This window comes from Moschus berezovskii, chromosome 13 (genome assembly GCF_049115385.1).
Source record: "Moschus berezovskii isolate FMDL1 chromosome 13, NW_MosBer_1.0, whole genome shotgun sequence".
Lineage (NCBI taxonomy): Eukaryota > Metazoa > Chordata > Mammalia > Artiodactyla > Moschidae > Moschus > Moschus berezovskii.
In genome coordinates this window covers 45,840,115-45,912,203 of record NC_142472.1, presented here as the reverse complement: position 1 = coordinate 45,912,203, position 72,089 = coordinate 45,840,115, and the positions used below count along the sequence as shown (strand labels likewise).

The window sequence follows — 72,089 nt, the reverse complement described above, 5'->3', positions numbered from 1 at the left end:
AAACAGTGCCAGACTTTATTTTTTTGGGCTCCAAAATCACTGCAGATGCTGATTGCAGCCATGAAATTTAAAGATGCTTACTCCTTGGAAGGAAATTTATGGCCAACCTAGAAAGCATATGAAAAAGCAGAGACATTACTTTTTCAACAGGGTCTGTCTAGTCAATGCTATGGTTTTTCCAGTGGTCATGTATGGATGTGAGTTGGACTGTGAAGAAAGTTGAGCACTGAAGAATTGATGCTTTTGAACTGTGGTGTTGGAGAAGACTCTTGAGAGTCCCTTGGGCTGCAAGGAGATCCAACCAGTCTATTCTAAAGGAGACTAGTCCTGGGTGTTCATTGGAGGGACTGATGCTGAAGCTGAAACTCCAATACTTTGACTACCTCATGCGAAGATTTGACTCATTGGAAAAGACCCTGAAGCTGGGAGGGATTGTGGTGAGTAGGAGAAGGGGACAACAGAGGATGATATGCTGTATGGCATCACCGACTTGATGGACATGAGTTTGAGTAAACTGCGGGAGTTGGTGATAGACAGGGTGGCCTGGCGTGCTGCGATTTATGGGGTCGCAAAGAGTCGGGCACAACTGAGTGGCTGAACTGAACTGAACTGAATAATTATTAACTGTTATAAATTTTGGTTTCATAATAGAACAGAGATATAAAAGTTATAAATGTATTTGATTGGACAAAACATGAAACTTGGCATTCCATGCCATTCTCCACATCATTTTCCAAAGGAAAGCAGTCGATATTTTTCTATATTTTCGTGCAGTACATTGCATGATGCCCTTCTGTTCAGTTCAGTTCAATTGCTCAGTCGTGTCCGGCTCTTTGCAGGACGCCAGGCTTCCCTGTCCATCACCAACTCCTGGAGTTTACAAAAACTCATGTCCATTGGATGTGGGGTAGCTCCTCTCTGCTGAGCTCCTCCTGTGCCATCACAGCTGCCATGCTATTGCGCTGTCATAGCATGGTCAGAGGCAGTGGTCGAGAGGAGCTACCCCATGTCCAAGGTAAGGAGTGGCGGCTGAACTTTGCTGGAGAGGCCATGAAAAGATATCACACCTCCAAGGTAAGAGAAACCCAAGTAAGATGGTCGTCGCTGAACGAGGGCATCAGAGGGCAGACAGACTGAAACCACAATCACAGACAACTGGCGAATCTGATCATGTGGACCACAGCATTGTCTAACTCAATGAAACTAAGCCATGCCATGTGGGGCCACCCAAGATGGATGGGTCATGGTGGAGAGGTGTGACATAATGCAGTCCACTGGAGAAGGAAATGGCAAACTACTTCAGTATCTAGCTTTGAGAACCCCATGAACAAAATGAAAAAGCAAAAAGATAGGACACTGAGAGATGAACTCCCCAGGTCAGTAGGTGCCCAATATGCTACTGGAGATCAGTGGAGAAATAAATCCAGAAATAATAAAGGTATGGAACCAAAGCAAAAACAATATCCAGCTGTGGATGTGACTGGTGATAGAAGCAAGATTTGATGCTGTAAAGAGCAATATGGCATAGGAACCTGGAATGTTAGGTCCATGAATCAAGGCAAATTGAAAGTGGTCAAACAGGAGATGGCAAGAGTGAACATCAATCAACATTCTAGGAATCAGCAAACAAAGATGGACTGGAATGGGTGAATTTAACTCAGATGACCATTATATCTACTACAGTGGGCAGGAATCCCTTAGAAGAAATGGAGTAGCCATCATGGTCAACAAAAGAGTCCGAAATGCAGTACGTGGATGCAATCTCATAATCGATAGAATGATCTCTTCGTTTCCATGGCAAACCAATTCAATATCACAGTAATCCAAGCCTATGCCCCAGCCAGTAATGCTAAAGTAGCTGAAGTTGAACGGTTCTATGAAGACCTACAAGACCTTTTAGAACTAACATCCCCAAAAGATGTCCTTTTCATTATAGGGGACTGGAATGGAAAAGTAGGAAGTCAAGAAACACCTGGAGTAAAAGTCAAATTTGGCCTTGGAGTACAGAATGAAGTAGAACAAAGGTTAATATGGTTCTGTCAAGAGAGCACACTGGTCATAGCAAACACCCTCTTCAAACAACACAGGAGAAGACTCTACACATGGACAACAACAGATGGTCAACAGGAAATCAGATTGATTATATCCTTTGCAACCAAAGATGGAGAAGCTCTGTACAGCCAGCAAAAGCAAGACTGGGAGCTGACTGTGGCTCAAATCATGAACTCCATATTGCCAAATACAGATTTCAATCGAAGAAAGTGGGGAAAACCACTAGACCATTCAGATATGACCTAAATCAAATCCCTTATGATTATACAGTGGAAGTGAGAAATAGATTTAAGGGACTAAATCTGATAGAGTGCCTGATGAACTATGGTCAGACGTTCGTGACATTGTACAGGGACAGGGATCAAGACCATCCCCATGGAAAAGAAATGCAAAAAAGCAAAATGGCTGTCTGAAGAGGCCTTAGAAATAGCTGCATAAAGAAGAGAAATGAAAAGCAAAGGAGAAAAGAAAAGATATACCCATTTGAATGCAGTGTCCCAAAGAATAGCAAGGAGAGATAAGAAAGCCTTCCTCAGCAATCAATGCAAAGAAATAGAGGAAAACAGTAGAACTAAAGGACTAGAGATCTCTTCAAAAAAATTAGAGATACCAAGAAAACATTTCTTGCAACGATGGACTCAATAAAGGAAAGAAATGGTATGAACCTAACAGAAGCAGAAGATATTAAGAAGAGGTGGAAAGAATACACAGAAGAACTGTACAAAAAAGTCTTCATGACTCAGATAATCACGAAAGTGTAATCACTCCCACTAACCTAGAGCCAGACATCCTGGTATGTGAAGTCAGGTGGGCCTTAGGAAGCATCACTACTAACAAAGCTAGTGGAGGTGATGGAATTCCAGTTGAGCTATTTCAAATCCTGAAAGATGATGCTGTGAAAGTGCTGCACTCAATATGCCAGCAAATTAGGAAAACTCAGCAGTGGCCACAGGACTGGAAAAGGTTTTCTTTCCAATCCCAAAGAAAGGTAATGCCAAAGAATGCTCAAACTACTGCACAATTGCCCTCATCTCACATGTTAGTAAAGTAATGCTCAAAATTCTCCAAGCCAGACTTCAGCAATATGTGAACCGTGAACTCCCAGATGTTCAAGCTGGTTTTAGAAAAGACAGAGGAACCAGAGATCAAATTGCCAACATCTGTTGGATCATCGAAAAGCAAAAGAGTTCCAGAAAAACATCTATTTTTGCTTCATTTAGTAGGCCAAAGCCTTTGACTGTGTGGAGAACAATAAACTGTGGAGAATTCTGAAAGAGATAGGAATACCAGACCACCTGACCTGCCTCTTGAGAAACCTGTATACAGGTCAGGAGCAACAGTTAGAAGTGGCCATGTAATAGCAGATTGGTTCCAAATAGGAAAAGGAGGATGTCAAGGCTGTATATTGTCACCCTGTTTATTTAACTTATAGGCAGTGTACATCATGAGAAATGATGGGCTGGAGGAAGCACAAGCTGGAATCAAGATTGCCAGAAGAAATATCAGTAACCTCAGATATGCAGATGACTCCACCCATATGGCAGAAAGCAAAGAACTAAAGAGCCTTTTGATGAAATTGAAAGAAGAGGGTGAAAAATTTGGCTTAAAGCTCAACATTCAGAAAGCTAAGATCATGGCATCCGGTCCCATCACTTCATAGCAAATAGATGGGGAAACAGTGGGAAAAGTGGATGATTTTATTTTTCTCGGCTCCAAAATCACTGTGGATGTTGATTGCTCCCATGAAATTAAAAGACCTTGCTCCTTGGAAGGAAAGTTATGAACAATTAGGCAGTATATTAGAAAGCAGAGACATTACTTTGTCAACAAAGGTTCATCTAATCAAGACTATGGTTTTTCCAGTAGTCATGTATGGATGTAAGAGTTGGACTATAAAGAAAGCTGAAGGAAGAAGAATTGATGCTTTTGAACTGTGGTGGAGAAGACTCTTGAGAGTCCCTTGCACTGCAAGTAGATCCAACCAGTGCATCCTAAAGGAGACTAGTCCTGGGTATTCATTGAAGGGACTGATGGTGAAGCTGAAACTCCAATAATTTGGCCACCTGATGTGAAGAGCTGACTCTTTTGAAAAGACTCTGATGCTGGGAAAGATTCAGGGAAGGAGGAGAAGGGGATGACAGAGGATGAGATGGTTGGATGGCATCACTGACAATGGACATGGGTTTGGGTGGACTCCAGGATTTGGTGATGGACAGGGAGGCCTGGCGTGCTGCGGTTCATCAGGTTGCAAAGATTCGGACACTACTGAACGACTGAACTGAACTGAATTAAACATGCCCACTGAGTTGGCGCTCAGCTTTGTTTACAGTCCAACTCTCACATCCATATGTGACTACTGGAAAAACCATAGCCTTGATTAATCGGAGCTTGTTGGCCAAGTAATTTCTCTGCTTTGTAATATGCTGTCACAACTTTCCTTCCAAGGAGTAAGCATCTTTTAATTTTATGGGTGCAGTCAGCATCTGCAGTGATTTTTGAGCCCCCCAAAATAAAGTCAGCCACTGTTTCCACATCTATTTGTCAAGAAGTGTTAGGACCAGATGCCATGATCTTAGTTTTCTGAATGGTGAGCTTTAAGTCAACATTTTTACTCTTCTCTTTCACTTTCATCAAGAGTGGCAAAACCAATACAATAATGTAAAGCAATTAGCCTCGAATTAAAATAAATAAATTTTAAAAAATTAAATTAAATTAAAAAAAAAAGAAAAGTGAAAGTGAAGTCGCTCTGTCGTGTCTGACTCTTAGCGACCCCATGGACTGTAGCCTGCCAGGCTCCTCTGTCCATGGGATTTCCCAGGCAAGAGTACTGGGAGAAAAAAAAAAAAAAAGAGGGTCATTTGTTCTTCTTCACTTTCTGCCATAAGGGTAGTGTCATCTGCATATCTGAGGTTATTGATATTTCTCCTGGCAATCTTGATTCAGCTTGAGCTTCTTCCAGCCCAGCATTTCTCATGATGTGCTCTGCATATAAGTTAAGTAAGCAGGATGACAATATACAGCCTTGATGTACTCGTTTTCCTATTTGGAAACAGTCTGTTGTTCCACGTCCAGTTCTAATTCTTGCTTTTTGACCTGCATACATATTTTTCTGGAGGCTGGTCTGGTGGTTTGGTATTTCCATCTCTCTAAGAATTTTCCTCAGTTGTGATCCACACAGTCAAAGACTTTGGCGTAGTCCATAAAGCAGACGTAGATGTTTTTCTTGAACACTCTTGCTTTTTCAGTGATCCAACATATGTTGGCAATTTGATCTCTAGATCCTCTGCCTTTTCTGAATCTTGCTTGAACATCTGGAAGTTCAGGGTTCATGTATTGATGAAGCCTGGCTTGGAGGATTTTCAGCATTACTTTGCTAGCATCTGAGATGAGTTCAATTGTGCTGTAGTTTGAACATTCTTTGGCATTGCCTTTCTCTGGGATTGGAATAAAAATTGACCTTTTCCAGTCCTGTGGCCACTGCTGCGTTTTCTAAATTTGCTGGCATATTTAGTACAGAACTTTCACAGCATCATCATTTAGGATTTGAAATAGCTCAACTGGAATTCCATCACCTCCACTAGCTTGTTCGTAGTGATGCTTCCTAAGGTCCACTTGACTTCACATTCAATGATATCTGTAATGTCTTTTGGATGGCCTTTGACCTTTCAAGGGCCACTGTATACATCCTGAAAACTAAGAGTTATACTTTATCTAGTTGCCTGAGCTAAGAAATCTGTCTGACAGGGGAAACGTGTATTGAATAGATCAAAAATCATTAACTAAACTGATTATATTTCTTTTGTTGACTATGACAGCTAGTTGGGAAGGCTTAAAAGAGGTAGAAAATCTATAGAGGTGAGTGTATTAATCAGTATGGGGGTTCTGAAAAGGAAGCAAACCATATCTGCTTCTGCAGTTACGGTAGTCCACTACAGGTTCCTAAAGCTGCTGTATTTCCTAAAATATATCCCTTGATATTTATAAAGCCTAACTAGCAGAGGAAATGTAGAATGATTCTCTCTTCTCCTAATGTTTTTGGTTAACCTTGCAATAAATATGAGATGTATAAAATGAGGCCATTTGATCACACCCCTACCACTTCAAGGAATCTAATCCATCAGGAAACAAATATTTTTGCAAAGTATAGAGTATCAGTTTACGTTTTGATCATTTCAGTAATGACAAGTTACTATTGTTGTTCTGTAGTTAATTCTGAATAAGGAAGAGTAAATTACAAGAAAGAAACTGTGGGAACTTTGGAGAAAATGACCATGGGGGCACAGTAGATGTTGGAATTAGTTCCTCCTCACGTGGAGTAGATAGGGCTTCACTGGTAGCCCAGATGGTAAAGAATCTGCATGAAATTCAGGAGACACAGGTTCAAGTCCTGGGTGGGGAAGATTTCCTGGAGAAGGAAATGGCAACCCACTCCAGTATTCTTATCTGGAGAATTCCATGGACAGAGGATCCTGGCAGGCTACAATCCATGGGATCGCAGAGAGTCAGAAATGACTGAGAGACTAAGCACACACAGCATGGAGTGGAAATGGAGGAATCCTGGTGAGAAGAGTACATATCCACTGTAATTAGAGGAATGAGTAATAGGATTTTATCATGAAAAGTAGGAGTGAGCACAAATCTCAGAAACAGAAGAAAATGTACAGAATGACAACGTATATGAGTGAGTGATATATTCAGATAGCTAAAAATACAGAGATCAAAGAACCAATGTTTTAATATAATGAGGAAATGTTATCAGTTAAACAGATAAAATCACACCGAAATAATCATAACTTTTTAAAAGTAATTTCTTACTCTTTGAGATAGTTATACCTATAACTCGGATTTCTAGAGGATATTTCTTCAGGAATATTATAATGTCATGTAATATCATGTCATGTCACAACATTCATTATAATAGTATTTCAATTGCCTTGGAAATACTACTAGATGATCTACATTGTCTGCCCAAATCTACTGTACTATTACTCTGTTGGATTTGAGCTAAGTAATAAATTTATTGCAGCATTTTAATATAATATGGTCTCTATAAAAATATCATACCAAACCCAAACAAACCTCAAAGGCTTTATTCAGATTATACTGTGTCATGTACCAATTCTGCAAGATGCATTGTTGAATGATATGGAATTCTATCTTGTAAAAATTCTACATGAAACCAAATTTTCTAAGAAAATTCATCTTAAGACACCAGGAATACCCTGGAAGAATCTGGAGTATGAAGTATTTTAAGAGTTTGATATATATTTCTATTTAAAATTCTATCCTTTGTATGTGGATAAAACTGGTTCAAACTAGTTTAAACTTCATAAAAAGAGATAAGGATAAATTAGTGTGTTTATGCAACTGAAGTGTAAGGAAACATTTAGCAGTAAGAAGGATTTTAATTTATTTATTCAGGTTGTGTAAATGAAAATGAAAGAAGAATGAATTTGGAAATTTGCCCCAGCAAAAAGGGATATCAGTTTATGAGCTGAAGAAATGTCAGTGTTAAATAATCAGCTCCATAGACAAAGCAAAGAAATGCAAGAGTTCCCTATAGGGAGATTGTTGATAATTATTAGCTTAAATAGGAGAAACACAAATTTATTTAAAAGTGATTGCATATGGGAATTTCATATTTGAAATGTATATATCTTCATGTTAAATTTATACTAGTTGATATTGGTTCATTTCCTTTAATAATTATTTTCAGCTGCCAAGCAAGCACTCTGGACTTTTAAAATCTTGTGTATTGCATTGTATTTTAAAATATGTACAGATATTGGAAGCAACTTTAATATATAGTTGTGAATTTGAAGTCAAAGTTTTCCTGCAATCATATTGAAGTCATTAAATGATAACTATTATATTGATAAAACAAATACCATTGAAAAAGAAAAAAATCCATTTCTAAAAGGAGATCCATATTTCTTCCTCACTTTTTGGGAAAATAGGTAAAAATGACAGGATAAAGTGAATGGATGTTTGTGTAACTTATGTATTTAGAATGTTCCTATATATATATATATACATATATGGGTTATATATATATATGGGTTTCCCTTGTAGCTCAGTCAGTAAAGAATCTGCCTGCAGTGAAGGAGACCCGGGTTCGATCCCTGGGTTGGGAAGATCCCCTGGAAAAAGAAATGGCAACCCACACCAGTATCCTTGCCTGGAAAAATCTCATGGACTGAGGAGCGTGGTGGGTTGCAGTCCATGGGGTCGCAAAGAGTTGGGCATGACTGAGTGACTAACACTTACTTACTTATGTAAAAATATATAAACAATTTTCAAGAGGACATGAGGAAGAGAAAAGAAAGTACGCAGTTAATGGCAAGAATGAATCATTTTATTTCTGAAAATGAGCAAGAGTTAAATTGCAATGTGATATTGACTTCCAGAGCCTGAATTTAGGAGAGATCTAACAAATGACATTAGAGTCTCTGGGCTAATCAAGCTGAGATAAAGGAGACTGAGTTGATTACATACAGCCAGCAACTCAATGAGTTAACACATCTAAGTGTAAAAGGTGACTGCATTTACTGACAGGGCACCAGGCTATGGCTTTTCTGAGAAGAGGAAACTAGGATAGGCTGAAGTTTGAAGACAGAGAACAATGACAGGGAGACCCAAGATAAGCCAGATAAAGTTTCTATATTTAGTGCTATGTTCTAAAAAAATTCTGGAGACTTGAGTTTACAGGGTCTTTTATTTTCTTTATTTTTCTCTTACTATATATCAGTAGGTGTGTCAAAGTTTTAATAGAAATGGTAATCCTTAGGAAAAACTTTACATGACTATAATATGGTAAACAAGTTAAATTCATACAATGAATTATAAAAATGAAATTGAAATCATAATCTAACAGAGAAAATGAGAAAAAAGAAAGCATTAGCTGATTTGCAATTAATCACAAAATTATTTCTTGAAAAAGAAAGTATATGAAAGTTTAACCAGTGTGACATATTTAGTGTATTCAGAGATCTGGGAAGGACGACTTCCCCAAGGACAGTAGCTCGGTGCTAACCCACCACTAGTATCCCCTGGGCTTCCTGGAGAATTTTGTGTGACCTTTAGTTAGATCTCATATCTGCCATGGAACAACTTTTTAAAAATTTTCTCTGGGGTTGTGTCTGAATAAAGGCTTTGCTATAATTAAACAGGAGCTACAGGGGAAAGAGGATGTAGGAATGCTAATGAGGTTTTAAAAGAAATGCTTTGGGATTTATCAATTTAGTAGCTAAATTATTGATGAGAAAGATTTCACTAATCGAAAATCAGGTTTAAGTGTATTTTCAAAGCTCAATTATGTTCAGTCAATTTGCCATTTAATTAAAAATAAACAAATGATCTGGGCTTCTTTGGTTTTATATGGAAAGCAATCATTAATAAAATGTAATTTATGACTTTCCAAAGGTGGATTACTTTTATACACGTCTTTCTTTAGCAAAGTAAACTAATAAACATGGCACTCAAAGGGGTGCATATCATTTTCACTCTGAAGTGATAATTCAGTAATGTATGTATACAGAATTTATTAGTAGACATTTCAAAAAATCTTTGAAAAAACTTGTATCAGTATACCAAAAAGATCAGAATAGATTAACACTTTACATATCTTTTAAAAGTATCTTTCATCTTATTTTGCATATATCCAATCTCATTTAGTATGCATTATATTTATTTAAAAATGTATTTATATACAAGTTTAAAGGTTAAGTTCAATTTAAAACTGGCTATATTCTCTGTGTTTTACAATACATTTCCTTGCAAAATATTTATTTTAAAATTTGAATAACATTAATTTAACATTTAGTGCTTACTGGGTGATGCATTGTGTGTATTTATAGTGGCTGAAGTCTAATATTTATGTAGCTAATTGACATTTAAGCAAAAATATCCATACACGGGGCATAATTTTTCTAATAAATTTTTTTCTACTTTTTCCTGATGGTCTTGTACAATTTACTATGCTCTATAAACTTATATTTCTTTAGATGGAAGATGGAGATAATACTATTAGGTTACATGGCTATTGAACTATTAGAATTAAGTGAAACAATGCTTCAGCTAACATTATCATCACCCCTTCCCCCTTTTTTTTTTTGTGTGAAACTTTCTTCTATTCAATTTCTGATTCCAAACTATGAGTTTCATTTATTTTATTTAAATTCCTGATCTCTTTGACACTTTTATTGTTTCTACTCCTCTAAAATTAGTATTTTTCTTAACCCACCATTCAATTCAATTGTTTTTAAAAACTTTGTTTAATAACCTCAGTACAATAAAAATTAATCTGTCTTTCACTGATTAGGAGCTTTTTAAATAGAGCAAGTTTCCCCAAGACATGTGTATTTATTTATAGGCAATTCAGTAAATAACTGAATTACTCTAAATAATAGTCTTCATTTTTTAAAATTTGTTTGACATTTTGTTAAACTGAAGTCTGATTCTCATCCCAGTTTTTTAAATCCTTACTTTGAATATTTCTCAATGCTGGAAGAGATAACTCCAAACTTAATCTTGATCATCAGCATCAAACCATATTCACCATTTAAGATTTACTTTTTTGAAATTCCACAAGAATCCATTTTTTATTTCATCAAAATTTATGTATTGCTTGTAACAAATCACTTGTTTTTTCAAGCTAATCACAATGCTTTGCATTTATATATATATATATATATTTTTACAAATGGTTTTATAACTGACTGGTTGTTTTTGAAAGATTTTTTTTAACAGGAACTTTTCCAAATTTTTGTTTTTTTTAAGTGTGCAGATACAGGTTTCTTTACTGAATGGTGCACACATGCCATTTCCAAGAACTCAGTAGCATAACAAAGAAAATATTTTCAAATACCTGTTTTCTAAATACTCTTTACCTCACACACAGTTCTTTCCAAGAGTGTTTATCTTCTGATTCTGTTAAAATGCTCTTTTTTGCCCTTACATATTAAATATGCTTTTTTTTAAAGAGCTGATGTATAGAATATTTTAAAAATACACTGCCTTTTAAGTGTCTTTTAGAGCAAAAATGATAGGACAATATATTTGGGTCTCTTTTCTTTTGTACAAAGAAAGAAGTGCAATCTGTCTTCAAATTCTATGAACTATTTACTCTTCTCTCTTGATAACTGATACATTCTCAACACATTTTTTGTATATGGAAAAAATATTTCTTAGTCAAATCATTACCTTTTAGCAAGTTACTGTAAAGATTTAAATGTATTTTAAAATTGTTAACTTTATACAGTTATTTATATGGATGACATTTATGCAAATTCTTGCAACAACTTTGAGTATTAATTTCCTATGACTAATGCAATAAATGAATTTCAAATCTAATATTCTCATTAAACAGAATAGATATCAATCCATATTTAAAACTGTGTTCTAGCTAATACTTTTCTGAATTTTTGAGCAACTCCATTTTATATCTGATTAAATTATGATTGTTTTCACTTGAAAATTTAAATGACAGTCAAAACTGTTATTTTCTTGGTGTTTGTTTGGAACTGTGAAAGTGTTAGTCGCTCAGTTTTGTCTGACTCTTTGCAACCCCATGAACTTTAGCTCACCAGGTTCTTCTGTCCATGGAATTCTCCAGGCGAGAATACTGGAGTAGGTTGCCATTCCCTTTCCCAGGGATGCTTCCAATCCAAGGTTTGAACTTGGGTCTCCTGCATTGCAGGCAGATTCTGTATAGTCTGAGCCACCAGGGAAGATTTTACTTGCATAATTGGTCTTGTGTCAATTCGGATTTTAGGAAGGGAGGTAGGAAACTTTCAAACAGTTTATCAAATTTGTATTTGTTAGTTTCACTGAAGCTAAATAGAGTAATTTGCAAACTATTTAACTATTTAATTGCTAGATAGTGTCTGACTCTTCTGAGACCCAATGGACTGTAGCCTGCCATGTTCCTCTATCCATGGGATTTCCCAGGCAAGCATACTGGAGTTGGTTGTTGTTTCCTTCTCCATGGGATCTTCCAGACACAGGGACTGAACCCACTTCTACTTTGGCAGTGGATTCTTTACCGCGGCTTCCCTGGTAACTCAGCAGGTAAAGAACCCACCTGCAATGTAGGAGACCCTGGTTCAATTCCTGGGTTAGGAAGTTCCCTGGAAGAAGGGATAGGCTACCTAGTCCAGTATTTTGGGGCTTTTCTGGTAGTTCTGATGGTAAGGAATCTGCCCACAGTGCAGTAGACCTGGGTTCCGTCTCTGGGTTGGGAAGATCCCCTGGAGGAGGAAATGGCAACCCACTCCAGTATAACTGCCTGGAGAATCCCCACGGACAGAGGAGACTGGTGGGCTACAGCCCATTAGGGTAGCAAAGAGTGGGACACGACTGAGTGACTAAGGACCTGGGAACAGGCAAACTGCAATAAACTGCCATAAAGTGAAAGCAAAATGGTGAGCTTCTAAGTGCTTGTCTCCTGTAAAGATAAACTTTTTTTCTGCATACATAATCTATCCTTTAACATATGGCCACCTGATCTATAAAACAAAAAATGACCATAGCTGAATATTCAGTTCACTTCAGTCAGTTCAGTCGCTCAGTCGTGTCCGACTCTTTGCGACCCCATGAATCACGGCACGCCAGGCCTCCCTGTCCATCACCAACTCCTGGAGTTCACTCAAACTCATGTCCATCGAGTCGGTGATGCAGCTTAATTTCTTTCCTTACATAAAAATGAATATAAATAACCATTTTGTTCCCTTTCCTGCTTCCCACTTGATTATACACAAATGTTCCGTTGTGTGTTCACCCCTCTTAGGAGGTCACAGATCTAGAAAAGAGCTTTAGGTGAATTTTGAGATGAAAATTCATTCCTTCAAAACAAAATAGTCTTTGCTAGGGATCATTCATGCACCTATTTTTTTTTTTTTTACATAGTTTGAAAAGTATTATTGATTGTATCCTTTTTTTTTTTTTTACTTGCCTACATGCACACAGAGCCCTTGTTGTCAACAGAAAAAGAGCAATGCAAGAAGTAGTGGGTGTGCATTTATGTAGCACACAGTGTAATGTGAGTGCTTGATAAATGTTAGATGAGGGTTACAAAAGTTGTCAATTTAAATACATATTTCTTGAGTTAATATCATCTTAACCCAGCTTCTTTTTAACTACTGTTTTCAACTTCTTAGAAGAGGAAAAATATTCTGTGGAAGCTTTCTATAAGTCTGAAGGGAAATGTCAACTGGATGTTTAAGGTTTTGTTGATGATCTGTGTTTATTATGTTTGTAATACTCTTTTATAATGTTAAGGAAAAAGTAAAATAAAAGATTGACTTTTATAGCCAGCATGAACTTCTAGAAATATTTGAAGATCTGAAGATTCATATTATGAGAAGAAGGAATCAAGTAGAACACTCTAGTAAAATACTCTAGTGGAAATAATACTGAATATTGGTGATTTATGATTTTGTGTTACATTAAAAATTGTGTCTTTTGTCTGTGATATTCAGCTCTTGGAGTAGAACACTCTAGTAGAAATAATACTAAATGTTTATGTTTTATGCCTTTGTGATTTTGTTTAAAAAAAATGGGGTTTCTCCGTGATATTCAGCTTTTGGTGTAGTGACAGTTTCCTAATGTCACCACTTTTTTGTACAAATCACTGCAGTGCCCACCTGGACACCTAAACACAATATGGTAGAGCTATGTTACATACCTATGAACACAGATTACTTTACTTTGACATTGCTATCCCTTATTACATTTTCCACGAGTCTCCTCACATGGAACTGATAAAGAAAGCTAACGTTTTATTATGTTCACTATTGTTTTTGATTGATCCCTCATTGTCTTAGCTTTGGTTTATTATTTTATTTGACTCTATATGCTGTTTTTCCACAAGGGATTACTGTTCATTGCTATATAAATATGGGGCTTCCTTGGTGGTTCAGTGGTAAAGAATATCTCTGTCAATGCAGGAGACACAGTAAGCAAGACGGCCTGGAGAAGGAAATGGCAACTACTCTGGTATTCTTGCATGGGAAATCCTATGGACAGAGGAGTCTGGAGGGTTGCAGTTCATGGTGTCACAAGAAGTCAGATAAGACTTAGCACTTAACAATAACAACAACAATGTAACCATAGCACATGCTTAATCTCTATAGGCATAGTTCTTGTCTACAGAATGTGGAGACAATTTTTATCTATTGATGGGGCTCTCTCAAGACTTCAAAATTGTTTTGAGGATCTATAATTATATTACTGCCAGAAACAAGGGCATCTAGAATAATGTAAACATGTACACATATATTCATCTCCTTCTCCAGGGGATCTTCTTGACCCGGGGATTGAATCTGGGTCTCCTGTATTAGAAGCAGATTCTTTACCATTTGAGCCACCAGGGAATGCTATTTTATATATATATGAATATAAATATGCATATATATAAGCTGAATGAAAATATATTTTACATTATTTTAAAAATTGGTAATTGTTGGTATTATCTTTTAATGGGGAAAATTTTATGACCAATTTTTAAAATAATGTAAGGTATGTATTTATTCAGCCAGTTTCTATATGTGTAAAAATATTCTTGCATACATATAAACATGCTGGCCAGCTTGAACATAAATAAATTAATGATAATAAAGTTTAAGGAATTGTATAAGATTTAAATAAGATAATGCATCTAAAGAAAGTAGAACAGTTTGGGAAATGATAATGCAAGATAAATGTTAGCTATCATTCTTTTAATGGTTCATTTATATTCACATCTCTTTTTATCTAAAGAGGATCATGGTATATCTACATTAGGATTCATTCGTGGCTCAGTGTTAAAGAAATTGCTTACCATGCAGGAGATCTGGGTTCAATTCCTGCGTCAGGAACATCCCCTGGAGGAAGGTATGGCAACCCTCTCCAGTACTCTTGTCTAGAGAATTCCATGGACAGAGGAGCCAGGTGGACTACAGTCCATCGGGTCTCGCAAAGTCAGACACCACTGAAGCGGCTAAGTAGCATATATATATATATATATAAAATATACATATATTGTATATTTATATATAATTTATCTAATAAAATATTTACTAACAATAATATTTATCTAACACTTTTTATATATATGTATATTCATCTGAATGTAGAGTTCCAAAGAATAGTAAGGAGAGATAGTTCAGTTCAGTTCAGTCACTCAGTCATGTCCGACTCTCTGTGACCCCATTAAACGCAGCACGCCAGGCCTCCCTGTCTATCACCAACTCCCGGAGTTCACTCAAACTCATGTCCACAGAGTCGGTGATGCCATCTAGCCATCTCATTCTCTGTCGTTTCCTTCTCCTCCCGCCCCCAATCCTTCCCAGCATCAGAGTCTTTTCCAGTGAGTCAACTCGTCGCATGAGGTGGCCAAAGTATTGCAGTTTCAGCTTTAGCATCAGTCCTTCCAATGAACACCTAGGATTGATCTCCTTTAGAATGGACTGGATGGATCTCCTTGCAGTCCAAGGGACTCTCAAGAGTCTTCTCCAACACCACATTTCAAAAGCATCAATTCTTCTGCGATCAGCTTTCTTCACAGTCCAACTCTCACATCCATACATGACCATGGGAAAAACCACAGCCTTGACTAGACGGACCTTTGTTGGCAAAGTAATGTCTCTGCTTTTTAATATACTATCTAGGTTGGTCATCACTTTCCTTCCAAGGAGTAAGCGTCTTTTAATTTCAGGGCTGCAATCAGCATCTGCAGTGATTTTGGAGCCCAAAAAAGTAAAGTCTGACACTGTTTCCACTGTTTTTCCATCTAGAAAGCCTCTTTAAGTGAACAAAGCAAAGCAATAGAGGAAAACAATAGAATGGGAAAGATAGAGATATCATCAAGAAAATTAGAGATACCAAGGGAACATTTCATAAAGATGGGCAAAATAAAGAAAAGACACAGAAATAAAAATAAAGATATTAGGAAGTGATGGCAAGAATACACAGAGCTGTACAAAAAAGATTTTAATGACCTGGATAACCACGATGGTGTGATCACTCACCTAAAGCCAGACATCCTGGAGTGTGAAGTGAAGGGGACCTTAGGAAACATTACTATGTACAAAGTTAGTGGAGGTGATGGAATTCCAGTTGAGCTATTTCAAGTTATAAAAGATGATTCTATTAAAGTGATGCACTCAATATGCCTGCAAATTTGGAAAACTCAACAATGGCCATAGGACTGGAAAATGTCAGTTTTTATTCTAGTTCCAAGAAGGGCAATGCCAAAGAATATTTAAACTACGGCACAATTGCCTGCATTTAAAATGCTAGCAAGGTAATGTTCCCCTGGAGAAGGAGACGGTAACCCACTCCAGTATTCTTGCCTGGAGAATCCCATGGACGGAGAAGCCTGGTAGGCTACAGTCCACGGGGTCGCAAAGAGCCGGACACTACTGAGCGACTGAACGGATCAGAAGGCAATGTTCAAAATCCTTCACGCTAGACCTCACTACTACATGAACTGAAAACTTCCAGACATACAAGCTGTATTTAGAAAAGACAGAGGAACCAGATATCAAATTGTCAATATCTGTTGGATCATAGAAAAAGCAAGGGAATTCCAGAAAATCATCTACTTCTGCTTTATTGACTATGCTAAAGACTTTGACTGTGTATCACAACAAACTCAAAAACTCTTAAAGAAATGGGAATACCGGACCACCATTTCTGCCTCCTGAGAAACATGTACACATATCAAGAAGCAACAGTTAGAACTTGATATGGAACAACAGATTGGTTCAAAATTGGGAAAGGAGTATGTCAAGGCTGTGTATTGTCACCCTGCTTATTTAACTTATATGCAGAGTGCACCATGCAAAATGCCAGCCTGGATGAAGCTCAATCTGGAATCAAGATTTCTGGGAGATATTTCAATAACCTCAGATATGCAGATGACATCACTCTAATGACAGAAAGTGAAGAGGAACTAAAGATACTCTTGATGAAGGTGAAAGAGGAGAGTGAAAAAGCTGGCTTAAAACTCAACATTCAAAGAACTAAGACCATGCATGACATCCAGTCCCATCACTTCATGGCAAACAGATGGGGAAAAAATGGAAACAATGGCAGATTTTATTTTCTTGGTCCCAAATCACTATAGACAGTGACTGCAGCCATGAAATTAAAAGATGTTTGTTCCCTGGAAGAAGAGCTACGACAAACCTAGACAGTGTATTAAAAAGCAGAGGCATTACTTTGCTGACAAAGTCTAGGCAGTCAAAGCTGTGGTTTTTCCAGTTGTCTTGTGCGAATGTGAGAGTTGGACCATAAAGACGAATGAGTGCCAAAGAATTGATGATTTCAAATGGTGGTGCTGGAGAATCTTCGAGAGTCCCTTGGACAGCAAGGAGATCATACCAGTCACTCCTAAAGGAAATCAACCCTGAACATTCATTGGAAGGACTGATGCTGAAGCTTAAGCTCCAATACTTTGGTCACCTGATGCAAAGTGCTGACTCATTGGGAAAGACCCTGATGCTGGGAAAGATTGAGGGCAAGAGGAGAAGGGGGAAACAGAGGATGAGATGGTTGCATGGCATCACTGATTCAGTGGACATGAGTTTGAGCAAACTCCAGGAGACAATGAAGAACACGGAAGCATGGTCTACTTCAGTCCATAGGATTACAAAAGTCAGAAACAACTGAGTGACTGAACAGCAACGTTATATGTGTACATTATATATATATATATAACTTTGAAAATGTAACCATCATTTTCAACTAATAAAACTCAATTTTACATATTGAATTGGTCAACTCGTTTCTAAACATCTTGCATTTAAATCCTGGACAATATTTTAATTTTCTAGTAAGAGTCCAAAATGTGCTTCTCTTAATTTGTCTTTTAGCAAACACAATTTCATTCTAGTCTTTTTTTTTTAAATTTTCTCATTCTAGTCTTAAACATCAGAAGGAAGAATTGCATGACTGAAAAATTGTGGTTTAGCAAAGTATGCTGATTATTAGATATTAATCAGTAGATTATTATTTTTTATTCTTTGAATCAATTGTATCATTCCTGTGTTACCTTAATTTAGTGCAAACTTGCACTAAAGTCATGTAGGTGAATTCCACAATGCTGATTTATGATGCTTATTTGACTAGTTTTGGGCATGGAATTGATAGAAAAGGTAATAGTTTGTTGTATACAGTGGAGTATTTTAACTTATCCTCATTTAATTGACTTTTCTGTGTTATTTTTATGATGAAAAATACAGGCTGTGAATGAGTTAGTATAAGAAAGGATGAATTCAATTGAAGAATATTTAGAGAAATTTGGTTTGTACTTTAAAAAAAAGGCAATATCAGTTAATTCAAAGAGGGACATAGCTATCTAAGAAAATGTAAGGGAAAATATATCACTGTAAGAGAACTGCAAAGTTGATGATACAAGGAAAAAAGTATTGTCATGAGTTTTGTTTGGAGTTGAGCTGAAGGCTAAGGTTGGTATTATTATATACCAAGAAGTGACATGTAAGGATGATTTAACAAGGTGAAATAGAGGAAGGGTTGATTATATGAGAGATAGTGAGTTGATAGACTTTTAAAATTGTATATACAGAAATAATAAAATGCCACATTTATACATTTCTTCACATTTCCACATAATTTAAAAGCTGAATGCAGTCAGGAGGTAGGTCAGGGATTATTCTCCTTATTTTGAATCAGTAAACAGTGAGTTTCATAGAGATTGAGACTTCCAGAACCCACTGCCTGAATTGTCAGAACTGAAATTAAAACCCTAGACCTACAGGACTAATGCAATATTTTTTCCATCACATTCAACTGCCTCCTTGAAATAGTAAATCTCTTGGCCTTGTCTTCAAATTGTAGCGTCAGTGGGAGCCTGGACTCCTAGTCATTTTATAATTTCTAGTGTGTGGAATAAGTTAGGAGCTGATATGAAGAAAATCAAGGAAAGTAATGGCCAGTTTTCTCAGCATGGCATACTGTAAACAATTTCTTAAAGTAGATAAATGTACATAGTTTATACTGTTACTGAAAACTTTAAGAAAGAAGGAAAATAGCAAGCTTTTACAGCCTTAGCAATTTTTATTCCTTTCTACTTCTCTGCCTCATATGTCATCTTAGCTTGGAAATCAATAAAAAGGATTCTCTTTTAAATCCATTTATGTTCAGATTCAACTCTGAATTCAACAAGTGCTTCAAAAAGACAAACTAACCTAGTTTTCTAGACCCCATGAATTTGCTCTGCTGGATATAGATGCCATTTTAGATTCGTGTATGTCCCAAAGCTTATTTCTGAACATAGTTTCTCTTTTAATACAATCTCCATCTTTCTTCTCTTATCCTTGCTGACATTTCATTTCAATCAAGGTTGAGACCTCGTCTTCAATCTTTTGAATCAACTTTTGATGGATCTAGGTGGTTTGTTAACAGCAGCAGCACCTATTAAGAACAGCAGTGTCTGTCAGTCTTTGATTTTTCCCTACAGGTCATTGTTTATCTTATTCCTGTCTATTTTACAGACTTCAGTAAATTTTAAAAATATATTTAAAAGCCAATTTACCATTTTGAAAAGTGATAGCTTTCCTTTGTTGTTGTTGTTTTTGTTATATTCAAGGACACGGTTATATTTTGATGAAAGTTTTCCTGCTTTATTATCTTCTAACATCATCATCAAAATGAAGAAGAATGTTCCCAGTGTGTAACCAATACACTGGAACTGTGTTAAAATTTTTAGAAGATACATTATTCGTTTTAAGTCCAATAATGAAATTTTTATGAACAAGTACTTTTTTAATAACTGTTTTTAAGAGAATTATGTTGAAGAGAGTTCAATATTCTGTGCTGTCTCTAACAATGTGGAGTAGATGAATTAAAACATTGTAGAATTTTCTCCAGAAATGTATTAACTGAAGCTGTCATTTAATGACAGAATGTTATTTTTTGTGTTTTTAGGAGAAATAAAATCCCTAATCTCAAGAATTTAAGAATAAATTCCAGGGCCATTTTTCTATAGAAAATTAATATACAAGAAAAAGATATAACCTTATAGTAAGTGTAAGACTAGTTAAACATGAAGAATACATCCTAGATTAAAAGATCATAAGCGATGAACATGGCCTGGGGCTCACAAGTGTTTGCTTGGAAATTATAATTTAAAAGAGGATAAGAATACTAAAAAGGGAAAAGTTTAAAGAGTTTTTGTTGGTGGTGGAAGAGTATATTTTTTGGGGTGGTAAAATGACAAAACTGACAGGATTAGAGCAGATGGTATATCCTGAGTCATAATTTCAAAAAATACTCAGAGGTTTGTGGAATCTGATTAATATGAAGGATGAGCAAGTATGACTTGCTCATTAGCCCACAGAGAACCTGAGTTTTTGCTATTTTTAATATAATCACTAAGCACTGAAATCCAGAAAAATACTGTTTCATCCAGAATAAGGAACTGAAAATTGTGAAATGGAAAAAAATAAAAGAATCAGAATTAGAGCTTTATATTTTAGAATTTTTTTTCATCTACCTTTATAGTCGTATAATACAATTTGTTAAGAAATGTTCACAGCTTTGAATCAGCACAGCAGACAATTTAAAAATATTAATGATAAACAAGGAAATAATTAAATTTCAAATAATATAAAGAAAACTTTCTTTCTTCACATATAAGATTATTTCAAAGAGCTTAAGTAAGTCCACATTATTATAACCACATTATTGCATATGGGCTTCCTTGGTAGCTCAGCTGGTAAAGAATCCACCTGCAGTGGAGACCTGTAGGAGATCCTGGTTCGATTCCTGGGTCAGGAAGTTGCCAGGGAAAAGTGATAGGCTACACACTCCAGTATTCTTGAGTTTCCCTGGTGGCTCTGGGAAAGAATCTGCCTGCAATGAGGGAGACCTGGGTTCTATTCCTGGTTGGGAAGATCACCTGGAGGAGGGCATGGCATTCCACTCCAGTATTTTTCCCTGGAGAATCTGCATGGACAGAGAAGCCCGGTAAGCTAAAGTCCATTGAAGTCTCAAAGAATGGGACACAACTGAGCAACTAAGCACAGCACAGCACAGCATTATTGTATATTTGAGTTAAAAATGACTTTTTAGTACTGAATTATCCTGATCTAAATACATGAAATAATAAATATGTAAGAAATAATACTTAAGGAAACAAAGAGGTTTGTAATGCACAAGGCATAGAGATATAAACATACTATGAGAGGGTGTTGCACCTGTGTAAATATATATCAACAAAATGTAAGAATTGATAACAGACCCAGAAAATATATCCTTAGAAATATGCATAAGTAGTTTTATAAATATAAAAATAGAATTTATAGGTTAGCGGTTAAAAATGTTTATTGCACAGTGATAATGACTCCGAATTATATTTGTTTTCTATAGAATATAATTGAGAATTATAATATAAATGAGAATATAATATATTCTCAATTATAATATACATGAGAATATATTATTTCACAATATCAAATATTCCACAATATCAAAATTAAATTTTGATGCATTAAAAAGAAATAATATGACATAGGACATCATTTAATAACTAAAAAATGTTGATCAACCAGTTATTTTTCTTTTTTAAGTGTTACAGCAAAGGGAAAAAAAAAACAACAGAAAAGAAGCCATGAGGCACTTTGACTTTATAAATCGTCCAATTACATATGCCAGAAGGCATGTTTTTTGAATATCAAAAAATCAGGAATACTAGTAATATCTAAAAAATTTTAATGAACACAGAATGATTCTTTTCTGAATATTAGTAAGCAAAGGAAGCAAAATGGTAGTAAATGCCAATGTTTATTAACATGAGAAAGAATAAAGTTAATTCCGCCTTTTGCTGATAGTCTTCAGTGAAACTCACTCTTTCAGATTTTGCTAATGATGATGTAAATTGATTCACAATCCTTCTGGAGATAGGAAGGAAGGGAGGGAGGGAGGGAGGGAGGAAAAAAAGAAAGAAAAAGAAGAGATGAAAAGAAAGAGAAAAAGAAATAAAAGAAGAAAAATCAGTCATAACATAAGTTTGGTAAGTAGAGAAAAGATATTTAATTTATTTTCTTGCAGGAAAAGACAAAGTTTTAATAGGTTCATTTATGTTGACAGTCTTAGAAGGAACTCATTTTGTAGGATCCCAAATTCCATGACCACTGAAGTCAATTTTGAGAAAAACTTCCCATATCTTATGTCCATAAGGAACACTGTAGAAAACTTGTTTCAGAATTGTTTGTTTGAATGGAAAGCCTGCTATTTACTATGAAAGGATCTGCTTGCTATTATGAAATTATGCAAATACAGAAATGCCATTAAAAAGAGATTAATGCTCAAATCCTATACTATTAATAATATATCAGCTGGAAAAAAGAAATAATCCTTCTTTAAGGCAGAAAATGGCAAATAGGAAAAATATTCACATTTACCTAACTAAGCATATAATACTATGTTTAAAAACTTTCTGGTTTATAATTCAATTCTGAAGACAATGAAAATAAAATTTTTAGAAGATTTAAACTGAATTTGAAATATCATATGTTTTCCTATATTTTTGTAATAAACTTGTAAAAATTAAAGTTAGAAAACAACTGATAGCTATTCATAATAGGAATAAATAGAACAAGGAAAGGAGAACTGGCCTTCATTTCTTATTATGCACATACAAATATAGCACTGTGGGAAGTGGAAGCAGAAAATGAATTAAAGGAGGATATAGAGTTCAAATATTTCTCTACACATCAATTAAAAATTTTATATATTAAAACTATGGCTTATCAAGTCATAAGGGAAAATAAATGCCTATTTAACTATTTCACTAATACAATATGCTGGTGCTTTGAATGGGCTGGTGCATGGGGTTGACCCAGAGGGAGGATAAGGGGAGGAGGGAGGTGGGAGGGGGGTTCAGGAAGGGGAACTCATGTATACCCAGGGTGGATTCGTGTCAATGTATGGCAAAAGCAACCAATATAATATTGTAAAATAATTAGCCTCCAATAAAAATAAAATAAAGATAAAAAATAATAAAAAAATAGCACTTCCCATACTAAGTGATTAAGCAAATTCCAAATAATTTAAAATTCTAAACTTTAAACTTGGAACAACTAAAACTAAAAAAAAAAGTCAAAAAAATCTGTATACTCTTGGAGTGAAGAACATATTCTTTACAAATTAAATATAGAAAGAAATATACTAATATTTTCTTGATTCTTTTATATAGTATATATCTATGATTTGAAACTTTTAACATGAACAATGTTAAAATATATCAGACATCAATTTTGCAATAAACATATTTTATGACTTGCATAGAAATATGAATATATAGAATTCATAAAAACTTCTACAAGCTAATGTAATAATATTAATAGTTGTATAATAATGATGGGTGGGAGCAGACGGGGACGACAGAGAATGAGATGGCTGGATGGCATCACCGACTCAATGGACATGAGTTTGAATGAACTCTGGGAGTTGGTGATGGACAGCGAGGCCTGGCGTGCTGTGTTTCATGGGGTCACAAAGAGTCGGACATGACTGAGCGACTGAACTGAACTGAACTGAACTGATCTGAATAATGATGAATTATAATAGATTTCCAAAGGGCAATTTGTTAATATATTTTTTAAAGTTTTCTTTGAATTTATTTTGAATTGGAAGATAATTGCTTTATAATGTTGTGCTGATTTCTGCCATATGCCAACAAAAATTAGACATAGGGTGTTCATTGGAAGGACTGTTGCTAAAGCTGAAACCCCAATACTTTGGCCACCTCATGCGATGGTTGACTCACTGGAAAAGACTCTGATGTTGGGAGGGATTGGGGGCCGGAGGAGAACGGGACGACAGAGAATGAGATGGCTGGATGGCATCACCAACTCGATGGACATGAGTTTGTGTGAACTCCAGGAGTTGGTGATGGACAGGGAGGCCTGGTGTGCTGTGATTCGTGGGGTCGCAAAGAGTTGGATACGACTGAGCGACTGAACTGAACTGAACTGAACTGATACATATATTCCCTCCCACTTGAGCCTCCTTCCTTTTCCAGGTTCTCCTTTCTACCCCTCTAGGTCATCACAGAGAACCAAGCTGAGCTCCCTGTGCTATATAGCAGGTTCCCATTAACTATATATTATACACATGTGTATATATGTCAGTGCTGCTCTCTCAGTTTGTCCCACTCTCTCCTTCTGCCACTGCAAAACTTTGTTCTCTGTGTTTGCATCTACATTCCTGCCCTGCAAATAAGTTCATCAGTACCATGTTTCTAGATTCTACATATATGAATTAATATATGACATTTGTATTTCTCTTTCTGACTTTCTTCATTATGTATGACAAGCTCTAGTTTTATCCACTTCACTTCACCTGACTCAAATGTATCCCTTTTTATGACTGAATAATATTTCATTGTATAGGTGTGCCACATTTTATCCATTCATCTTTAGATGGAAATTTCAGTGGTAGAACATACACTTAGCATGCATGACGTCCTGGATTCAATCTCCAGCACCTCCAGCTGAAACTTAACTTTTTGGGCTTCCCTGGTGTCTCAGACAGTAAAGAATCTGCTTACAATGGAGGAGATCCAGGTTTGATCCTTAAGTTGGAAAGATGTCCTGGAAAAGGAAATGGCAACCCACTCAAGTATTCTTGCCTGGAAAATCCCATGGACAAAGGAGCCTGACAGTCTACAGTTTGTTGGGTTTCAGAGAGTTGGAGAAGGAAATGGCAACCCACTCCAGTATTCTTGCCTGGAGAATCCCAGGGATGGGGGAGCCTGGTGGGCTGTGGTCTATGGGATCGCACAGAGTTAGACAACACTGAAGCAACTTAGCAGCTTAGCAGCAGCAAAGAGTTGAAAATGACTGAACAACTATCACTTTCACTTCTTTTACCACATCTTCTTTATCTATTCATCTGTAGATGGACATCTAGATTGCTTCCATGTCCTGGTTATTGTAAACAGGGCTAAGGTGAACATTGGGATTCATGTATCATTTGAATTACGATTTTCTCAGGTCTTATGGCCAGTAGTGGAATTGCTGGGTCATAAGGCAGTTTTATTCCTAGATTTTAAAGAACCTCCATACTGTTCTCCATACTAGTAGTATCAATTTGCCTTCTCACTAATAGAGTAAGGAGGTTCCCTTTTCTTCACATTTTTTCCAACATTTATTGCTTGTAGATTTTTTGATGATGGCCATTCTGACTGATGTGAGGTGATATCTCATTGTAGATTTGATTTGCATTTCTCTAATAATGAATGATGTTGAGCATCTTTTCATGTTTTTGTTACCCATATATATGTCTTCTTTGGATAAATGTCTGGTTAGATGTTCTGTCCAATTTTTGATTGGATTGTATATTTTTCTGATATTAGGCTTCATGAGCTGCTTGCATATTTTGGAGGTTAATCCTTTATCAGTTGCTTCATTTTCTACCATTCTAAGATTGTCTTTTCATCTTGTTTATAGCTTCCTTTTCTGTGCAAAATTTTTAAGTTCAATTAGGTCTCATTTGTTTATTTCTTTTTAAATTTGTATTATTCTGGGAGGTGGTTTGTAGATAAAATACCATTGTAAAGAATCCCATGACATCTTAAAAGGATAAGTCATGCACAATGATCAAGTGGAATTTATTCTAGAGATGCAAGGATTCTTCAATATATGCAAATTAATAGATGTGATATACCATATTAAGAAATTAAAGATAAAAATGACAATCTCAATAGATGAAGAAAAACCTGTTGAGAAAATGCAATACCCATACTATGATAAAAACCCTCCAGAAAATAGGCATAGAAGAAAACTACCTCAACACAATAAAGGCAATATATGACAAAACCATAGCAAATATTATTCTCGATGATGAAAACTGAAAGCATTTTCTCTAAAATCAGGAAAAAGACAAGGGATCCCACTCTCACCACTATTATTCAACATTGTTTTGGCAATCCTAGCCACAGCCATAAGAGAAGAAAAGAAATAAAAGGAATCCAGATTTGAAAATAAAATGTAAAGGTGTCAGTTTGCAGGTTGTATGATAGTGCACATAGAAAACCCTAAAGATACCACAAGAAAATTAATAAAGTGATCAATGAATTTAGTAAAGTTGCAGGATACACATTAATACACAGAAATCCCTTGCACTCTTATACACTAAAAATGAAAAATCAGAGAAATTAAGGAAACAATACCATTTACTATTGCAAGAAAAATATAAAATATCTTGGAATAAACCTACATGAGGAGACAAAGACCAGTATGCAGAAAACTATAAGACCCTGATGAAAGAAATCAAAGACAACACAAACAAATGGAGAAATATGCCATGTTCTTAGATTGGAAGAATCAATATTGTAAAAATGACTGTATTATCCCAAAAAAGATGTCCTTTTCATTATAGGGGACTGGAATGCAAAAGTAGGAAGTCAAGAAACACCTGGACTAACAGGCAAATTTGGCCTTGGAGCACGGAATGAAGCAGGGCAAAGGCTAATAGAGTTTTGCCAAGAGAATGCACTGGTCATAGCAAACACCCTCGTCCAACAACACAAGAGAAGACTCTACACATGGACATCACCAGATGGTCAACACCAAAATCAGATTGATTATATTCTTTGCAGCCAAAGATGGAGAAGCTGCATACAGTTAGCAAAAACAAGACCAGGAGCTGACTGTGGCTCAGATCATGAACCCCTTATTGACAAATTCAGACTTAAATTGAAGAAAGTAGGGAAAACCACTAGACCATTCAGATAAGACCTAAATCAAATCTCTTATGATTGTACAGTGGAAGTGAGAAATAGATTTAAGGGACTAAATCTGATAAATAGAGTGCCTGATGAACTCTGCATGGAGGTTCGTGACATTGTACAGGAGACAGGGACCAAGACCATCCCCATGGAAAAGAAATGAAAAAAAGCAAAATGGCTGTCTGAGGAGGCCTTACAAATAGCTGTGAAAAGAAGAGAAGCGAAAAGCAAAGGAGAAAAGGAAAGATATAAGCATCTGAATGCAGAGTTCCAAAGAATAGCAAGGAGAGATAAGAAAGCCTTCCTCAGCGATCAATGCAAAGAAATAGAGGAAAACAACAGAATAGGAAAAACAAGCGATCTCTTCAAGAAAATCAGAGATACCAAGGGAACATTTCATTCAAAGATGGGCTCGATAAAGGACAGAAATGGTGTTGACCTAAGAGAAGCAGAAGACATTAAGAAGAGGTGGCAAGAATACACAGAAGAACTGTATAAAAAACATCTTCACGACCAAGATAATCATGATGGCATGATCACTCACCTAGAGGCAGACATCTTGGAATGTGAAGTCAAGTGGGCCTTACAAAGCATCACTACAAACAAAGCTAGGGAGGTGATGGAATTCCAGTTGAGCTTTTTCAAATCCTGAAAGATGATGCTGTGAAAGTGCTGCACTCAATATGCCAGCAAATTTGGAAAACTCAGCAGTGGCCACAGGACTGGAAAATGTCAGTCTTCATTCTAATCCCAAAGAAAGGCAATACCCAAAATGCTCAAACTACCACACAATTGCACTCATCTCACAGGCTGGTAAAGTCATGCTCAAAATTCTCCAAGCCAGGCTTCAGCAATATGTGAACTGTGAACATCCAAAGTTCAAGCTGGTTTTAGAAAAGGCAGAGGCACCAGAGATCAAATTGCCAACATCTGCTGGATCATGGAAAAAAGCAAGAGAGTTCCAGAAAAACATCTATTTCTGCTTCATTGACTATTTCAAAGCCTTTGACTGTGTGGATCACAATAAACTGTGGAAAATTCTGAAAGAGATGGGAATACCAGACACCATGATCTGCCTCTTGAAAAACCTGTATGCAGGTCAGGAAGCAACAGTTAGAACTGGACATGGAACAACAGACTGGTTCCAAATAGGAAAAGGAGTATGTCAAGGTTATATATTGTCACCCTGCTTATTTAACTTCTATGCAGAGTACATCATGAGGAACGCTGGGCTGGAAGACGCACAAGCTGGAATCAAGGTTGCCGGGAGAAATATCAATAACCTCAGATATGCAGATGACACTACCCTTATGGCAAAAAGTGAAGAGGAACTCAAAAGCCTGTTGATGAAAGTGAAAGAAGATAGTGAAAAGGTTGGCTTGAAGCTCAACATTCAGAAAACAAAGATCATGGCATCTGGTCCCATCACTTCATGGGAAATAGATGGGGAAACAGAGGAAACAGTGTTAGACTTTATTTTTCTGGATTCCAAAATCACTGCAGATGCTGATTGCAGCCATAAATTAAAAGATGCTTACTCCTTGGAAGGAAAGTTATGACCAACCTAGATAGCATATTAAAAAGTGGAGACATTACTTGGCCAACAAAGGTCCATCTAATCAAGGCTATGGTTTTTCCCGTGGTCATGTATGGATTTGAGAGTTGAACTATGAAGAAAGCTGATCGCCAAAGAATTGGTACTTTTGAACTGTGGTGCTGGAGAAGTCTCTTGAGAGTCCCTTATACTGCAAGGAGATCCAACCAGTCCATTCTAAAGGATATGAATCCTGGGTGTTCATTGGAAGGACTGATGCTAAAACTGAAACTCCAATACTTTGGCCACCTCATGAGACGAGTTGTCTCACTGGAAAAGACTCTGATGTTGGGAGTGATTTTGGGTGGGAGGAGACGGGGACGACATAGAATGAGATGGCTGGATGGCATCACCGACTCGATGGACATGAGTCTGAGTGAACTCCGGGAGTTGGTGATGGACAGGATGGCCTGGCATGCTGTGTTTCATGGGGTTGCAAAGAGTTGGACATGACTGAGTGACGGAACTGAACTGAACTGAACCAAAGGAATCTACAGATTCAATCCAATCCCTTTCAAAGTTCCAATTGCATTTTTCACAGAACTAAAACAAAAATTTTTCAATTTATACAGAAACATAAAATATCTCAAATAACCTAAAGCGATCTTGAGAAAGAAAAATGCAGTCACAGGAGTGAACCTTCCTAACTTCAGACTATACTATAAAGCTACAGGATTCAAGACAGTATGGTACCAGCATAAAAACAAATACAGATCAATGGAACAAGATTTAAGCCCAGAGATAAACACATGCATTTATGGGCACCTTATCTTTGACAAAGGAAACAAAAAAGCATAGTGGAGAAAAGACAGCCACTTCAATAAGTGGTACTGATAAAACTGGACAGCTACATGTTAAAGAATGTAATTAGAATACTTCTAACACCATACAGAAACATAAACTCAAAATAAATACTTAAATATAAGGCCAAAAACTTTGAAACTCTTAAAGGAAAGCATAGGCAGAATTCTAATATCTTTTAATATTTAAAGTGACACACCAATTAATTTTCACTTCACTTCTAATTTTCTTTGAACAAAATAGACAACAAATGGTCAAATTATGCATACATATATGTTACGGTTAGGGCTTCCCAAGTGGCTCAGTGGAAAGGAATCTGCCTCCAATGTAGAAGTGACAGGTTTTATCCCTGGGTTGGGAAGATCTCCTAGAGTAGGAAATGGAAACCGACTCCAAAATTCTTGTCTGGGAAATCTCATGGACAGAGTCTTACAAGCTATAGTCCATGAGGTAGTTCAGTTCAGTTCAGTTCAGTCACTCAGTTTTGTCCAACTCTTTGTGACCCCATGAACCACAGCATGCCAGGCCTCCTTGTACATCATCAACACCCGGAGTCCACCCAAACCCACGTCCATTGAGTTGGTGATGCCATCCAACCATCTCATCCTGTCTTCCCCTTCTCCTCCTGCCTTCAATCTTCCCCAGCATCAGGGTCTTTTCAAATGAGTCAGCTCTTCACATCAGGTGGCCAAAGTATTGGAGTTTCAGCTTCAACCTTCCAATGAACACTCAGGACTGATCTCTTTTAGAATGGACTGGTTGGATCTCCTTGCAGTCCAAGGGACTCTCAAGAGTCTTCTCCAGCACCACAGTACAAAAGCATCAATTCTTCGGCAATCAGCTTTCTTCACAGTCCAACTCTCACATCCATACATGACCACTGGAAAAACCATAGCCTTGACTAGATGGACCTTTTTTGGCCAAGTAATGTCTCCGCTTTTTAATGTGCTATCTAGGTTGGTCATAACTTTCCTTCCAAGGAGTAAGCGTCTTTTAATTTCATGGATGCGATCAGTATCCACAGTGATTTTGGAGCCCTCTAAAATATTATCATATGTGAAACGAATCTCCAGTCCAGGTTCGATGCATGATACAGGATGTTCCGGGCTGGTGTACTAGGATGAACCAGAGGGATGGGATGGGGAGGGAGGTGGGAGTGGGGTTCAAGATGGGGAACACAGGTACACCCGTGGCACATTCATGTCATTGTATGGCAAAACCAATACAATAATGTAAAGTAATTAGCCTCTAATTAAAATAAATAAATTATAAAAAAACTGAATTAACTCTGAACTCCTAAGTCTTCCATACATTACTTTTTGTAATTTGTATTTTATATTGGAGCATAATTGATTGACAATATTGTGCTATATTTTAGATGCACAACAATGTGATTCAGTTATCCATATATATGCATCTATTCTTTTTCAAATTATTTCCTATTTAGGTTTAGAGAATATGGAGCAGCATTTTCTACACTGTGCAGTAGGTCCAATTTTGTTATCTTTTTTTTTTTTTTGAAGTATATTTGGTTGACAGTGTTGTGTTAGTTTCTGCTTCCAGGTGATTCAGTTATATGTAAACATATATCTTGTCTTTTTAAACATTTCCTTCCCAAGTAGGTTACCACCGAGCACTGACTAGATTTCTTTATGCCATATCAGTTCAGTTCAGTTCAGTCGCTCAGTCGTGTCCGACTCTCCACGACCCCATGAATCACAGCACGCCAGGCCTCCCTGTCCATCACCAAGTCCAGGAGTTCACTCAAACTCATGTCCACAGAGTCGGTGATGCCATCCAGCCATCTCATTCTCCATCGTCCCCTTCTCCTCCCGCCCCTAACCTTTCCCAGCATCAGAGTCTTTTCCAGTGAGTCAACTCGTCGCATGAGGTGGCCAAAGTATTGGAGTTTCAGCTTTAGCATCAGTCCCTCCAATGAACATCCAGGATTGATCTCCTCTAGAATGGACTGGTTGGATCTCCTTGCAGTATAAGGGACTCTCAAGAGTCTTCTCCAACACCACAGTTCAAAAGCATCGATTCTTCAGCGGTCAGCCTTCTTCACAGTCCAACTCTCACATCCATACATGACCACGGGAAAAACCATTGCCTTGACTAGACGGACCTTGGTTGGCAAAGTAATGTCTCTGCTTTTTAATATACTATCAAGGTTGGTCATAACTTTCCTTCCAAGGAGCAAGCGTCTTTTAATTTCATGGCTGCAATCAGCATCTGCAGTGATTTTGGAGCCCAAAAAAACAAAGTCTGACATTCTGACACTGTTTCCACTGTTTTTCCATCTATGTCCCATGAAGTGATGGGACCAGATGCCATGATCTTTGTTTTCTGAATGTTGAGCTTCAAGCCAACCTTTTCACTCTCCTCTTTCACTTTCATCAAGAGACTTTTGAGTTCCTCTTCACTTTCTGCCATAAGGGTAGTGTCATCTGCATATCTGAGGTTATTGATATTTCTCCCGGCAATCTTGATTCCAGCTTGTGCGTCTTCCAGCCCAGCGTTCCTCATGATGTACTCTGCATATAAGTTAAATAAGCAAGGTGACAATATACAACCTTGACGTACACCTTTTCCTATTTGGAACCAGTCTGTTGTTCCATGTCCAGTTCTAACAGTTGCTTCCTGACCTGCATACAGGTTTCTCAAGAGGCAGGTCAGGTGGTCTGGTATTCCCATCTCTTTCAGAATGTTCCACAGTTTATTGTGATCGACACAGTCAAAGGCTTTGGCATAGTCAATAAAGCAGAAATAGATGTTTTTCTGAAACTCTCTTGCTTTCTCCATGATCCAGCGGATGTTGGCAATTTGATCTCTGGTGCCTCTGCCTTTTCTAAAACCTGCTTGAACATCTGGGAGTTCACGGTTTACATACTGCTGAAGCCTGGCTTGGAGAATTTTGAGCATGACTTTACTAGCGTGTGAGATGAGTGCAATTGTGCGGTAGTTTGAGCATTCTTTGGCATTGCCTTTCTTTAGGATTGGAATGAAGACTGACCTCTTCCAGTCCTGTGGCCACTGCTGAGTTTTCCAAATCTGCTGGCATATTGAGTGCAGCACTTTCACAGCATCATCTTTCAAGACTTGAAATAGCTCAACTGGAATTCCATCACCTCCACTAGCTTTGTTCGTAGTGATGCTTTCTAAGGCCCACTGGACTTCACATTCCAAGATGTCTGGCTCTAGGTCAGTGATCACGTTATCGTGACTATCTTGGTCGTGAAGATCTTTTTTGTACAGTTCTTCTGTGTATTCCTGCCACCTCTAGGCTTTATTTGTTATCTATAATCAAACTCTTCAAATGTGTGGTAAGTCACTTCAGTCATGTCCTATTCTTTGCGACCCCATGGACTGTAGACTTCCAGGCTAGTTTGTCCATGGGACCTTCCAGGCAAAAATACTGGAGTGGGTTGCTGTGCCCTTCTCCAGGAGGTCTTGCAAACCCAGGGGTCAAACCTGCATCTTTATGTCTCCGGCATTAGCAGGTGGGGTCTTTACCACTAGAGCTACCTGAGAAGTCCATACTAATGTATATACATCAATCCTAATCACCCAATTCATACCAACTACATTTCCCTCCTTGGTAACCATAAGTTTGTTCTCTACATGTGACTCTATATCTGCTTTCTAAATAAGTTTATCTGTACCATTTTTGATCATGGAGAAAGCAAGAGAGTTCTAGAAAAACATCTATTTCTGCTTCATTGACTATGCCAAAGCCTTTGACTGTGTGGATCACAATAAACTGTGGAAAATTCTGAAAGAGATGGGAATCCCAGACCACCTGACCTGCTTCTTGAGAAACCTGTATGCAGGTCAGGAAGCAACAGTTAGAACTGGACATGGAACAACAGAGTGGTTCCAAATAGGAAGAGGAGTATGTCAAGGTTGTATATTGTCACCCTGCTTATTTAACTTATGTGCAGAGTACATCAAGAGGAACGTTGGGCTGGAAGACGCACAAGCTGGAATCAAGATTGCCGGGAGAAATATCAATAACCTCAGATATGGAGATGACACCACCCTTATGGCAGAAAGTGAAGAGGAACTAAAAAACCTCTTGATGAAAGTGAAAGAGGAGAGTGAAAATGTTGGCTTGAAGCTCAACATTCAGAAAACAAAGATCATGGCATCTGGTCCCATCACTTCAGGGGAAATAGATGGGGAAACAGTGTCAGACATTATTTTTTTGGGGCTCCAAAATCACTGCGGTGCTGATTGAAACCATGAAATTAAAAGACGCTTACTCCTTGGAAGGAAAGTTATGACCAACCTAGATAGCACATTAAAAAGCAGAGACATTACTTTGCCAACCAAGTTCCGTCTAGTCAAGGCAATGGTTTTTCCCGTGGTCATGTATGGATGTGAGAGTTGTACTGTGAAGAAAGCTGATCACCCAAGAATTGATGCTTTTGAACTGTGGTGCAGGAGAAGACTCTTGAGAGTCCCTTGGACCACAAGGAGATCCAACCAGTTCATTCTTTTTTTTTTTTTCCTGTATAACACATGGAATTTAATTTTTCATATTTAGCTCAGTCAGTTCAATTCAGTTCAGTCACACATTGTGTCTGACTCTCTGCGACCCATTGACTGCAGCACACCAGGCCTCCCTGTCCATCACCAACTCCCGGAGTTGACTCAAATTCATGTCCATTGAGTTGGTCATGCCATCCAACCATCTCATCCTCTGTCATCCCCTTCTCCTCCCACCTTCAGTCCTTCCCAGCATCAGGGTCTTTTCAAATGAGCCAATTCTTCGCATCAGGTGGCCAAAGTATTGGAGTTTTAGCTTCAGCATCAGTCCTTCCAGTGAATATTCAGGGTTGATTTCCCTTAGGAAGGACCCAACCAGTCCATTCTAAAGGAGATCAGTCCTGGGTATTCATTGGAAGGACTGATGCTAACGCTGAAATTCCAATACTTTGGCCACCTCACGAGATGAGTTGACTCACTGGAAAAGACTCTGATGTTGGGAGGGATTGCGGGCAGGAGCATAAGGGGATGACAGAGAATGAGATGGCTGGATGGCATCACCGACTCAATGGACATGAGTTTGAGTGAACTCCGGGAGTTGGTGATGGACAGGGAGGCCTGGCATGCTGTGATTCATGGGGTCATGGAGAGTTAGACACGACTGAGCGACTGAACTGAACTGAACTGAACTGTACCATTTTTCTAGATTCCACATATAAGCAATATTATTTGTTTTTATTTTCTGGCTTACTTCACTCCAATGACAATTTCTAGGTCCATCCATGTCTCTGCAAATGGCATTGTTTCATTCTCTTTAATGGCTAAGCAATATTCCACTCTATATGTACCACATTTTATTAATCTATTTTTCTGTCAATGGACATTTAGGTTGCTTCCACATCTTGGCTATTGTAAGCAGTGTTGCAGTGAACATCACAGTGAATATATCCTTTTCTCTGAATATACACTCACTAATGGGATTATATGGTGGGTCTATTTTTAGTTTCTTTTTTTTTTTTTTCATTTTATTTATTTCTTTTTTTAACTTTACATTATTGTATTGGTTTTTCCATACATTGACATGAATCTGCCCTGGGTGTACATATGTTCCCCATCTTGAACCCCCCTCCCTCTTCCCTCCCCATCCCATCCCTCCAGACTGCTTCACAACTGAATTCTACCAAAAATTTAGAGAAGAGCTAATACCTATCTTACTCAAAGTCTTTCAGAAAATTGCAGAGGAAGGTCAACTTCCAAACTCATTCTATTTTTAATTTCTTAAGGAATCTCCATACTGTTATTCATAGTGGCTCTATCAATCTACATTCCTACCAACGGTGTGGGAGGGTTCCCTTTTTTCCATACCATCTCCAGCATTTACTGTTTGTCAATTTTTTCATGATGGCTATTCTGACTGGTGGGAGTTAATATCTCATTGTAGTTTTGATTTCAGTCAGTTCAGTTCAGTTCAGTCGCTCAGTCGTGTCCGACTCTCCGCGACCCCATGAATCACAGCACGCCAGGCCTCCCTGTCCATCACCAACTCCCGGAGTACACTCAAACTCATGTCCACAGAGTCGGTGATGCCATCCAGCCATCTCATTCTCCGTCGTCCCCTTCTCCTCCCGCCCCCAACCTTTCCCAGCATCAGAGTCTTTTCCAGTGAGTCAACTCGTCTCATGAGGTGGCCAAAGTATTGGAGTTTCAGCTTTAGCATCAGTCCCTCCAATGAACATCCAGGATTGATCTCCTTTAGAATGGACTGGTTGGATCTCCTTGCAGTATAAGGGACTCTCAAGAGTCTTCTCCAACACCACAGTTCAAAAGCATCGATTCTTCGGCGATCAGCTTTCTTCACAGTCCAACTCTCACATCCATACATGACCACGGGAAAAACCATTGCCTTGACTAGACGGACCTTGGTCGGCAAAGTAATGTCTCTGCTTTTTAATATACTATCAAGGTTGGTCATAACTTTCCTGCCAAGGAGCAAGCGTCTTTTAATTTCATGGCTGCAATCAGCATCTGCAGTGATTTTGGAGCCCAAAAAAACAAAGTCTGACACTGTTTCCATTGTTTTTCCATCTATTTCCCATGAAGTGATGGGACCAGATGCCATGATCTTTGTTTTCTGAATGTTGAGCTTCAAGCCAACCTTTTCACTCTCCTCTTTCACTTTCATCAAGAGGCTTTTGAGTTCCTCTTCACTTTCTGCCATAAGGGTAGTGTCATCTGCATATCTAAGGTTATTGATATTTCTCCCGGCAATCTTGATTCCAGCTTGTGCTTCTTCCAGCCCAGCGTTCCTCATGATGTACTCTGCATATAAGTTAAATAAGCAAGGTGACAATATACAACCTTGACGTACACCTTTTCCTATTTGGAACCAGTCTGTTGTTCCATGACCGGTTCTAACTGTTGCTTCCTGACCTGCATACAGGTTTCTCAAGAGGCAGGTCAGGTGGTCTGGGATTCCCATCTCTTTCAGAATGTTCCACAGTTTATTGTGATCCACACAGTCAAAGGCTTTGGCATAGTCAATGAAGCAGAAATAGATGTTTTTCTGGAACTCTCTTGCTTTCTCCATGATCCAGCGGATGTTGGCAATTTGATCTCTGGTGCCTCTGCCTTTTCTAAAACCTGCTTGAACATCTGGGAGTTCACGGTTTACATACTGCTGAAGCCTGGCTTGGAGAATTTTGAGCATGACTTTACTAGCGTGTGAGATGAGTGCAATTGTGCGGTAGTTTGAGCATTCTTTGGCATTGCCTTTCTTTGGGATTGGAATGAAGACTGACCTCTTCCAGTCCTGTGGCCACTGCTGAGTTTTCCAAATCTGCTGGCATATTGAGTGCAGCACTTTCACAGCATCATCTTTCAAGACTTGAAATAGCTCAACTGGAATTCCATCACCTCCACTAGCTTTGTTCGTAGTGATGCTTTCTAAGGCCCACTTGACTTCACATTCCAAGATGTCTGGCTCTAGGTCAGTGATCACATTATCGTGACTATCTTGGTCGGGAAGATCTTTTTTGTACAGTTCTTCTGTGTATTCCTGCCACCTCTTCTTAATATCTTCTGCTTCTGTTAGGTCCATACCATTTCTGTCCTTTATCGAGCCCATCTTTGCATGAAAAGTTCCCTTGGAATCTCTAATTTTCTTGAAGAGGTCTCTTGTTTTTCCTATTCTGTTGTTTTCCTCTATTTCTTTGCATTGATCACTGAGGAAGGCTTTCTTATCTCTCCTTGCTATTCTTTGGAACTCTGCATTCAGATGCTTATATCTTTCCTTTTCTCCTTTGCTTTTCGCCTCTCTTCTCTAAAAGAGATGTTGCGGAGAGGCAATGGCAACCCACTCCAGCGTTCTTGTCTGGAGAATCCCAGGGATGGCGGAGCATGGTGGGCTGCCATCCATGGGGTTGCACAGAGTTGGACACGACATGCGACGAGTTGACTCACTGGAAAAGACTCTGATGCTGGGAAAGGTTGGGGGCGGGAGGAGAAGGGGACGACCGAGAATGAGATGGCTGGATGGCATCACCGACTCTGTGGACATGAGTCTGAGTGAACTCCGGGAGTTGGTGATGGACAGGGAGGCCTGGCGTGCTGTGATTCATGGGGTCGCGGAGAGTCGGACACGACTGAGCGACTGAACTGAACTGAACTGAACTGAAAGTGACTTAGCAGAAACAGCAGCAGCCGAGATGCTGAGCATCTTTTCTTGTGCATTTTGGCTGTCTTCACATTTTCTTTGGAGAAATGTCTATTCAGGTCTTCTGACTGTATTTTGATTTGACTTTTTTCTGATATTGAGCTATATGAGCTGCTTATAATTTTGGAGTCACATTATTAGCAAATATTTTTCCTGTTTTATGGATTATTATTTTTTTTATGGTTTCCTTTAATGGGGGGAAGCTTCCAAAGCCTTTGTGAGCTGAAGTTAACTAGATTGATTGCTAAAACAGATGAAAAATCAAAATGAAAGAAAAATCAATATTTTAAAAAAATTATGAAAAAATATAGATCCTCCACAACCTAATATTTTAAAACTAAGGATTAATTCAAAATTTCCTGACATATGTATAAATAGGAAATTGAGAACAGTTGAAAATGGAAAATACAATCAACAAATGCAAATCCTCAAGTGATCCAGAATTTGGAATTATCACAAAATATTTAAATCAAATATTAGGACTGTGCTTCATAAATTAAAGATAGTCACAAACTAAATGCCTAAATAAATATTCTCACTAAAAGTGAGACTAGAGATCTCTTCAAGAAAATTAGAGATACCAAGGGAACATTTCATGCAAAGATGGACTCGATAAAAACAGAAATCTTAGGGACCTAACAGAAGCAGAAGATATTAAGAAGAGGTGACAAGAAAACACAGAACTGTAAAGAAAAGATCTTCACGACCAAGATAATCACGATGGTGTGATCACTCACCTAGAGCCAGACATCTTGGAATGTTAAGTCTAGTGGGCCTTAGAAAGCACTACTATGAACAAAGCTAGTGGATGTGATGGAATTCCAATTGAGCTATTTCAAATTCTGAAAGATGATGCTATGAAAGTGCTGCACTCAATACGCCAACAAATTTGGAAAACTCAGCAGTGGCCATAGGACTGGAAAAAGTCAGTTTTCACTCCAATCCCAAAGAAAGGCAATGCCAAAGAATGCTCAAACTACCACACAATTGCACTCAACTCACACGCTAGTAAAGTGATGCTTAAAAATCTCCAATCCAGGCTTTAGCAATACATGAATCATGAACTTCCAGATGTTCAAGCTGGTTTTAGAAAAGGTGGAGGATTATCGTTACCATCTTTGTAAATTCCGTATATATGCGTTAGCATATTGTATTGGTGTTTTTCTTTCTGGCTTACTTCACTCTGTATATTATCGTATGTGAAACAAATCACCAGTTCAGGTTTGATTCATGATACTAGATGCTCAGGGCTGGTGTACTTTAGTGAATCAGAGGGATGGGATGGGAAGGGAGGTGGGAGGGGGGTTCAGGATGGGGAACACATTTTTGATCATGGAGAAAGCAAGAGAGTTCCAGACAAAGATTTATTTCTGCTTTATTGACTATGCCAAGGCCTTTGACTGTGTGGATTGCAATAAAATTTGGAAATTCTGGAAGAGATGGGAATCCCAGACCACCTGACCTGCTTCTTGAGAAACCTGTATGCAGGTCAAGAATCAACAGTTAGAACTGGACATGGAACAACAGACTGGTTCCAAATAGGAAAAGGAGTATGACAAGGCTGTATATCGTCACCCTACTTATTTAACTTATGTGCAGAGTACTTCATGAGGAATGCTGGGCTGAAAGAAGCACAAGCTGGAATCAAGATTTCTGGGAGAAATATCAATAACCTCAGATATGCAGATGACACCACCTTTATGGCAGAAAGTGAAGAGGAACTAAAAAGCCTCCTGATGAAAGTGAAAGAGGAGAGTGAAAAAGTTGGCTTGAAGCTCAACATTCAGAAAACAAAGATCATGGCATCTGGTCCCATCACTTCATGGGAAATAGATGGGGGAACAGTGGAAACTGTGGCTGACTTTATTTTTTTTCTGGGGGGGTCCCAAAATCACTGCAGATGCTGATTGCAGCCATGAAATTAAAAGACACTTACTCCTTGGAAGGAAAGTTATGACCAACCTAGACAGCATATTAAAAAGCAGAGACATTACTTTGCCAACAAAGGTCCATCTAGTCAAGGCTATGGTTTTTCCAGTGGTCATTTATGGATGTAAGGGTTAGACTGTGAAGAAAGCTGAGCGCTGAAGAATTGATGCTTTTGAACTCTGGTGTTGGAGAATACTCTTGAGAGTCCCTTGGACTGCAAGGAGATCCATCCAACCAGTCCATCCTAAAGGAGATCAGTCCTAGGTGTTCGTTGGAGGGACTGATGCTAAAGCTGAAACTCCAATACTTTGGCCACCTGATGTGAAGATCTGACTCCTTGGAAGGGACCCTGGTGCTGGGAAAGGTTGAGGGCAGGAGGAGAAGCAGATGACAGAGGATGAGATCGTGGATTGCATCACCGACTCAATGGACAGAGGTTTAGGTGGACTCCAGGAGTTGGTGATGGACAGGGAGGCCTGGCGTGCTGTGGTTCATGGGGTCGCAAAGAGCTGGACATGAATGAGTGACTGAATTCAACTGAACTATAAGAAAAATATATGGAAACTCCTAAAGAAACTAAAAGCAGGACTCATATGGTCTAGCAATCCTACTTCTGACTATATACCCAAATAATTAAAATCAGTATTCCAAGATATCTGCATTCCATGTTCATTGCAGTGTCATTCACAATATTCAAGATATAGCAACAACTCAAATGTCCATCAACAGATAAATGAATAAGGAAAATATATTATACACAAACAAACATATTATTTAGCTTTTAAAAAGGAATTGTGTCATACACAACAACATGAATGGACCTGGAGAACATTTTACTAAGTGAAATAAGCCAATCACAGAAAGACAAATATGACATGATTTCACTTAATGTAAGGCATCTAAAACAGTAATACTGATAGAAGCAGCAAAATGATAGCTGCCAGGCTATGGGGGAAGAGAAAGTCAGGAGTTGCTACTCAGGTATACAAGATGAATGAGTTTTAGAAATCTGCTGTGCAACATAATGGCCTTAATAGTTAATAATATTGTACTGTGGTATTATTTGTTAAGAGGTAGATTTCATGTTAAGTGCTCTTACTAATTTTTTAAAAAGAACCAATTGGGAGAATTATGAAAATTAAAATAATTAAAATGGGATCTCACTAGATTATGAATGAAGATCACACACAAAAAAATCTTAACCTTTCAGATAGATCAAAAATATATACATCCAGCTGAATAAAGAAAACAAACATATTTAAAATCTCTGAATAGAGCCTCAGATACATATAAGACAATTTTTTCAATATTAACAGTTTGTCACTGGAATTCTAGGAAGAGAAGAGAAAGAGACATGGACGAAAGATGTATGTGTAGAAATAATGATGAAAACTTAAAACTGTGGTAAAAGACATCAGTTTAAGATTTTAGTTCAAGAAATAAAGCTCAATAAGATAAATTCAAAGAAAATCATGCCTAGGCACATCAAAATAAAATTTCTGAAAACCAATATGAATAAAAATATTTGAAAGCAGCTAGATAAAATAATAGACTGCATATAAAGTTACTTGGAAATAAATGAATGACATAATTAAACTCCTGAAGCCTCTGTACCCTTATATATCTATTTCCATATCTATTTTATCTTCATTTACACATATATATATCATCTATATTTATATTCATATGTTTTCATCTATCTTTTTATTTATGTTTTGTCATCTATGTCTGCATCACTCCTTTAAGAATTAAAGCAATAAATTCATTGTTAATAAAATTAAATTAAGTAATTTGCTGCTGGAAGATCTGCTCTTAAAGAAAGTTGGAGGGAAGTGATAGCAGAATGTACCTAGGTTCTTTAGAAACAAAAGAAGAGCAACACAATTGTTAGATAGATGGGTTCATGTAAAAGAGCAGTTTTCCTTTTAAGTTCTACAAAATAAATAAGTAGTCTATTTAAGAGGAAAATGATTGGTTCAGTTCAGTTCAGTCGCTCAGTCGTGTCCGACTCTTTGCGACCCCATGAACCATAGCACTCCAGGCCTCCCTGTCCATCACCAACTCCCGGAGTTCACTCAAACTCATGTCCATCGAGTTGGTGATGCCATCCAGCCATCTCATTCTCTGTCGTCCCCTTCTCCTCCTACCCCCAATCCCTCCCAGCATCAGACTCTTTTCCAATGAGTCAACTCGTCGCATAAGGTGGCAGGTCTCAAAAAATCGACCACAAATCTGCTCAAATGAATAAGTGAGTTTAATAAGATTGCAGAATTCATGGTCAAGTCCAAATGCTTGGGGTTTGAGTCAAATGATATTTTCTAGAGACATCTTTTCTCTCTATTTTTTAAAAAAATAGTCCCTGATGTACTACTGAACCCTAGGAGAGATTTAATATTTAACCATGAAATACTACATTACCATGCAAATTGAGTTGCTCATAATGATCCGAGTGTTATCTCAAACTTCAACACATGGCACAGGAATTGCACAGAAATTATCATCATGTGGAAGTGATATACAAGTTCATTGCTGAAAACAGGTATAAATTGTAGGAGCAAATGATTTAAACTCCCACCATTGATTTATAGTTTCCCTACATTGCCCACTCTCTCAACTCTCAGCTACAATCTCAAAGAGATGTCCCTGTAACCAGTTGATGAAAGACAGAGGGATGGGGAGAAAGAAACTAAAGAAAAATGAAACCTAAACATAAAATAGTTGTGCACAATACACTGATACTTCCTTAAAGTGGCCTTACAATACCACAACACCTCTCAGGAGAGAACCTGAAGAACATTGGTTAGGAACTTCAAAGAAATGAAATTTAAAATCATTGATAACAAGATCTGAGGGAAAATTATGAAGTTCCAGCTCTCAGAATTAGAACAAAATACTTGTTTTCAAGAGAATGCTCACTAAATGACAACCAGTGTAGAGAAAGTTGGACTTTCCAGATGGCTCAGTGGGCCTACAATGCAGGAGATCTAGGAGATGCAGGTTTGACCCCTGGGTTGGGAAGATCCCCTGGAGGAGGGCATGGAAAGCCACTCTACTATTCTTTCCTGGAGAATCCCATGGACAGAGGAGCCTGGCAGGCTATAGTCCATAGGGTCACAAAGATGCAACTGAGGACAGCACAGCACATAGAGAAAGTTATCAATAATTTGTTGGACAAAATGATCTATTCTTTGGATGTCAGCCAGATTATTTGACCAGATACTACAGAGGGATGAACTACCAAGCTTGGGGTTTACTCACTAAGGCTGAACTACTACCAAATTGCTGAGTGAAGAAATTACACTCTCTCCTGGAGGATATGGCAGCCACAAGAGAAGATGTATACAATGGACTGAATCTTTCATGGCAGGAGTAATTATTTATCTCCCCCAGGAGACATTTGTTTGGATATAAATTTCTCTCTAAATCTGCAGTGCTTCTTTCAGTAAGTCTACCATCAGTAGACTTACAGAGTGATGTCTTTAACAACAGAGAACACCCACAACATATCCTCTGCTCAGGAAATTCACTAAAAGTGAGTGAGTTTAGCAATGTGATTGTGTCCATTAAATTTATTCTTGTTGTTATGAAATTTGTTATCGTACAGCTGACCTAATAGAACACTAAACTGGCTATTAGAAACTCAATTATGGTTCAGGCTTTCCAACAACATCTGTTGAGTGTTCAAGTTGGGATATGTTCTGAATTAGTGACCAGTCATGCGACGAGTTGACTCACTGGAAAAGACTGATGCTGGGAAAGTTTGGGGGCGGGAGGAGAAGGGGACGACAGAGAATGAGATGGCTGGATGGAATCACCGACTCTGTGGACATGAGTTTGAGTGAACTCTGGCAGTTGGTGATGGACAGGGAGGCCTGGCGTGCTGTGATTCATGAGGTCGCGAAGAGTCGAACACGACTGAGTGACTGAACTGAACTGAACTGAAGTGGTATTGTTTCTCCCATAACCAGAATATCTAAGTCTAGGAGTTAAGGTATGGAAATGGGAGTGATATTAGTCATTATTATCTACATAATTCCATGTAAAATGTTGATTTCCATCACTGCAAATTTATACTTTTCTGATTCCTAAAGAAGAAATATTCCCTGTCTTTTAGATAAGTTCGTTTGTATCCAGTTTTATGCACACATAAAATAGATTAATAAGGACCTTCTATATAGCGCAGGGAACTCTCAATACTCTGTAATGGCCTATATGGGAAAAGAATCTAAAAATGAGTGGATATATGGGCTTCTCAGGTGGCATTAATGGTAGAGAACTTGCCTGTCAATGCAGGAAAGACAGAGAAGCCTGGTGGGTTAAGTCCATAGGGTCACAAAGAGTCGGACACAACTGAAGTGACTTAGCATGCATGCATATGTACATGTATAACAGATTCATTTTGCTGTAGTGCAGAAACTAACACAACATTGTAGATCAACTATATTCCAAACTTTTTAATAACTTTTGATGCAGTGTTATAGGACTTACCTGACATTATGAAAATGTTGATTACATTAATTAACATTTTTTAGTGATGGGCTCCCTAAGTAACATGGTCACATTGTTTCCAAATGATTATTTAGCACCACCCATATATCCACTCTTTTTTAGATTCTTTTCCCATATAGGCTATTGCAGAGTATTGAGTGGAGTTCCCTGTGCTATCCAGTAGGTCTTTATTAGTTATCTATTTTATGGGTGTATAAAACAGGGTACAAAGGAACTTATCTACAAGGCAGGGAATATTCCTTCTTTAGGAATCAGAAAAGCATAAACTTGCAGTGACGGAAATCAAGCATTTTACACTGAATTATGTAAGTAATAATGACTAAGGTCACTTCCATTTCCATACCTTGACTCCTAGAATTAGGTCTTCTGGTTATGGGAGAAACAATTCCACATACTGGTCACTAATTCAGAATATATTACAATTTGAACACTCAACAGATGCTGTTAGAAAGTCTGAGACATAATTGACTTTCTAATAGCCATTTTAGTTTTCTATTAGATCAGCTGTAGGATAACAGATTTTATAACAAGATGGTTCAGATGGTAAAGAAACCACCTGCAATGTGGGAGACCTGGGTTCGATCCCTGGGTTGAGAAAGTCCCTTGGAGGAGAGCATGGCAATCCACTCTAATATTCTTGCCTGGAGAATCCCCATGGACAAAGGAGTCTGGTGGTCTATATTCCATAGGGTTGCAAAGAGTCAGACATGGCTGAGTGACTAAGCACAGCACAAATATAATCTGAAGTATTATTATTAATTGAGTTATTAGTTTAGATCATTGTTATTGTTGTTCAGTCTCTAAGTCATGTCTGACTCTGCGACCCCATGAACTGCAGCATGCCAGGCTCCCCTGTCCTTCACTATCTCCCTGAGTTTACTCAATTCATGCTCATTGAGTTGGTGATGCTATCTAACCATCTCATCTTCCGCCACCCCATTCTCCTGTTGCCTTTAATCTTTCAAAGCATTAGGATCTTTTCCAATGTGTCGACTCTTCACATCAGATGGCCAAAGTATTGGAGTTTCCACTCAGCATCAGTCCTTCTGATGGATATTCAGGGTTGATCTCCCTTAAGAGTGACTGGTTTGATTTCCTTGCTGTCCAAGACTCTTAGGAGTCTTCTCCAGGACCAGAGTTTTAAAGCATCAATTCTTCAGCAGGCAGCCTTCTTTATGATCCAACTCTCACATCTGTACAAGCAATTGTTTTTCTTTACTTCCAGTCTCAAATAGTTTAGCATAAGGTATGTTAATAATGGGTAATCTATATTTCAATATTTAAATTAGAAGATATCAAAAGAAGGTTGTCACTAAGCTATGGCATATTTAAACAATTACAGGGGGAGAGACATGTGACCTAAGGGGCTTTGTGTCTCCTCACTTGGATTATCTGTTGGCTGCTTGCCATCACCATTGTCTTCTTCTAAATCTGACTTTGGAGATCACTGAGAAGTTGATGACAACATTTCCCAAAATGCATTTTCCTCTACAATGCTAAGGCAGACTTTGAGGTACTTGATTAGAATAGTGAAGATATAAGGGAAGAAGTCATTTTCTTTTAGTGAACCGTAGAAAGATTCTTGGGTAGATGTCAGATTCATTATGGCTTCCCAGTAAGTTCCTGAGAACCAACCACCGCATGACTTAGAATGAAATAAATGATGAGAATGAAACAGATGATTGGAAATTCTGAGATTTCACCTCTTTCCTGAAAATCTGTGAGGAGAATCCATCAAATGCTGTGCAGGCCCAGTACTACAGTGTATACTTCCCTGACCTTCTGTGGCAGTTTCCCTGAGTCTTGGCAATGACTTAATTGCTTCCTTGCCTTTTGCAATCCTAAGCCTTCCTGTTAGAATTTAATTTCTATGTTAAAAAGTTTATTCCTAAATTACATAAGGCAGTTTATAGGTAGTTATATAAGGTAGTTTATGGGTTTTTTGTTTTCTCTTCTAAAAGATGTCTGAGCATGCCAGTTACTATAGAGCTGACTGATTCTAAGATGATGAGCACGTGCAGATCCTACCAGCTCAGTTGGTATATTTGAATGTATGCTAGGTGATTGCTGAAAGTAATTAAAATTTTTAAAAAAGTTAAAAAACAAACATCATTCTGATTCTGGTAATTTTAGTATCTTATTTATTTTCTGGAGACTTCTTTCCAAATGCTGTTTTAAAATATATGAATATTTGTGGTTGAGTCAAAGCAAGTTATCTGTTTAGATAAAGTGGAATGAGATATTTGTTTTTGTAACATATTTGTAGATATTTGATATTTGTCTTCTTTGAATGGGGAACCCATGATTGATGTTGATAAATCAAAGTGCTTATCCACTAAGAACCTTTCCTGACTTTGTTAAGAGTGATTTTGGAGTTAAAAAGAAAAATAAATGGATGACTAAGGCAAATCATATAACTCTTTGCCTCTCACTGTATATGTAAAATCAGGGTAAAAATAGCACCTGATATGTGAATTGAATGACAAAAATATGTAAAGATAGATTACACAATTCTTGTAAACATGTAATGCATTTTAGCTTACAGGGAGAAGCAGGATTACAGGGACATTTTGTCTTATGCCTGCTAGTGTTTTGTGGGAAAGTTAACATTTGGATGCTTTAATAATGTTACTAAGTTATCTAGGAAAAAACAAATCTTGAGTTTGTATTGACTTTACTTATTTCAGAGAGTTAAGCATGTCTCCAAATTCAGTTCTTTAGCATTGAATTATGGAAATAAACACTCCTTATGGGTCTCCTAATGCTATTCTTTGATCATTCTATTCTAGTCAGGGCCAAAGTTCCTGGAATGCTACGGTTGTCAATGATCCTCTCATAACATAATTGGTTTCTATCTCAATTTGAATTAAACATTTGTGTTGCTGACAGAAATTCAAAGAACTAAATTGTTTCTTCTCCGAGAAAGAGCAGAAGACATGAAATAATCCTCAAAATAAGCAACATGGCCTTTCTTGATAATGTACAGCTACTTGCCTGTAGAATAACAATAGTTAAGAAAAATATTTTAAAGATCCACTTATTTGTTAGAATTTTCTCAGATGAAATGACATCTACTTTATTTAGAAATAAAAATTCACACTGAATTAACTAAAATTACATTTCAGCAAATACTAATAACACTATCTCCATATAAATATATGGAAATCAAAAATATATTTTGATAACCATAGTATAGACTACAATTAGGATTGCATTAACTACTGAGCTCTATATTATGTATGTTTGCTCATATCAAAAGCTCACCCAGTCTTGTCCAGTTTTAAAAAAACATGACTTTTTTTTTTTACTAACTTTTTAGGACTACAATGAGGTCAAATAAGGCTATACATGTAAAGAAGGAAATATGTTAGAACTCAGACAACATTGGTATTAAAATACATCAAGAATTTCTGACTTTCAAGATATATTAAATATGCCAAAATAGTACTTTTCAAATATCAGTCATCATTAACTTTCTCTTATCCTCTGTTCCTCATATCCATTCAATTATCTATTCTGTTAATTATTCTGTCGTAAATTTGTCTTTTTGTTGTTGTTATTCTCACATTAATTCAGATTTTCCTAAAAAGCCTGTAGTTATAGTTACTTTTCTTCAATCTAATCTATCACTCCATTTTAATCTGTTTGATTGGTTCTTATCAGATTTGTTTTCTAAGGAATAAGTTCACTGTCAGAATTCTCTGATAAAGGCCTTTAAGTAGTTTCACTGTTTTAGTTCTTTATTTCTCTTAATGTGTTTAGGCTTTATCACCTGTGTTTCCTTTGTGGATCAATCAGACATCCTTTGGTGAATTCTGGAGCTGGACAGACCTAAATTGACAACTTGAGTTTGTCCTCTAACTGTGAGATGTGTTTCAGTTCTTCAGGCTCTCTAAATATTATATGCCTGTATACGAATTGGGCTTCCCTGATAGCTCAGTTGGTAAAGAATCCACCTGCAATGCAGGAGACCCCGGTTTGATTTCTGGGTCTTGAAGATCCACTGGAGAAGGGATAGGCTACCGCACTCCAGTATTCTTGGGCTACCCTTGTGGCACAACTGGCAAAAAAATCCACCTGCAATGTGGGAGACCTGGGTTTGATCATTGGGTTGGGAATATCCCCTAGATAAGAGGAAGGCTACCCACTCCAGTATTCTGGCCTGGAGAATTCCATGGACTGTATAATCCATGGGGTCGCAATGAGTCTGACACAATTGAGCAACTTTTACTTTCACTTTGGTCTTCCCTGGTGGCTCAGACAGTAAAGAATCCACCTGCAATGCAGGAGACCCTGGTTCAATCCCTGGGTCTGGAAGATTCCCTGGAGAAAAGAATGGCAACCCACTTAAGTATTCTTGACTGGAGAATTCCATGGACAGAGAAGCCTGGTGGGCTATAATCCATGGAGACGCAAAGAGTTGGACACAATGAGCAACTAATACTATCACTTTCACTAATTACCATGGAGAGAAGAATGTGTACCTGACTCAAAGAACTGTTATGAGAATTAAAATGAAGTAATACGAGGTCTCAGAACTCCTTGTGTATGGTTTTTCCCTTGGATTGATTTTTGGCTTTTCCCACAGCACATCTCCCAAACACCAGTCTTTATTTCCACATTAAGTAAAGAAACCAAATAAACTGAGACTGACTCCTTCCTCTGGATCACAGTAAATGTCTGCTTCTCCAAACTTGCTGAAGGAAGAAAAGAACAGCAAGAAGCAACTGAACATATTGATGAAGCAAATGACAGATTTAACAAACTAGCCAGTGAAGAGACTCTGAAAGAACAGAAATAAAACAAACTCCACCAACTGTTTTTTTTCAGAGGTGGTCAGAATTGCTCACCAAACCCCAAAATTTTGGGGTGACACTGTTTGCCAACCATCTACAAGCTTCTGCAGTGCTTGTGGAGGAGAAAGAAGAGTGCTGCAGTACTTGATAGGAATTGAATTGACAGAATTTTAAGATGTTAAATCAGGTTACAGAATAGATTTTTATTTTAATGAAAACTCTTACTTCAAAAGTAAAATTCTCTCCAAAGAATTTCATCTGAATGACAGTGGTGATTTATCTTCAAAGTCTGCTGAAATCAAATGGAAATCAGAAAGGTTTGACTAAACACACAAGAAGAAACACAGAAGAAAGCCAGCAGGAAGAGACTGCATGAGGAACCAGAAAACTTCTTCACCTGGTTTACAGATCATTCTGATGCAGGTGCAGATGAGTTAGGAGAGGCCATCAAAGGCGATATTTGGCCAAATCCATTAGAGTATTACATAATTCCTGACATGATGATGAAGAACGGGAAGGAGAAGAAAAAGATGAGGAGGAGGAAGGATTGGAAGATATTCATGAATGACGGGATGAAGATGAAGATGATGGGAAAGAGGAAGGAGATGAAGACTAATGGAACAATAATGGATTCCGGCTTTCTTTCTTTTTTTTTAAATTTTCTCTATTCCCTAAGAGCAAGTTGCAGTATTTTTTTCCCTTCTTGTGTCATCCTGTTTTTGAGGTCTCTTTTCTTCTTTATACCATGTTTCTCAACTTATTACTTTGAGAAGGATTTAGTGGGAAAAAGAATCTCCACTCCTTTCTGTTCCAAATCAATTTTTATCCTTCCTGTCTCTACAAAAACTCTATGGAATCAACACTACCATGCTCTATGGGAAAAAGAAAAATCTGCTCACTTAGCTCTTCTGAAACCTGGAGGGTATTAAGCTCCTGTGTAATAGGGCACAAAATGTTTAGCCTTGGTTCTTCTTTCTCTATATATTGGGTTCAGACATTATATTGTGTCTCTGAGTGAATAGACAGTTGGCATTTACCAACTTGTATCTGTCAACTTTTTTTTGTTTAGAAAAAGAAAAAAAAATTAAATGGGGTTACAGAGGTCAGCAAAGGGTGGGTTTGAGATGTCTGATTGGGCTAACTAGGCATTTTGACAACATGTCTTTTCCTTTGGCATGTTTAGTTGTAATGTTTATGGACATTCTTGCAGTTTAAGGTGGCACTTTTAATAAAATTCTCTCCTGATTATGACTTGAGCCCTGCCACTCAATGGGAAAATCAGTAGAACCTGTAGGATATTATTTGCAATTGACATTCTCAATTGTAACTTTCTGTTTATTGTTAAATTTTTCTTTTTGTTTCTCTGGAAAGGAAAGGTGATGCTCAAAAGTATACAAGTTGCTTAGCTACAATAAAACTAAATGTTTACACAAAACGGATTCATTGCTTTTCTCTCAGAACAGACACACTTAATGTAACTTTCCAAGTTTGACTTGCATAACATTATTGTCAAACTTTGTCACCCTAACTTCACATTTCTGATATGCTTTTCAGGATGATGATATGGCTATGTTATTTGAGTAACGGCATTTGAAAAAATGTCTCCATAGCAAGGAATAATTTCCCTGGTGGCTCAGTGGTAAAGAGTCTGCCTGCAATGCAGGAGACCTGGATTCGATCCCTGGGTCAGGGAGATCCCCTAGAGAAGGAAATGGCAACCCACTCCAGTATTCTTGCCTGGGAAATCCCAAGAAAAGAGAAGCCTGGCGGTGCTACAATCCATGGGGTTACAAAAGGGTTGGACATAACTGAGCGATTAAACAACAGTAACTAGGAACTCATCCTGGGTATAATTTGCCATCAGTTTCCATAATTGTTTACATCATTCAGGATACCAGATTGCTGAAAACTCAGTTCTTAATACATTGAACCCTTGACTTTAATCTCAAATTGGCATTTCAAAATATGGGCTTTTATTTACCTGGATATGATAATAGTGCCTGCCATCATCATCAGACAGACCTGGAGATCTACTGCTGGGTTAATACACAACAGGGCAATTGTTGGCATGCCTTCACTTGCACTGTATGATGTGGCCAAGAAGACAAGTTTTCAGAATAAGAAGTCTACATTGGTGGTTAAGAAACTCAGGTTATTAGTACTTCTGTTTCAAAATACCAGTTCTTTAGCATATGGCACTCAAATAAGACATCTCTATGTGAATCTGGATGTGAAGATGCACTCTGTTCTATGTGCTAAATGCCACTGAGCATAAATAACATTTTGAGAAGCTACCTAATGTATCAGCTTTTTAATGCATATGGTAGCTAAATATAGTAGCTAAAATAAAATGTCACTTAACTTTTTCAGAGATGAATGAATGGACAGCCTGGTCAAATTCAAAGCTTTTTATATTTTATCAATAGGCAAAGTATAATGGAAACCTGTCTAGATGGATAGTATGCAATTTCTGCACAGTTATCTGTAGTTAATAAATCACTGCATACAGGTCAGGAATCTTGCTCCAATACATAAAGTTTTTTTAAACTTTACTAAAAATGTAATAGTGCATATGCTAGTTTCAGTGCCTAAATAAATATTAACCATTCAAAGTAAACTTTTGCCTAAAATTAAAAAAAAAAAATTGATGTAACTCAATAATGTTTAAGAAGGCAGCCCATGTTAGTGACTGTTCAAATGTACAAGATCTAGGGCTTTTGCACATTTTGCCTCTGCATTTTTTGGTCAATCACTTGTCTCTCACCCTTTCCTCCCAGGGACCACTGCTGATTCCACTGGAAAAATCTAAAGTTTGGGGACACTCTCCCATGTAGCAGTTAGAACATTCAGACCTTGAGAACAACAGGGGGACTTTGCACTCTTTGGCTTCATAGCCCCTTCATATACTGGTCTAATCTAACTGCACCTTGTTTTCACTTCTTCTCAATGTCCAGGGCTCCACTAAATAGATATTTTTATTCTAACCACTCTCACCATTTTCTCATTGGTTATGAACTGAATATTTACATTCTCCCAAAATTCAGAATTCATATGTTGAAATCCCATTTTTTCATTTTATAAAATTAATGTAATGAAGTACATTTCTGTGGAGAACAGTTTGTTAAATTATTCTTTTCCTTGTTCTTACTCTTAAATGGAGAATTACTAGACTTTTGTGTATGAAGTTTGTTATATATTTCTAAATTTGTTTTTAGAAAAATATTTACAAGTTGCACTTAAAACTCTAAGATTAACATTTTAAAATTGATTGGTAGTTTGCTATTTGAAATGATTTTTTCTATAGTTTCTCATTTTAATTTCTGTAATTATAAATAAGAAATTTTAATAAACTTTTTTTGGGGCATACTTTTATTAAAAGTTTAATTGCAATTACATTGAACTTAAAAATGAGTTTAAAATACTTGACATGTTTATTATAACACCCATTTTTTTAAGTTCTCAATTATCAAAGATTACGCTCTTATCCTTGTGTCTACACAGATGTGACTAGTGTGTACAATGCATATTTTTTATCCATGAACACGATCCCATTCTACTTCTGGAAATTACTCAGGATATCTTACATAAATACTTCCAACAAGAATGAAATAAATTATGTTAAAAGTAGGAACTGTAAGATCTATTTTTGCATTCTAAAGAATTGTTTGTATGATGCTTCACATGTCTTTATGAACATTTTTAAACAGGCAGCATAAGTAGAATCATTAAAGATTCAGGTCCTATGTTATATGGGTGAATTTTAAACCCACCCCTACTATTCAAAGTTCATAATTTGTAGCAAAATGTTTAAATTCCCTAAGACTTTTTTTTTTCCCGATGACTCAGCAGTAAAGAATCCACCTGCAATCCAGGAGATACCAGAGACTGAGGGTTCGATCCCTGGGTTGGGAAGATCCCCTGGAGGAGGGCATGGCAACTCACTCCAGCATTCCTGCCTAGAAAATCCCATGGACAGAGAATCCTGGTGGGCTGAAGTTAGTCCACGGGGTCACAAAGTGTCAGAGAGGACTGAAGCGACTAAGTATGCAGCACACCAGACTTTTTCTGATTTGTTACATGAGATAATAAAAGTCATAAGACTGTAATTAAGACACCTTAAGTCTTGCAAAGGAAATTAAATGAAACAAATAGTGTAAAATGTTAAGAGAATGAACAATCAATAGAGTTTGTCTATTAACATTATTATTGGTTTATTTCTCTAAATATTTCCTTTTGTCTCTGCATTTTCTTTTCTTTTTAACTTTTTAATTTTTTTTTAAATCTTTTCTTTCAGATACCATCACTCACTCACATTTGGCAATTACAAAGCTGTGTACCCCTTGAAGTGAAGTTAAGCTAATTCCAGATATGTTTTTACTTCCTGATTCAGTCACAGGCTGTGCTTTGGAGAAAACAAATACAATAAAGACATTTTCTGGATCAGGATTATAATTTATATATTTTTTTTCTGAAAATACATAGATGAAGCTATAAGGAACATGATTTTAAATATCCAGAAGATTGAAGAATACTAGTTTTCAGAGAAGACCTATGTATCTCTGTGGCTGGGGCCAGAATTTTGTTGTCGTTCTTGTTTTGATTGCTGCAGCACAGCAACAGGTTTCTTAAAACTGTTTCCTAGGTATGAGGACAATGGAAAAAACAATATAAGTAATTCTAAAAGAACCATGCAACACGTAGTTCAAATACTTAGTTCCTGGCTGATATAACTTAATTCAGAGTACTTTTGTCCTGTTTTCCATGCAGTTTCCAACATTTTTTGGTTGAAATTATTTCTAGATATTTTGTATGTATTTTTTAAGTGCCAGTGAGACTCGAATGCATAAAGGGATTCTCTTGCCCTTGAGAAACTCACAATCTAGTAGAGAAGTTGAAACCGTTACGAGGTCATCCCAACACAATGCCTTCAGTTCAGTTCAGTCGCTCAGTCGTGTCCGACTCCTTGCAACCCATGAATCACAGCACGCCAGGCCTCCCTGTCCATCACCAACTCCCAGAGTTCACTTCACCCAAACTCATATGCATCAAGTCAGTGATGCCATCCAGCCATCTCATCCTCTGTCGTCCCCTTCTCCTCCTGTCCCCAGTCCCTCCCAGCATCAGAGTCTTTTCCATTGAGTCAGCTCTTCGCATGAGGTGGCCAAAGTATTGGAGTTTCAGCTTTAGCATCAGACCTTCCAATGAATAGCCAGGACTGATCTCCTTTAGGATGGACTGGTTGGATCTCCTTGCAGTCCAAGGGACTCTCAAGAGTTTTCTCCAACACCACAGTTCAAAAGCATCAATTCTTTGACACTCAGCTTTCTTCACAGTCCAACTCTCACATCCATACATGACCACTGGAAAACCATAGCCTTGACTAGACAGACCTTTGTTGGCAAAGTAATGTCTCTGCTTTTAAATATGCTGTCTAGGTTGGTCATAACTTTCCTTCCAAGGAGTAAGCGTCTTTTAATTTCATGGCTGCAATCAGCATCTACAGAGATTTTGGAGCCCCCAAAAATAAAGTCTGACACTGTTTCCACACACAATGCCTTAAAAGCTGTGAAAGTTAATAACTCTGTATGTCGTTCACAAAGTAGGGAACAGCTTCTACCCTGTGGTGCAAATGATAAGATTTCACAAAGGAGGCAATAACTGAGCTAGTTTTTCAAAGATGAGTAAGAGCCTTTTAGGGAGAGAAAAAAGTAGTCCTTTTGGAATATTTCAATCTTCTTGAAAAATACTCATTATATTTTCCTTGGGATATATAAGAATTACATATAGTCTGTGATATGACACAGATAATAGAAAATTTGACATGCGTTGAAAATAAACAAGCTTAAGGTGTATAGTTTAGTTACATGTAATCAAAACAAACCTAATAAAAAATTTCAAGTGGATATAATTTTTAGATCTTTGATATTAGCTAATATTTTTTAAACTTTTTATTGAAAGAAAATATTCATATAGAAATATGCATATATCATTCTACAATGTGATAAATTTTCAGTAACAGTACACCTGCATAACCAGCATTCAGATCAAGAAACAGAAAATTGTCAACATTTCTTAAACACATCAGGAATGCTTCTCATTATTTCTTGAAGTCACTATGCAATTCCCCAAAGATACTGTTATCCAGGATTCTAACAGTTTGGTTCATATTTATTTTTTCACTTGATATAAAGGAAATCAGACAAGAGTATACATATATACATATATATATATATATATATATATATATAGTGTGTGTGGTTTCTTTAGCTCAGCACTTGGTTTGAAATTGATACATATTATTAAGTATAGCAAATGAATGATTTATTCTCATTGTTGTATAGTATTTCACTCTATAATTTATTAATCATTTCTGTTTTCAATGGGGATTTATGTAGTTTTAAGCTTGGGGCTGTTATGAATACTTCTCCTATAAACATTTAGTACTTTCTTTTTTAGTTGACATATGAATATGTTTCTGTTGAAAATATATTTAGTTGTGACTTACCACATGATGTGGCATGCATATGGTTACAATAACTTGACCTTGTGCTTCAGGTTTAAGCTTGATTTGTGGAAATTATATAGTTGGAGCTTGGGCAAAAGGTGGCCAAGCGATCTTTACTGGTGGATATTTAACTCTGCAACTCTCATTTTCGAGCTAAATGAAGTAACTACCAAGGGACTTCTTAACCTACACAAAACTAGTCTTTTAAATGGTCTATTTTACAAAATGCAACCTATAATATCAAATGGACTCCAAATGGGATAAACTAAATCTCTTCCTGCTCAGTCCACCACTACACCAAAAACATGCTACTTACGGACACAATAATATAATACCAGATATTTAATTGTAAAAGACATTGTGATAAATGACTTGGACACAAAACAGCAAGTAATGTGTCTTAAAAAAAATGAATAAGGTGAAAACAAGTGTGGAAATATAGGAGGTAGTGAATAATACCCAGAGGTGGGAGGACCCACTAACCAGTTTCTTAATACATTTATATAAACTTTGTCAGGAAGTGTATAAAATGCTTATGGAAAGCATGCCATGGAAGCTGAGAGTGACAATCTAAGTGAGAGAATTTCATCATAGTCTATGGGAGAAGAAATCTTGGGTTTAGAGTAAGAAGGTTGTGACCTTTAAAAATATTTCCAAGAGTAAATTTGAAATTCAGTTTCAAAACATAATCCTCATTCTTGGTGGGTAGATTACTTCAAAAACATGAAGCTAAAGGAGGAGACTGAGGTAAGTGGCATGCTGAACATAAGAAAATAATACCAGTTCAGTCACTCGTTCATTTCTGACTCTTTGCAACCCCACGGATTGCAACACACCAGCCTTCGCTGTCCATCACTGACCACTGGAACTTCCTCACACTCATATCCATTGAGTCAGTGATGCCATCCAACCATCTCATCCTCTGTCGTCTCCTCCTCCTGCCTTCAATCTTGACCAGCATCAGGGTCTTTCCTAATTAGTCAGTTATTTACATAAGGTGGCCAAAGTATTGGAGGTTCAGGTTCAGCATCAGTCCTTCCAATGAATATTCAGGATTGATTTCCTTTAAGATGGACTAGTTGGATCTCCTTGCAGTCCAAAGGACTCTCAGGAGTCTTCTCCAATACCACAGTTCAAAAGCATCAATTCTTCAGCGTTCAGCTTTCTTTATGGTCCAACCTTAGCATTCATACATGACTATTGGAAAACCATAGCTTTGACTAGATGGACCTTTGTTGGCAAAGTAATATCTCTGCTTTTTAATATGCTGTCTATTTTGGGCATAACCTTTCTTCCAAGAAGCAAGTGTCTTTAAATTACCTGGTTGCAGTTAACATTTGCAGTGATTTTAGATTCCCCCCAAAATAAAGCCTTTCACTGTTTTCATTGTTTGACATATATTTTCCATGAAGTGATGGGAACTAATGCCATGATCTTAGTTTTTTTATGTTGAGTTTTAAGCCAGCTTTATCCCTCTCCTATTTCACTTTCATCAAGAGGCTCTTCAGTTACTCTTCACTTTCTGCCATAAGGGTGGTGTCATCTGCATAATCTGAGGTTATTGATATTTCTCCCAGCAATCTTGATTCCAGCTTATGCTTCATCCAGCCCAGCAATTCACATGAATTCTGCTGTGTATTCTTGCCATCTCTTCTTAATATCTTAATATCTTCTGCTTCTGTTAGGTCCATACCATTTCTGTCCTTTATTGTGGTAATTTTTGTATGAAATGTTCCCTTGGTATGTCTAATTTTCTTGAAGAGATCTCTAGCCTTTCCCATTCTATTGTTTTCCTCTATTTCTTTGCATTGATCACTTAGGGAGGCTTTCTTATCTCTCCTTGCTATTCTTTGGAACTGTACATTCAGATGGGTAGATCTTTCCTTTTCTCCTTTTCCTTTTGCTTCTCTTCTTTTCTCAGCTATTTGTAAGGCCTCCTCATACAACCATTTTGCCATTATTGTATTTCTTTTTCTTGGGGATGGTTGGTCATTGCCTCCTATATAATGCCACGAACCTCTGTCGATAGTTCTTCAGACCACTTATTAATATGACAATAATATTAAATGGAATAAATTAATGAATTCTCTGCGGTCTTCTTTTAAGTATATGAAGTCAGCATTTCGAGGCCACCTATTATCAAGGTAAACTGAATGGAGGTTGAACAGAAATGTAAAGGTGATATGGAAGCTGAATGAATTACATGCCATAGTAATAAGGTAAGAAAATGAACTTTAATAAACACCAATTATTATATTAATAAGGAAATTAATCAAATATGGGAAACATAATTGGAAAATGATGATTGAGTCTGATTGACTATATTACATGGGGGATAAAGCAAAGAATAGAAGATTTTTATATATTTAGTACTAGAATCTTATCCTGAATGACTGCTATCAAGAAGATAAGATAGAAAAATGACAGTTACCAAGCACCAAATGTTGATTTTTTGGATATTTCAGGGTTTTTAACTGGTGGTCTAGCATGTACTGACACACGTCAAAACTACACAGAACATAAGAAACAATGGTGAATCATTGTCTAGAGAGCCCGCCCCAATATTTGATATATTCCTGACTATGCCACGGGGAGTCGGACACGACTGAGCGACTGAACTGAACTGAACTGACTATGTTGCGATAAACATGTCCACTGAGGCTAATTAGTCAAAAAGTAAATAATGGTTATAAGGCCATGAGTGCATCTCAAAGAATCTAAGGACAAGGAAAAATACTTAGTAATTCTTTGTGTTTAATAATATACTAGAACCAGGGCCTGGAAAAGTTGCAGTGTTATCTCTGAATCTGTCAACACTATCTACATTTACAACTAATTATTTTCTCACTCTCTGTAGAACAGCTTTCTTTTTCTGTCTGGTCCTTGTGGTGAAACATATCACTGTGGGATGCTCTTATTATCCACATTACAGGATCATACAGCCCAGGAGAGATGGAGCACATTTTTTGCAGTACTGACTTGAATTACCAGGAAGGGGATCTGTATAAATAAATGTGATGCAGCTGCCCAGTTCTGGGCCATCCTATTGCAGCCAGGGGTGAAGCAACAGATGAGCCCAGCATGGTGCCAGCCCAAAGGACAAACATTTTCAGAGGGATGACTGTTCTGAAATACCGACAGTGACCTACATTTCTCATTGTGGATATCATGAATATATAAAAAGAGGTCATATTTGGCTTTGGTGGTTTTTTTTTTCTTCTTTTTTTTTTTAGTGACTGGTGTATTTCTCCTGGTCAGACATTTTTAGTACCTGAGCTATTGATATATTTTTTTTTAATTTTATGAGTTAAATTTATTTAGGCTCAGAGGAGACCACTATTAATGTTCTTTTATTCTCAAACTACACTATTTGACAAAGAAGAGTTAGAGGAATATAGTTTAAACCCTATCTCTTCCACTTACCAGTTTTTATCCTTGGGCTATGCCTTTTCCCTCATAAGGCACACTTCCTCATCTATAAAATGGAAATAATAGTTACAAAATATTTATTTGGTTATTAAACTTTTATTTTATGTGGAAGTATAAGTGAAGAGGAACTAAAAAGCCTCTTGATGAAAGTGAAAGAGGAGAGTGAAAAGGTTGGCTTGAAGCTCAACATTCAGAAAACTAAGATCATCATGGCATATGGTCCCATCACTTCATGGGAAATAGATGGGGAAACAGTGTCAGATTTTATTTTGGGGGGCTCCAAAATCACTGCGGATGCTGATTGCACACATGAAATTAAAAGACGCTTATTCCTTGGAAGGAAAGTTATGACCAACCTAGATAGCATATTAAAAAGCAGAGACATTACATTGCCAACAAAGGTCCATCTAGTCAAGGCTACGGTTTTTCTAGTGGTCATGTATGGATGTGAGAGTTGGACTGTGAAGAAAGCTGAGTGTCAAAGAATTGATGCTTTTGAACTGTGGTGCTGGAGAAGACTCTTGAGAGTCCCTTGGACTGCAAGGAGATCCAACCAGTCCATTCTAAAGGAGATCAGCCCTGGCTGTTCATTGGAAGGACTGATGCTAAAGCTGAAACTCCAATACTTTGGCCACCTCATGTGACGAGTTGACTCACTGGAAAAGACTCTTATGCTGGGAAAGGTTGGGGGCGGGAGGAGAAGGGGACGACAGAGAATGAGATGGCTGGATGGCATCACCGACTCAATGGACATGAGTTTGAGTGAACTCTGGGAGTTGGTGATGGACAGGGAGGCCTGGCGTGCTGTGATTCATGGGTTCGCAAAGAGTCGGACATGACTGAGTGACTGAACTGAACTGGACTGATAGCCAATTAATAACATTGTGATAGTTTCCAGTGGACAGCAAAGAGACTCAGCCACACACAAATATATATTCATTCTCCCCTAAACTCCCCTTCCATCCAGGCTGCCACATAACAGTGAGCAGAACTCCAACTTCACTTCCTTGTTGGTTACCCATTTTAAATATTGCAGTGTGTGCCAGTCTCTCCCAAACTCCCCAACTGTCATTATCCCTATCAAACAAATGTTCATTCTTTAAATTGTTGTGGTTCACTCACTTGGTTGTGTCCAATTCTTTGTGAACTCATGGACTGCAGCACTCCAGGCTTCCCTGTCCTTCACCATCTCCTGGTGTTGACTCAAATTCATGTCCATTGAGTTGGTGATGTCATCCAAGCATCTCATCCTCTGTCATACCTTTCTGCTCCTACCTTCAGTATTTCCCAACATCAGGGTCTTTTCTAATAAGTCAACTTTTTACATCAGGTGTTCAAAGTTCTGGAAATTTAGCTTTAGCATCACTCCTTCCAATGAATATTCAGGATTGATTTCCTTTAGGATTGACTAGTTGGGTCTCCTCGCAGTCCAAGTGATTCTCAAGTCTTCTCCAATACCATAGTTCAAAAGTACCAATTCTTCAGGCTCAACTATCTTTTTAGTCCAATTGTCATTTCCATACATGACTACTGGAAAAATTATACCTTTGACTAGATGGACCTTTGTCAGCAAAGTAATGTTTCTGCTTTTTAATATACAGTCTAGGTTAGTCATGGCTTTCTTACAAAGGGCAGGTTTAATTTCAAGGCTGGTGTCATCATCTGCAGTAATTTTGGAGTCCAAAACTATAAAGTCTGTCACCGTTTCCATTTGTGAGTCTATTTCTGTTTTGTACATAAGCTTATATCTTTCATGTCTTTTTAAGCTCCACACATAAGGAATGTCATACATTGTTTCTGCTTCTCTGATTTACTTCACTCAATATGACAATCTCTAGATCCACTCATGCTATTGAAAAAAATATAAAAGTATATGTCCCTATAGGGACATATCAGTTCAGTTCAGTACAGTTCAGTCGCTCAGTTGAGTCTGAATTTTTGTGAACCCATGGACTTCAGCATGCCAGGCCTCCATGTCCATCACCAACTCCTGGAGTTTACTCAAACCCATGGCCATTGATTAGGTGATGCCATCCAAGCATCTCATCCTCTGTCATCCCCTTCTCCTCCATCATTCAATCTTTCCCAGCATCAGAGTCTTTTCAAATGACTCAGTTTTTTGTATCAGGTGGCCAAAGTATTGGAGTTTCACCTTCTGCATCAGTCCTTCCAATTAATATTCAGGACTTATTTCCTTTAGGATGGACTGGTTGGATCTCCTTGCAGTCCAAGGGACCCTCAAGAGTTTTCTCCAACACCACAGTTCAAAAGCATCGATTCTTTGGCCCTCATCTTTTTTATAGTTCAACTCTCACATCCATAAATGACTACTGGAAAAACCATGGCATTGACTAGATGGATCTTTGTTGGCAAAGTAATGTTTCTGCTTCTAATATGCTATCTAGGTTGGTCATTACTTCCAAGGAGTAATCTCCTTTTAATTTTATGGCTGTAGGCACCATCTGCAGTGATTTTGGAGCCCCCCAAAATAAAGTCAGCCACTGTTTCACCATCTATTTGCATGAAGTGGTGGGACCAGATGCCATATTCTGAATGTTGAGCTTTAAGCCAGCTTTATATTTCACCTCTTTCACTTTCATCAAGAGGCTTTTTAGTTGTTCTTCATTTTCTGCCATAAGGGTGGTATCATTTGCATATCTGAGCTTATTGATATTTCTCCCAGCAATCTTGATTCAAGCTTGTGCTTCATTGAACCCAACATTTCTCATGATGTTCTCTGCGTGTAAGTTAAGTAAGCAGGGTGACAATATACAGCCTTGACGTACTTCTTTCCCTATTTGGAACCAGTCTGTTGTTCCATGTCCAGTTCTAACTGTTGCTTCCTGACCTGCAAACAGATTTCTCAAGAGCCAGGTCAGGTGGTCTGGTATTCCCATCACTTTCAGAATTTTCTACAATTTATTGTGATCCATACAGTCAAAGGCTTTGGAATAGTCAATAAAGCAGAAGTAGATGGTTTTCTCAAAGTCATTTGCTTTCACAATAATACAGCGGAAGTTGCCAATTTGATCTCTGGTTCCTCTGCCTTTTAAAGTCCAACCTGAACATCTGGAAGTTCACATTTCACCTACTGTTGAAGCCTGGCTTGGAGAATTTTGGGTATTACTTTGCTACCATGTGAGATGAGTGCAATTGTGTGGTAGTTTGAGCATTCTTTGGCATTGTCTTTTTGGGGATTGCAATGAAAACTGACCTTTTCCAGTCCTGTGGCCACTGCCGAACTTTTCAAATTTGTTGGCATATTGAGCGCAGCACTTTCATAGCATTATCTTTCAGGATTTGAAATAGCTCAACTGGAGTTCCATCACCTCCACTAGCTTTGTTCTTAGTGATGCTCTGTAAGGCCCACTTGACTTCACATTCCAGGATGTCTGGCTCTAGGTCAGTGATCACACCATCCTGATTATCTGGGTCGTGAAGATCTTTCTTGTACAGTTCTTCTGTGTATTCTTGCCACCTCTTCATAATATCTTCTGATTCTGTTAGATCCATAACATCTCTGTTCTTTATTGAACTCGTCTTTGCATCTTTGCATGAATGTTCCCTTGGTATCTCTAATTTTCCTGGAGAGATCTCTAGTCCTTCCCATTCTATTGATTTCCTCTATTTCTTTTCACTGATTGCTGAGGAAGGCTTTCTTATTTCTCCCTCCTATTCTTTGGAACTCTGCATTCAAATGGGTATATCTTTCCTTTTCTCTCTTTTCTTTTGGCTTCTCTTCTTTTCACAAATATTTGTAAGCCCTCTTCAGACAGCCTTTTTGTTTTTTTTATCTCTTTTCCATGGAGATGTCCTTGATCCTTGTCTCCTGTACAATATTTGAACCTCTGTCCATAGTTCGCCAGTCACTCTATCAGATCTAGTCCCTTAAATCTATTTCTCACTTCCACTGTATAATCGTAAGGGAACTGATTTAGGTCATACCTGAATGGTCTAGTGTTTTTCCCTACTTTCTTCAATTTCAGTCTGAATTTGGCAATAAGGAGTTTATGATCTGAACCACAGTCAGCTCCCAGTCTTGTTTTTGCTGACTATATAAATCTTCTCCATCTTTGGCTACAAAAAATTTAATCAATCTGATTTTAGTATTGACCATTTGATGATGTCTATGTGTACAGTCTTCTCTTATTTTTTTGGAAAAGGGTGTTTGCTATGACCAGTGACTGGCCATAAAGTCATGTATAAACACTCAAAGTACCTCTATCTGTAATAGCCCCAAACTGGAAAGAGAACAAAGGCTCATCAACAAGTGACAGTATTATGTCTGCACTGTGGAATACTGTCTAGAAGTAAGTACACATTACAAAATGGATGAATCTAAGTACATTCATGCTGCATGAAAGTCAATGCTATAGTGCCTTTACAAGAATGCATGTTATTGTGTTTGAAATGTGCACAGTTCTAGGAAATGTAAATTAGCACATAGTGATGAAAAACTCATCAGAATTTGCCTGGGGAAAGAGAAAAGGAGATGGAAGGGAGAGAAATTATAAAGGTATATTTGAAAATTTTTGCTGGTGACAAATATGTTCATTGATCTTGATTGTCATGTTGCTTTCATGGATAAGCATGTATGCCAAAACAAACTGTAAACTTTCATTTTGTACATGTTACTGTGTAACACTTATACTCTAGTAAAACTGTTTAAAAAATAATAAGTATCTCATAACATTTTGGTGATGAAACATATTTCAGAGAGCTCTTAATATACTGCCTACCATATAGCAAGCATGCTCTTAGTACTGTATTATTCTTTTTTTATTTAATCCCATGGTACTGGCAAATAATTTATTTTTTTAAATTTCTTTTAATTTTTATTTTATTTTCTATTTATTTTAATTGGAGGATAATTACTTTACATTATTGTAATGGTTTTGAAGTACATTGACATGGATCTGCCCCGGGTGTACATGTGTTCCCCATCTTGAACCCCCCTCCTAACTCCCTATCCCATCCCAACTCTCTGGTTCATCCCAGAACACCAGCCCCGAGCATCCTGCATCATGCATCGAACCTGGACTGGAGATTCGTTTCACATATGATAATAGACATGTTTCAATGCCATTCTCCAAAATCATCCCACCTTCACCCTCTCCCAGAGTACAAAAGACTGTTCGATACATCTGTGTCTCTTTTGCTGTCTCATATATAGGGTTATCATTGTCACCTTTCTAAATTCCATATATATGCATTCGTGTACTATATTGGTGTTTTCCTTTCTGGCTTACTTCATTCTGTATAATCGGCTCCAATTTCATCCACCTCATTAGAACTGATTCAAATGTATTCTTTTTAATTGCTGAGTAATACTCCATTGTGTATATGTACCACAGATTTCTTATCCATTCATCTGCTGATGGACATCTAGGTTACTTCCATGTCCTGGCTATTACAAACAGTGCTGCGATGAACATTGGAGTACATGTGTCTCTTGCAATTCTGGTTTCCTTGGTGTGTATGCCCAGGTCGTATGCCAGTTCTATTTCCAGTTTTTTAACGAATCTCCACACTGTTCTCCATAGTGGCTGTACTAGTTTGCATTCCCACCAACAGTGTAAGAGGGTTCCCTTTTCTCCACATCCTCTCCAGCATTTATTGCTTGTAGACTTTTGGATAGCAGCCATTCTGGCTGGCTTGAAATGGTACCTCATTGTGGTTTCGATTTGCATTTCTCTGATTATGAGTGATGTTGAGCATCTTTTCATGTGTTTGTTAGCCATCTTTATGTCTTCTTTGGAGAAATGTCTGTTTAGTTCTTTGGCCTGTTTTTTTATTGGGTCTTTTATTTTTCTGGAATTGAGCTGCAGGATTTGCTTGTATACTTTTGAGATTAATCCTTTATCAGTTGCTTCATTTGCTATTATTTTCTCCCATTCTGAAGGCTGTCTTTTCACCTTGCTTAGTTTCCTTTGCTGTGCAGAAGCTTTTAATTGTAATTAAGTCCCATGTGTTTATTTTTGCTTTTATTTCCAATATTATGGGAGGTGGGTCATGGAGGATCCTGCTGTGGTCTATGTAAGGGAGTGTTTTGTCTATGTTCTCCTCTAGCAGTTTTATAGTTTCAGGTCTTACATTTAGATCTTTAATCCATTTTGAGTTTATTTTTGTGTATGGTGTTAGGGAGTGTTCTAGTTTCATTCTTTCACGAGTGGTTGACCAGTTTTCCCAGCACCACTTGATAAAGAGATTGTCTTTTCTCCAGTGAATATTCTTGCCCCTTTTGTCAAAGATAGGGTGTCCATAGGTGCATGGATTTATCTCTGGGCTTTCTATTTTGTTCCATTGATCTATATTTTTGTCTTTATGCCAGTACCATACTGTCTTGATGACTGTGGCTTTGTAGTAGAGCCTGAAGTCTGGCAGGTTGATTCCCCCAGTTCCATTCCTCTTCCTCAAGTTTGCTTTGGCTATTTGAGGTTTTTTATATTTCCATATAAATTGTGAAATTATTTGTCCTAGCTCTGTGAAAAATACCGTTGGTAGCTTGATAGGGATTGCATTGAACCTATAAATTACTTTGGGTAATATATTCATTTTCACAATATTTATTCTTCCAATCCACGAACATGGTGTATTTCTCCATCTATTAGTGTCCTCTTTGATTACTTTCACTAGTGTTTTATAGTTTTCTATGTACAAGTCTTTTGTTTCCTTAGGTAGATATATTCCTAAGTATTTTATTCTTTTCGTTGCAATGGTGAATGGAATTGTTTCCTTACTTTCTCTCTTTTCTCATTTTTAGTGTACAGAAATGCAAGGGATTTCTGTGTGTTGATTTTTTTTATATCCTGCAACTTTACTGTATTTATTTATTAGCTCTAGTAATTTTCTGGTAGAGTCTTTAGTTTTTTCTGTGTAGGGGATCATGTCATCTGCAAACAGTGAGAGTTTTACTTCTTTTCCAATTTGGATTCCTTTTATGTCTTTTTCTGCTCTGATTGCTGTAGCCAAAACTTTCAAAACTATGTTGAATAGTAGTGGTGAGAGTGGGCACCCTTGTCTTGTTCCTGACTTTAGGGGAAACACTTTCAATTTTTCACCATTGAGGATAATGTTTGCTGTGGGTTTATCATATATAGCTTTTATTATGTTGAGGAATGTTCCTTCTATTCCCACCTTCTGGAGGGTTTTTATCATAAATGGATGTTGAACTTTGTCAAAGGCTTTCTCTGCACCTATTGAGATAATCATACTGTTTTTATTTTTCATTTTGTTAATGTGGTGTATTACGTTGATTGATTTGCAGATATTGAAGAATCCTTGCATCCTTGGGATAAAGCCCATTTGGACATGATGTATGATCTTTTTAATGTGTTGCTTGATTCTGATTCCTAGAATTTTGTTAGGGATTTTTGCATCTATGTTCATCAGTGATATTGGCCTGTAGTTTTCTTTTTGTGTGGCATCTTTGTCAGGTTTAGGTATTAGGGTGATGGTGGCCTCATAGAATGAGTTTGGAAGTTTACCTTCCTCTGCAATTTTCTGGAAGAGTTTGAGTAGGATAGGTGTTAGCTCTTCTCTAAACTTTTGGTAGAATTCAGCTGTGAATGTGGGCTTTTGTTTGCTGGAAGATTTCTGATTACAGTTTCAATTTCCGTGCTTGTGATGGGTCTGTTAAGATGTTCTATTTCTACCTGGTTCAGTTTTGGAAAGTTGTACTTTTCTAAGAATTTGTCCATTTCTTCCAAGTTGTCCATTTTATTGGCATGTAATTGCTGATAGTAGTCTCTTATGACCCTTTGTATTTCTGTGTTGTCTGTTGTGATCTTTCCCTTTTCATTTCTAATTTTATTGATTTGGTTTTTCTCCCTTTGTTTCTTGATGAGTCTTGCTAGTGGTTTGTCAATTTTATTTACCCTCTAAAAGAACCAGCTTTTGGCTTTGTTGATTTTTGCTATGGTCTCTTTTGTTTCTTTTGCATTTATTTCTGCCCTAATTTTTAAGATTTCTTTCCCTCTACTAACCCTGGGGTTCTTCATTTCTTCCTTTTCTAGTTGCTTTAAGTGTAGAGTTAGGTTATTTAGTTGACTTTTTTCTTATTTCTTGAGGTATGCCTGTATTGCTATGAACCTTCCCGTTAGCACTGCTTTTACAGTGTCCCACAGGTTTTGGGTTGTTGTGTTTTCATTTTCATTCATTTCTATGCATATTTTGATTTCTTTTTTGATTTCTTCTGTGATTTGTTGCTTATTCAACAGCGTGTTGTTCAGCCTCCATATGTTGGAATTTTTAATAGTTTTTCTCCTGTAGTTGAGATCTAGTCTTATTGCATTGTGCTCAGAAAAGATGCTTGGAATGATTTCAAGTTTTTTGAATTTACCAAGGCTAGATTTATGGCCCAGGATGTGATCTATCCTGGAGAAGTTCCGTGTGCACTTGAGAAGGTGAAATTCATTGTTTTGAGGTGAATTGTCCTATAGATATCTATTAGGCCTAACTGGTCTATGGTATCATTTAACGTTGTTTATCATTTAACTGTGTTTCCTTGTTAATTTTCTGTTTAGTTGATCTATCCATAGGTGTGAGTGGGGTATTAATGTCTCCCACTATTATTGTGTTATTGTTAATTTCCCCTTTCATACTTGTTAGCATTTGTCTTACATATTGCGGTGCACCTATGTTGGGTGCATATATATTTTCAATTGTAATATCTTCTTCTTGGATTGATCCTTTGATCATTATGTTGTGTCCTTCTTTGTCTCTTTTCACAGCCTTTGTTTTAGTCTATTTTATCTGATGCGAGTATTGCTACTCTTGCTTTATTTTAGTCTCTGTTTGCATGGAATATCTTTTTCCAGCTCTTCACTTTCAATCTGTATGTGTCCCTCGTTTTGAGGTGGTCTCTGTATTATTCTTATTACTTTAATTCTATTAGACAATTATATTAGTTTACCAATGGTTCTGTAGCAATTACCACAAACTTAGTGGTTAAAAACAACACAAATCCGTTATCCTTTATGAGGTTAGAAGTCAGATAGATTTCACTGAGTTCAAATCAAATGGTCAGCAGAACTTCATTCTCTCTGAGGGCATTAGGGAAGAATCTGTATCCCGGAATCTGGAATCCTTCAGCTTCTAGAGGTCAGCCACCTGCATCCCTTGACCCATGACCCTTTCCCCCAACATCAAAACCAGCAGTGCAATGTCCTTAAATTTCTTTCTCAGACTCTGACACTCCAGCCCTCCCTTTACAAGGACCCTTGTGTTTTAATCAGGTTCACCCTAGAAAAGTCAGAATACTCTGGCTCTAAGTTTCTTAACTTAATCACTTTTACTAAGTAAATTAGCATATTTGCATTTACAAGGATTAAGAGGAGAACACTTTGGGAAGCCATTATTCTGCTTGTTACAACAATATTGACCTTCCCGACAGTAAGTCCCTTTCTATAATACTTATTCTATGAAGATGCCATTTAGTTCTAAATCTACTCTTGGTCTACAAGTTTATAGCCTAATTGAAGAGAAGACAGTAACTGAAGAAAAATACTAATAATGCCAATTTTATGAAAAAAGTAATAGAATTATTGGTGCTGGCATTTGACTATTATGAAAATATTTCCTATACATATATTCATAAGAATATTTTGATATTATGTTGATACTTACAAAACAAGTTATAATGTGTTGCAAAAAATATTATTTTACCAGTGTTTCTCAGTTACAAGTTGTTCTTTATCATCTCCTGGTGTGTGGAATTAAATTACCAATGCCTTATATTGCTTAAAGCAGATCAAATTAGTTGATCAGGTACAAACAATAAAAAACTATTCTAGGCATATTGCAGATGCACATTTTTTTTACTTTACTTAATTCTGTTAAAATACATTTAGTTTGAAAGAAAGTATTTAGAAACTCGTTTATTAGTTTCAGAATTGTCTAGATCATATGAAAACGTTCACAATTCCCAGTAATGTTTTTCCTTTCCATTCTTTTCCATCACATATAAAACCATTTTACTCTTGAGTGAAGAAAACAGAGACTTTCTGGCTGGCCCTTTACAATTAAGGCAATTGTAATTACTGAGAGATGTGAAGAAAAATTTAAAAAGCATTTTTAAATTTAAATTGATGGATAAAAATGCATACTTTGAAGATAAATTATTAGTTTTGTAAAACTTTTTTTCTTTGTTTATGTTTTATGAGTTGATTATAAATTTTCATTTGGATTTTGGGTCAATCAGTTATTACCCAAAGGATGGCTCCTGTTGCAACACATGTGTCTGGAAAGTAATTGGCTCTGTCAGGTGCACCAAATTCTGACTGGCTTTAAAGTTTAAGCTTAAAGCTAGTTTGATTTGATTTAATCTTGGGTTATTTGAAAGATCATTGATTTTTTTTTGGCTGTGTGACTTTTGTTTTGTTTCCAATTTTGACAGTGCTTTGTGATGGCTTTTCCACAAAAGGGACTCCATAAAATGAAGTTGTGGGAGAAAGCCTGCTTTAAAGTTACCTGGCGATATGCCCGCATGACATTTATTTTAAAAGAATTCTATGAGAAATAAACAACATGGCTAAAAGGCAAATAACTCTTGAAAAAGGAAAAAAAAAAAAACAACTATTATTGAAGATAAGCAAAATGAATAATGGATGTTATAATATCTGAAATTGGCTGTTCCACTGACAAAGTATATGTGTCAGATGAAGGAATAGTAGAATAAAAGAAGCTACTTGTTTATAAGCAGAAAGATGCCAAATTTAGCCTCCACTTACTTGTGCTAAAAGTTGATTAAGCTGTTCTGGAAATGCTGTTTTATAATAGTTAGAAAGGAAGATAAACAGTGGGTGAAAGGACTGTTTTTGATGACCTGGACAGTTGCAATGAATGAATGTACAATGACACATCATTTATTAAATCAACTCATAAAACCCAAGAGACCTTTATGATTAAGAAGCCAAAGAATAGTATTTAACTAAGAATTTAATTTCTGAGTAGGCATTTAATCACATACTTGATAAACGATTCTAAATCATGCTTTATTAGTAATTTAATTCCATTCACAGTTTTTTGGCAGACATGGTGTTAGGCCCTGGGAATAAATTTGGAAAGGAGATTGAACTGATTCTATTCCACATAAACTGAAGTCCATTGAAACAAATGAGCAATAAACAATTTCATATACAGTAGAAGTTAATGAAAGCAATAGAAAAGAATGCTCTGACAAAACAATCTAATCAATTATTTTTACTGCATCCCCACTTAAATTCTTCAGTGTGCTCTCCCATCACTCCTGAAGGCAATAGGATAGTAAGTACTTCTTTTTTAAAAATTCACTTCTATCTTCATTCTCTCATTTTTTTCTCCATCTTTCTTAAAAAGCTATTCTCCTCTCCTTTCTCCTCACATAAATATGTAAGTAAAGTGTGTGCTCACCTTTCTCTGCTAGAAATGGGCATATAGCAGTGAATACAGAGACACCATCCTGCCCTTGTAAGGTTTATAATAAACCACGTTATACAAATATTGAATAAAAATATTGAGAGATTAATTAGTTAATTGCTACTAATAAATTATTTGAATAAGAAGTGCAAATTGCTATGAGAAGAACCTAATTAGTCTGATGGCAGTATCTGAGAGATTGTTTTCATATGACACTTATACTGAGACTTTTAAAGAATAGAAATGAAAAAAAAATGTTCTTCAGACAGATGGAATGACAGTATTTATGAAGGCCTGCACACAGGATGGAGTTGGAAGAACTGACAAAACCAGTGTATATGGAGCTAATAATAGTTTGGATCAAAAAGAGAAAGGAAAGAAACTTCAGAGATACACAACTTTTTTATAGATAAGAACAGTAAGCATTTTAAAAAAACAATTTAATAACCATGTAGTAATAAATGATATAACTAGAGATGGAGCCATGAATTTGATCATAGAGAATGTGGTAGATGGAATATTAATATAACACCTCTCTTCCATGCTGGGGTAATCAGGCATTTGTGATCATGACTCATCCAAACAGAATTTTTTTTCTCAAATACATATTTCATTCCCCTTGCCAGTGAATGATTCAAGATGTCAGTTTGTGGCTTTCTCAAGATAATGAATAATGCACATTGGACCTAACTCAACACAGTGAGACATGAAGGGAAGATTTCTAAGCTTTCTCTTCCTCTGGACTTTTCATGTGCAGCTGTGGAGCCTAGAACTGATGAAACCATCACACAGAGGATGCCAAAGCAAGGAAACTGCAAACAAGTGGAATTGGAGAACTATAATTATATTAATCAGTTGTGATGCCCTAAAACCTTCCAGGTATGTAGGTAAATTTTTTTCCCATTGCTAATATAGAAACTGGAGATAGCATGAATAAAATGATGCTTTGGTGGTGGTGGTTTAGTTGCTAAGTCATGCCAGATTCGTAAGAATTTTTCTCTCTTTCTTCAGCTTCTTTAACATCTCACAACTTCATTGTCAATCTGTGCTCCTTGAATCTAGCTACAATTTTTAGGTTTTCACTCATTTCTGGTAATCTTCTCTGCGTTCTCTCTTCCTAGGAAACTTGGTTTAAATTGTATAAATATTAAATTTAGTCATTAAAATTCAACATTTTCCCTGGTATCCTGAATCTATTATGATCACTAGCTATCTAGTTTCATAGGTATCTCAGTTTTTACAAACCCAAAACAATTTTTGATACATGAACCTAAACATCACTCAGACTCCCCTATTTCAGTTATACTGCTGACTTTAATAACAATGGCAGCTGAAGACACAGGCACATGCATGCATTCAGATATTCTCCTTTCTGCATGGTTCCAAAATGTATGAATTTCAGCTACTTGGTATAATCTGAGTAATCTTGTGAAGTACTAATTTTGCTGCTACTTCTTTAGTCCACAAGTTGTTATATAAATAACATCATGACCAGTGACAAATCGTGTAACTCCTATCAAAGTCTGTTAGTGAGTTGTCACTGCACATTTGTTATTCAGCTCACACATAGGCAGCAAGGCCTTGTGTACCTGCTTTGTCTGTTACTGATAAAACCATGAGACATTATTTAAAAAATCAGATGATGGAAAAAAAAACACACTGAAAATGATATTTGTATATAATGTAATAGAAATTAAAGAAAGGTTAACTGACCATAGAGATGTTAGCATTACTACTGTTTGAGAAACTCCAGATGTGCAAGAAGTTAGTGAAGGTGAAATTATTGACATAATAAGGAAATACATTGTGATAAAAGGATGAAAATGTCTCAGAAGAACTTCAGTTCAGTCACTCAGTCGTGTCTGACTCTTTGCGATCCCATGAATCACAGCACACCAGACCTCCTTGTCCATCACCAACTCCCAGAGTTCACTCAAACTCATGTCCATTGAGTTGGTGATGCCATCCAGCCATCTCATTCTCTGTCGTCCCCGTCTCCTCCCACCCCCAATCCCTCCCAGCATCAGAGTCTTTTCCAGTGAGTCAACTCGTCGCATGAGGTGGCCAAAATATTGCAGTTTCAGCTTTAGCATCAGTCCTTACAATGAACACCCAGGACTGATCTCCTTTAGAATGGACTG

At 37.2% G+C, this 72,089-nt stretch overlaps 1 pseudogene; it reads left to right on the top strand.

The window, feature by feature from the left end:
- Positions 1 to 48,419: 48,419 nt before the first annotated feature.
- LOC129556559 (protein SET-like) lies at positions 48,420 to 49,233 on the top strand (annotated as a pseudogene).
- Positions 49,234 to 72,089: the final 22,856 nt, after the last annotated feature.